Source organism: Asterias amurensis, chromosome 5 (assembly GCF_032118995.1).
Source record: "Asterias amurensis chromosome 5, ASM3211899v1".
Classification (NCBI taxonomy): Eukaryota; Metazoa; Echinodermata; class Asteroidea; order Forcipulatida; family Asteriidae; genus Asterias; species Asterias amurensis.
Window position 1 is genome coordinate 18,863,721 of NC_092652.1, and position 72,089 is coordinate 18,935,809.

At 40.0% G+C, this 72,089-nt stretch overlaps 1 protein-coding gene across 1 annotated transcript; it reads left to right on the forward strand.

Moving 5' to 3' along the window:
* The first annotated feature begins 247 nt into the window (after positions 1-247).
* Positions 248-35,558, forward strand: LOC139937205 (dymeclin-like). The gene is made up of 15 exons (XM_071932280.1): positions 248-334; positions 1,946-2,239; positions 3,737-3,830; positions 4,580-4,828; positions 5,696-5,821; positions 6,567-6,703; positions 8,054-8,239; positions 8,817-9,001; positions 9,727-9,852; positions 11,735-11,848; positions 25,662-25,756; positions 27,216-27,321; positions 28,211-28,393; positions 29,753-29,869; positions 30,217-35,558. The coding sequence occupies exons 2-15, from the start codon at positions 2,047-2,049 to the stop codon at positions 30,361-30,363; spliced, it is 2,058 nt and encodes a 685-aa protein (XP_071788381.1). The 5' UTR covers positions 248-334; positions 1,946-2,046; the 3' UTR covers positions 30,364-35,558.
* The last annotated feature ends 36,531 nt before the right edge of the window (positions 35,559-72,089 follow it).

The following is a 72,089-nucleotide window of genomic DNA, read 5'->3' on the forward strand; positions in this document are numbered from 1 at the left end:
CCCCATATCGCATTTTTTTTCTCTCTACATCAAAATTTCCACTGTCGTAGTTCTTTTCATTCATAATTTTTGTTTCTTCTACATCGATTCAAAATGGGAATGACAACTCTGACGTAGGCATGAAGAACAAAAATCGCCCGGTTATTCCGGCCTCACAGTATTCAAGCGCAAGCGATTCACGCACTGCGCACGGCGGTCTCGTGAACCTTTCGCCTTGAACTTTGACCCGAGCGGAAGTAATTATTAAAAGGCAGACTCTTTTCATTTCGCATGACGACAGTTTTGTGTGTGTGGAAAGTGCTACGTGTCGCTTGAAGATTCCGTGTGCAGTCAGGTAATTAGGTTGACAATTCATTTGGCAGTTAAAACTTATCTTATTTTCGAGATTAAGTATGAAACATTGTGCGTACATTTTACCATTTGCTGTTACAATAATTTAAGGAGAAAACTGAATGGGAATTTATTTTAGTGCCCGCTCATTTTTAATGACTGTGTCTGGTACCCAAACGTAAATAAATTGTTTTCCTGAATATGAATGATACATACTTGCACCTAGACCTCAGTTTTTAGTCGCCAGACTAAAATGTATTTATTTTTATTGGTGCTTGAAATTTCTTGATTATTAACGTAAGTTATAAAGTCACTATTTACAAACAAAATCACCACAAATATTTCTTATTCTATTTCTTCGGTTCAGCTCATACTCATCATAGCATCTCATCTTGCTTAAATATTATGGAACCAATATTATAAGTGCTTGACTGACTCTGTCCTGACTCTGCTCTGTGTCTCATCTCATGCTCTGTCTTCCATTTTTAATAATTTAATTTCGCAATCGCGTCAGTCTACTCTAGTTGTACCATTTCTAACTCCATGGTTGTATGTTGTGTGTAGTATTTTTTTAGTAAGTATTTTTCCTAGTTGCATTGAGCTTGACTTGTTTTTCTGGGCTGCTGTCAAGTCCAATGAAATTGAATGATAGAGGAAGCTTCCTTCATCATTCATGATCTGACTGCCTCCAAAGTTCAGTTTACACACAATTTATACTTTCTACTAACTACATATAGGTTTAAAATATCGCAATTTATTACCGCCTGACTGATTTTGCTGGCCTGAATTGCCGAAAAAGGCACTGCGCACTGTGGGATGGTATAAGGGGCTTTCAATCCCCCCTTTTTCCATTCTATGATGCCTTTGGCCATACAGTAAAATCAGTCTGGCGATAATGCGATACACCATCATATTGTATTTCGCTATCGACTCCACACAGAGACGATAGGCCGAACCCTATTAATTTTATAAGAATATTCTAGGGGTACAATTTATGTACATAGCATGTGTGCTGCCTGCATTACGTAAAAACTAGTTGTACTTTACTTTGTCATACTTGTGTGAATGGTAGAAAATCCTGTGCTAAAAAGAAAGATGAAAACGGGTGTGCACAAATATAGTACGCATAACTCAAGTGTACTGTAGGCCAACTACTGCAGACTACAACATGTAGGACCTCCACTATCGTTTCCACATGTATGGTTACCCCCATTTTAATGCCAACATTACAATGGACTCCTTCCACATCTCCAGCATTTTGACACTAATTGGGACAAGTTAATGCAGAGAATAATTATTCCCCTGAAACAAACCTAAATGAATAGGAAGTTGCGTTGAGTAGAGATGCCCCCTAAGGTTTGATCTCGGATGTAAAACAAAAAGTGAAATCAAGTTTTTTACCCTCTCTTGACTCCAATGAAAAAAAAATAATTCAGTTTTCACAGCCTGTTTGTTATTTCATCAAAAAATGTTAGTTGGTTCACAAGTCTTGATACTGGTCTCGGACAACCAATGTTGTCCAATTGCTTTAACATTGGACCTCATGAGAGCTGTGCAAAATCTAAATAAAAATGTTGTAACATATCAATGTGATTTCTTGTCTTCCTAAATATAGATGTTTACGACATATGTTTAACAACAGGACAATATAACACCACTGATGATGAAGATTCCCTCCCTGGCAAATTTCAACGTCTCCGATTAAAAACTGACACCATGGGAGCCAACAGCAGTAGCTTCAGCGAGCTTGACACCAACCCATTCCTGCAGCGATTTGTCGGCAAGGAAACCATCTTGGAAAACGATCCGTTCTGGACTCAACTTCTGTCGTTCTCGTTCAATGTTCCTCATAGTAGCTCAGATGCACGACTTCTGGAGGAGTCGATTCAACACTTGTGTAAAACTCTTGGTGGGTACATTTATTTTGCCAGTCTCCTGACGATGACTAGAGCAAGCAAGGTCGAAACCAATAGACCCTTCCCATGAAATATGTAATTTGCACATAGCGCGTGCGCACTAAAGTTTTGGTTGGCAAAATGAGGGAACATCGCGCTGTTTTGTACACGGCTAACGGGTGCGTGACGCAGACGCGATTGCGCGTCTGCTTAGTGCACAACTCAATGGTGTTTGCCAACCAACAGGGTCTGTACGCATGCGTGAATGTAATTAGCATATTTCATGGGAAGGGTCCATTTAAGAACTGACTCCGCGGTAGTACAATTAATTGCGATCCTATAAGCTAAAGTAGTAGTCACAGCCTATTTCTATACCATTCGCCCGGGTAATAGTTAAAAGCAGGACAGTTCTATTCAGAACTGAAAAGTCTCCCGAACACCCGAACAATCTACTCCGCGGTAGTAGAATAAAGAAAGACAGTTCTCTAAGAACAACTCTACCTGCCAAATAGATACAAGGTGTTATCGCAAACCAAATACAAATTGATACCTCACCATGCACTTATTTTGTGCCATGGCAGGGCCAGGAATCACAGGGAGGCTATGGACTCTGTTTGCTCTTGACTTGGCATCAGTGCCCCTTTCAAAGTGTCAAAGTGTCACATAGACCTTAGGTTTTTCAAACTGTGCCCTTAAAAAAAAAAAAAAAAAGGCCGTACGGATCGAATTCCAGCCCTGACATTATGATGTTGGAAGGACGGACCTTTTTTTGGAGCCAAATAAACATTGAATTAAGTAAATTACTTTTCATAAATAAATTAAGTTTTTAAGAGGCGTGTAAGCGTTGTATCATTTGTATAGAATTTGTACCATACTACATGTACCTGTACCTTGTCTAGAAATATTCCAGGAATATTGTTCCCCGACTGGGACTCAAACCCACATACGACGTGACTGTCTGATGGAATCAGAAATTTCAAGATTATTATGCAGAAGGCCTACCACAACAGTACGAGAATATGCGAAAGCAACACGCAGACCTGTGTTTCTTAATCCATCAGTGTCTTGTCATATCATGTGCAAAGTCTGTTTTTTTAGGCGGGCGTGCCTGGAGAGCATTGTTACTTTTTGTATTTGAAAAGTTAAAGAAACTTTTAAAGAGATCGTAACGAGTATAATTTCAGTAATAAGAAGAAACTATAAAATAAATAGTAAACTTGCGAGTACAAACATGTGTAAATCTCTTTTGACTGATTGTTGGCTCTGAGACCAAACCGGCTCTTTTCAGAGCCAACACTCAGTCAAAAGAGATTAACACATGGTTGTACCTGCAAGTTTACTATTTCTACTTTTTTTTTTTCTCCAAACAATGCAGAGCTTCAAACAATACTAATAATTTTAGTTGATGCATTATTTATTATTGACAGCCTTTTTTGTAAGCGTGGCCTATGCACAAGCTTAGCAGCATCATTTCATTATTTATTTGTTTTCTTTGCTTTCCCATCTTACAGCTCAGAACAACCTGCAGTCAGGTAACCTCTGTACATTGGTCAAAGTATTCCTAAAGAGGGCAGCAGAGCTGAAAGAGTACTCCCAGAAAGAAGAGTGAGTTCTGAATGTTTGAAAAGGAAACTTTACAATTTGTATGCTTAAATGGTTTTGGTAAAATGCAGACATGTCTGGTATGAAACCAATGAAGCCTCTAAGTGAACTCGATTGGTTACTATAGATGTAGATAATTTATTTAGCAAACAATTGAACAGTGTCTATTTATTAAGAATATCGCCTTTTCACACTATTTCGATTTTGTCAAAACCAACATCGACACTGACGATACTGTCCTTAAAGGCAGTGGACACTATTGGTAATTACTCAAAATAATTATTCGCATAAAACCTTATTTGGTAACCAGTAATGTGGAGCTGTTGAACGTATAAGACAGTGTAAGAATTTGCTCCCTCTGAAAGGAATGTTGTTTTCAAGGAGGAAGTAATTTTTCACGAATTTGATTTTGAGACCTCAGAATCAAGCATCTGAAAGCACACAACTTCATATGACAAGGGTGTTTTTTATTTCATTCATATCTCGCAACTTCGACGACCAATTGAGCTCAAATTTTCACAGGTTTGTTATTTTATGCATATACAGTATGTTGAGACACACCAAGTGAGACGACTGGTCTTTTACATTTACCAATAGTGTCCACTGCTTTTAATATCATATCCTGGCGATATTATTCTGATATCGTCCAGGGTTACTTACTATGTAATTGTGAAGTGGTGGGACCGTGAGAAAATTTAATACTTCATTCTTGTTTTCTCATGAAATCAAACCATCCCATCTCCTTCAAACAGCCATGTCTTCATCTGGCAGACGTACAACGCTCTCTTCATCGTACGCAGCGCCCTCAAGTACTTTCTTGAGAATCTGTCGGAGGGGCGCATCATCCAACATCTGTCTGTGATCGTCTCCAACCCGGCCCGGACGGCAGCCTTCTTGGAGGATGGCCTAGAGGGGATCGATGGAGAGAGCGGGTCGATTGAGACTCTGCTGGAGGAGTTCTTACACTCGTTGGTGACCTTGATGGTGGAAGTTCCCGTCATGTAAGATATAAATTTGAAGCTTTTAAGGAGTTTTTATTCCTGTAGAGCAGGGATCATATTTGGGAGAAAAATCCACAAGTGGAGTGAAGAGCTTTGTAGCTCAAAATTTTCTACTGGATCCAAGTTTGTTGTACAAGAACAGAATCAAAAGTCCTGACACTGGCGGAGTTTAACATGCAGGTTTATGTTTGTATTGAACCAATATATTTTGCCACCACATTCCCTTTTCACAATGACAAACTTGACGGATGCAGTAAACTCAGGCGGATCGGACCTACCTGCAAATTATTTATGCAAACTTGTTGTTGTCAAGTCAACAGTCATAAGGTGTCGCTGAATTAGGGTGTCATGGCAAAGCGGTAAGAGCACCAAACTCGATAATGACCAGTGTTTATAACCGGTTGTGAGTGCTAGTCTTGGTGCAAGACGTTTCTTGTTACAGGTGATGCGGGCGCTGTCGGTGAGTTGGCCGCGCTGTGTGTGAAAGGAAAATGCGAACGTGTTGCACTAAGACTATACGCGCATGAACGGAACGGGAAACTGTCGGTAATAGGCATCTCAGTCATAACAATGCAACACACAGACGGCGTACATGTACATACAGAGCTCAAGCATGTCAGAAACGGATAAGTTTTACAGAGTTTCTTACTTTATTACGCCTTTTAACCAAAAAGGCATTTATATATGGGAATAAAAGATAGTGAATCGTTCTTTAATGACCATTTAAAACCTTGCAGGGTCGATGCCGTGTGATAAAGGCCCTCGCCTTCAGTTCAGGCCTTTATCACATGGCAACGACCCTGCCTGTTTTAAACGGCCGTGAAAGAACTCGTCACTACCCTATTCCCTTATTTATTTATACTACAGGAACTTCAGTTATGTTCTTCATCTGGAGACGATCAACACCCTTCTGATCATGCTGTCAGTTCAGATGTTCATTCCTAGAATAGCACATAAGACGCTCTTCTTTGATTGCATGATGCAAGGCAACTGGTAAGATAAAACTTGATTGTTGTACACTATATCCCTGATACAAAATGTTTGCATCTGTGCCATTACTTAGAGAAAATGACTTGGTGCCCAATCCCTTTTCAAAATCAAATTATTGCATATTGCATGGCTCTGCTGAGTAAGGAAAAAACTTGCGCTTACGGAAGCAAGGAATTCCATGCTTACATGTAAGTCAAGCTGATTTTCAAGGATTAGCAGTGAATTTTGGCTTGAGCGTGTGTGGCATGCTGTATGTTACTATGCATTTTTCCCTTACACATCGAGCACAAAAACAATTGGCACTTTCACAGAAAGCGGAAAAGGGTAATCTTGAGGGCAGAATTGGGCACTAAGCAGGAGCCATGAATTTGGGCCTATGTAGGCCTAAAGAGGTACATGTATGATACCAAGAAGTTTAGGAAATACCCATGTACATGTCTATCAGAGAATGTTGTCTCCATGCCCTTGGCCATAAGCCATTTTGATATACGGTGGACACTATTTTGATAATTTGGCTGAGTTCACCTGAACCAAGCAGAGCAATCCTGTAGTGTCCACCATATCTCAAAAAGACTAATTGCCATGGTGCCCCTTGAAATGTTTTAATACAAATCTATTTATTTGTCACATAGACATGCCTTTTACCAAAGAAAAACTGCCCGACCCCTACAGGAACAAAATGTCAAACCTGCACAGAGCAATGCTTAATTATCATTCGTCACAAATTGTTGTCTTTGTCTCTCTACAGTGCGAAGGATGCCCATATCTTGGTGAAAGTATTGCTGGATCATTTCACAAAGCACGAGGAGTGTCCAGTGGAGTTAATGAAACACCATGATGAATCCTCTCCTAGCTTCCTGTATGGTATCACAGCCGCTGTTGCAGGTATACTGCCCCAACCCTCCTGAATTCCTCCCAAAACTTCTTCAAGAAGTTGTCTGATTAGAGGGGATTTGGGAACGAAGGCCTGTATAACAATGGCTTACCACTGGGTCAGGCATACCAATTTTTCCAAGTGTAAAAAAAATCTCCCTGATTACAAGGTGTAGAAGTTGGAAGCTCTGATAAGCTCTTTCTCACTGAATCTCTTATCCCTGTTGAACAGCCCTAGGGAAGCCCCAGGAGGTTTTCCCCCAATGGGTTACCTCAGCCCACTTTCAAACTGTCCCCGCCTAGGTCCCCATTCCATGGGGTTCCGGTTGCACGTTTCAAGAAAACCCCATGGTTTTACTGCTTACCCCTACTCAAGAGCAGGGGTGGCTATTCCCATGGGTTTGCACATCTTCCGGGGTAGATAAGGGGTAACGGGTAACGGGATCCGAGTGTGAAAGGGTCGGCTTTTATGCCATTGGGTTGCCCCTCGGGGAATTAGAGTAGTGTGTCAAGGGCTATAGAAATGTTGTGGGTCTGACCACATGTGATTCACCTAAAATGTACAGTAAGACGTGAGGAATCTTACTCTCAAAGTGTTACAACCAAGATCTATCTGGTGCAACCAAGATCTATCGTTGATGATAATGAAAGTTAAAAACCCATTGGTTTTACTTCACCCATTAAATTCAATCTTACTCTGTTTGTGAGTTTGTATTTCTTTTTTCTCTGTTTTTATTTACTGTAATGCGCAGTAGAGTATATTTATATTGGTCACCGCGCAATAAAACTGTCCGTATAAAACTGTCCGTATTATTGATATTATAATGTTAGGTGAATTGGCTCAATAGAGCTGAGTCTTGGTTTAGCTTCATAACTCAAATATATTTTTTTGCGGTGGGTTTTGATCGTCATATATTCTTAAAAATCCGTCATTATCGTGTTGCAGCTGCCAACGTTAAGGAATTCCCATTTTTGTTCGTACTCTCACAGTCTGCCAGACGCGCAAATCTTGCGTTGCGTTTGCGTGTTAACGCTGTGCAGTCAAGATACAGTGACCAAGAATTCATGCGTCTTGCACGCGAATGTATAATTTTTTAACGTTGGGAGCTGCATTATTTCACAAAAATGACGGATTTGTGAGGAAAACCGCAGAAAAATGTGTGCCAGCATAGAATGTGAATCTGTTGAAATTAGTGGCTTGTTGCAGGTAAGATTTGAGTTATAAAGCTTTGAAAATTTTCCGCCCCAGAAACGGGCCTTAATAGTTAGGACTATGTATCTGTGTACAGAGGAAGAGTCCTACATAGGGCTAAGTCTTTGTTGTACCTTTTCTCATGTTTTTGTATTTGTATCCATCCACAGCCGGTCTGTGGGCAGTCCTGACCCTAGGTTACGGCTCCAAGTCCAGCAAGGGTGAGGAAGAGGACAGGGGTCTATTAGCCAATCAGAGTCTGTTGCTCCTGATGGTACTGACCAATCACTACACCTACGACAAGGGCATACACAACCCTTACAGGATGGCGCTCTGTACCTTTTCAAACTCACAAGGTAGATTTTATATTGTCGAGTCTCGGAATTCTTTTCTTATCTGGCAGCCCAAAGTCTTCCATTGATGCTTCAATAGAACCAGGGCACAATTCTATGGCGCTGCTTAACAGTAAAGCAAATTTGTGTGCTTTGATGAAAGCAGCTTTTTGTGAGCAATATTTTTAAATAGAAATCGCTTAGCATCACAAGACCATTGAAGGCCACTTCAAGGTGAGGTCTACACTTTACTGATTTGGGCTATTGACCCAAATCAACTGGCACCAGTATTTTCACTTTAATGCATAAATAAAAAATCTTTGAACATTTGGACTCGAAGTTGCAAGAGAATATTGAAACAAAACTAAACCCTTTCAGATGCATAAACAAGGCTTCAGGCCTGAAGTCTTTTAATATTTGAGATAGAATTTACCTCTCTCTCAAAACCTACTTTACTTCAGAGGGTGCCGTTTCTCACAATGTTTTATATAATTAACAGCTCTTCATTGCTCGTTACCAAGTAAGTTTTTATGCTAATATTTTGTTTTGAGTAGTTACCATTAGTGTTCAGTGCATTTAAGTGGTCTTATTTTCTCCTCAGACGGTGGCTCAGCCGGGACTCCAGGAGGTACCATGCCGCTCTTCAAGACCAACTTTGCCAACCTGTACGAGGCTTTCTGCAATCACCTGAAGGAGGATCAAGCTACGTTACTCCTTTACTCACTCCTACATCAGAATCTCAACTTCAGAACCTACATCCTGTCCAAAATAAACATTGACCAGTTGGTAGGTTCACTTGATAATAAAAGTGGCTTTTTATATTGCGCTCAAATCCGTCACTCAGCTCATGGGTCTCGTGCATTATTACAAATAGTAATTTCACAAAGAGTAAAGACTAGTCTTATCTCAAGTTAGGACGAGTTACTCACCCTAACTAAGAATTAGCCTTAAGTTTTTGATATCTCTTGGGAGTAGTCCTAAGGTAGGCCTAGTCCTAACTCTCACTGGGCCATTTATTAAATTCCTTAAACTTTCTCAGCTCCCTGGAGAGTATACAGCCTGTACTGCTAAGTATGTAGCGCACTCAGCTTTAATCAATTACAATAACCATCTCTGCCCTCACACAGGTACTCTTTTTACCCCTGAGTGCTCAAGGACACAAGTTTCTTGACCAGGATTCAAACCCACACCCTGATGACTTAGCCACAAGGACTTAAATTGGATGCTCTTAACCTCTCGGCCATGAACACCCCAATGTTCGTTTAAGTTCTGGGCCCAATTTCATGGCTCTGCCACGACCTGCCAGTATTAAACAGCCTTTTGAAATGCTCCAGTTGAAATTTACAGTTTCCTCATAGGGTGCTCTTAACCAAGGAGAAAATGCCTTGGTGCCCCTGCCCTTTCAAAAATGAAGCATACATGCCTGAACTAACATTCTTGGAGTCTATTTGTGTGAAGGCAATTGACAGTAAATTCAGCCCCGTTTAATTGTTATCCGTTATCCTTTTCAGGTGATACCGCTTCTAAAGATCTTATACTACGCTCAGGATCGTAACTTCCATCATATCTACATGGCTCTTATCGTTCTCCTTATCCTCAGTGAAGACGATGCGTTCAACAAGAGTGTCCATGAACTGGTAAGAATTGCTAAAATCACTTGATGAGGGGAGGATTGCAGTAGCACCATGTGTAAATCTCTTTTGAAAAAGGTTGGTTTTGAAAAGAACCGGTGGTTATGGACTCGACGTTTCAATCAGTATGCTCTGATCGTCTTGGTGGACAACTCAACGTTTCCATCAGTATGCTCTGATCGTCTTGGTTGACAACTCAACGTTTCAATCAGTATGCTCTGATTGTCTTGGTGGACAACTCCACATTTCAACCAGTATGCTCTGATCGTCTTGGTGGACAACTCCACGTTTCAACCAGTATGCTCTGATCGTCTTGGTTGACAACTCCACGTTTCAATCAGTATGCTCTGATCGTCTTGGTTGACAACTCAACGTTTCAATCAGTATGCTCTGATCGTCCTCAGGAGACTGTCTTCCTGAAGACAATCAGAGCATACTTATAAAAACTTTTAGTTGTCAACCATCGGATCTTTTCAGCTCAGAACCAACACTACTCAAAAGAGATTTAGACATGGTGCTACCGCAAATTGAACTAGGGTTTCCTTATAAATACCACTCCATCAATTTGCGCTTTTATGCATACTTGATTTCATCATTCTCACTCAGGTTGGTCCCAGTCATTCTGTTTCATTTATAGACTTTCAAGACTGCATGTTCACAATTACTCAGTCTGACTTTCTACCAATTTTTTACTGTTGATAAAAATTGAATAGCGGACCAGGCTCTTGCAGTTTTGCAATTTACTCATTTCCCAATAGAAAGAGTTACAAGTCTCCAACCTCATGTTAAAATGGTTGAACATGCCATTCGAGTAGTTAAAAATTTGTTATATACTTATTTGTGTGATCTTTGAAATGATCATCATAGTTAACCAGTGCTTACTACTAAACTGGTGAAATTGAATGAGCCTGGTTGTAAAATTTATTGACTTTTTTTATTGAAATTGGCCAGGAAAACCTATGGTAATAAGACCTCATGTACAGTGTGGGAATGCCACGTAAAGTATGTTGGAGTGCATAACAAAGGAGCTGTATCTTCATGATCAAAGCAGGGCTGTGGATGTACATTGAATTTTGTTATACCTCGGTAACAAACTGTGAAGTTTGATTGGTCGAGAACCAATCACTTGCCGTGCAACAAATACGCATGTACCACAGCTGCACAGTTCGGCGGGTAACATGAGTGATGTTAACCAGTGTTCATCACCTTGATCGTTCCCACCGTTGGTCGATTTTCAGCGCTTAGTACGAAACGGTCGCGGGTTCGAGGGAACAGTGAAGAATGGTTTCTTGTTTGAACAACTGTACTACTTTTAGTGTGCTTATTAAACTTTGCATACTCTGCGTAATTAATAATGTTTGAAGATGACAAAAGAACTTTGAGAAGAGGAGTTATCATGTTACCAAGGTAAAACAAAACAATTGTTACATGCTGTGATTTGGGGCCATGGGTTTTGTACACCCTCGGGGCAAAATGGCACCCTCGGCTTCGCCTCGGGTGCCATTTTCCCCTAGGGTGTACAAAACGCCATGGACCCCGTCACAGCGTACAACAATTGTATAATGAACAATCACTGTCTTCCTGGTTTGAGTATCTACAGACAAATTTAACCAAACCTAAAAGTGTCGTAGTGCTGTGTCCAACATACCTCAAAATGGCTTATGGTTTTGCGGCTGTTGGGGCGACACTGCACTCTTGACGATTTGGCTCCACTCTTAGTTTTCAGCCAGTCTGATGAGTCCCTGATCTTTTTCTTGATCAATCCCGATTTGCGCTGAGCGTCCTTGCTTCCGAGCATCCTCCACAGACCCTATTTATGCTGACCTTAATCAACATTGATCAAAATGATGACCCATTGTTTTCCACTTTTTTCCCTCTGTCGTTTCAGGTCGTGAAAAACATCACGTGGTATACTGAAAGAATTTTGTCTGAAATAACCCTTGGTGGTCTGATCGTGCTCGTCAGTATCCGGACAATTCAGTACAACATGACTGGTATGAGGGTAGGTACACCAATATTAATTTCATTTAGTTTATATAGCTCTCATAGCCGTCACTCAGTGATGCTCAAGGAGCTTCGTTATTCAGTATTTCCTGCAAGGTATTGTGGAGCTATGTTTTTGAAGTATGAGAACTTTTTCTTTAGGAAGTAGGGATTCATGTCATAGCCAAAAACTTGATCTACAAAAGGTATCAACCCCGATTATTTATCATCAATATGAACGCAGAGACAGCAAGGGTCCGTCGCACCGATCTCCTGTGTCCACGTCCTACAGCCTCACGCCACATGTGGTCGATTTCGCTTGGCCGGCCAAGTTGTTGGGCCCAGGATGATCGAAGGGGGCCTCTGGGTCTCTTCCAGCCAGGAGCCGGTGCTAGGCATCCCCAGTATTTATGCAGCTGTATAAAATTGGACTTGGATCACCTAGTATAAATTCAGATGTAAATTTGTTATGATTCGGTATTAGAGGCCTGCATGATTCTGGTTTACACACAGAAAGTACTACATGTATGTTACAGTAGTGTAGGGTTGGTTTTTGAAAGTTCAAGATACTCTGGACTACCCCCAATGTGCATGTTGTAGCCCTCTAGTGGTGACATGTTGTCCTGTCTCTGACAGTGGTGTTTGTAAATTAAGGCTTAGCCTGAATTTGATGTCAAACCTCAAGGCATGAGAATTACTCCAGATAACCTGCCTTGAGCTTACGTCTAGATCCGTATGAATGCACCTTTGACCTCGCATTCGTTTCACAAAGAGATTGGCAAGTAAAACCCTTTGTAAAACAAAATTACATGTATGCACATGTACATGTACTGTACATGTACATGTACATACCCATTTTATGCATGCTGCATGCAGACAACCGGAAATGCAGCTGACAAACATTACCTCGGACCAATCACAAACACAACTATTGAAAGCTTACGCCACTGCATGTTTATCCAGTGCAATCATTGTATCCAATGAAATCTTTTGGCATGTTAGACCAGTGCCTATCCTTGCAGATAAAGTCAGGGGACCAGTCTACATTTAATTAAGGCCTGGCTGATGTGTTTTTCCATGTTGAGTGGGCAGTGAACCAGTGTATCTTTTATTGAAGATAGCTGGTGTTGACATACAAACCCATGGTTGTGTGTGACACCAACAGAAATTATTGTTGTGTTTATAATACCCAGTACTGGTTGAATAGCGCCCTCAATTGGTGGTGAACAAATAATTTATGCCCATGTGTTCAGTACAGGAAGTTTTACACTTAACTTGACTTAGCCCTCTGAGCATTTTATCCTACGTTTGCCTCTATAGGGCATGTAGGTAGAATGAACATGGTCCAATTTCATAGAGCTGCTCCAGCACAACAGGATTGTGCTTACCTAAGGTTACCAGCCAAAATAACATGTAACACATGTGCAATTTGTGACTGGTGTACTGCTCATTTTTGCTTACCAACATCTTGAAAGCAACATTTTCTGCTTAAACGGCTAAATGAAATTGACCCCCTTGAATCGCCATTTGAACACAGCACAATGGCAAGGTTCATTACTAAATAGCCAGGCATGCAACTTTTCCTCGGATCAGCAGATTTCCTCTTTTCCTTCTTTTTGGTGAAGTTACAGTTGCATGCCTGACTAGCGTTTCTTCATGTATCCTAGTGATTAGGCATGCAAAGTTTCTATCAATGGGAACAACTGCTTCAATCTTGTTATTGGCATCCCCAGTGGTATAGTGGTTAAGAAATCTGCTCTAATTTGGGGGGGGGGGGGGGGGTCATGGGTTTGAATCCCACCCAAGTAGTTTAGGCTGTAAGTTTTGTTCTCCATAGGACTTGGAAAGCACCAAGTATACAGTGTCATCAAACATCGGAGTAAGGGTTAACCTACCCAAAAATAACCAGCAGTTGTGGAGGAGCAGGCTCAACCTGACATTTATATAAAAAGGGAATATCCGGCAGAGCCCAGGTGGAGTCCTTTGTCGTACGGACACGGCCTTGGTGGTTTTAAACAGCTATAGGCCATGTTGCCACTCTTTTATTCCTTGATGATTCCTCGATGATGTTTGACTTTAGGGTGGTTAATCGTGCATTCACCACATGATGTCGTATTGTAGGCTGGCATCAATCAAAACTACAGTGGCTGATATTAAATGGTCAGACAGTAGGAGGGTTGACTGTGTAGGATGTCTGTGTACACCACATGTTGCAGTGATTTAGGCTGGCATGGTTTTTGATCAAAACCACAGTGGATGATATTAAATGGTCAGCCAGTAGGAGTATCTGCATACTGTACACCACATGATGTCATAATACAGGTTGGCAAACTGAACTTTCACCACATGATATTTTGGCTGGTATCAATCAAAACTATAGTGGATGATGTTTAATGGTCAGACAGTAGGCGGGTTGACTGTGTACTGTATCTGCATACACCACATGATATCATACGTGTACTACAGGCCAGCATACTGAACCACATGATATCGCTGGTTTTTACTGGTAAACCCAAAATTCAGTTCAGATGGTGGCTACTTAAAGGGAAGGTACACGTTTGGTAATTTCTCAAAACAAATATTAACTTAAAAACTGACTTGGTAACGAGCATTGGAGAGCTGTTGGTAGTATAAAACATTGTGAGAAACGGCTCCCTCTGAAGTAACCTACATGTAGTTTTTGAGAAAGAGGTAATTTCTCACTAAAAATTAATGTTAAAAGACTTCTAGCTATAGAAGTGTTTTATTCCTATCTGAAAGCACACAAATTCGTCCAACAAGGGTGTTTTTTATTTCATCATTTTCTCAAAGCACTTAAGCAGCATGCATCAGAGTCCAGCTTTCTTCAGAAGATTATCAGAGCATACTGATAGAACGTTGAGTTGAAACCAACGGTTCTTTTCAGAACCACCCCAACTCATTAGAGATAGTCATTACATGGTGTTACCACAAACTTGTCCAACAAGTATTTCCACCATGCAAAGTTTCAAATCCTACTTATCATTTTCTCGCAACTTCGATGACCAATTGAGCCCAAATTTTCACAGGCTTGTTATTTAATGGTTATGATGGGATACACCAAGTGAGAACACTGGTCTTTGACAATTACCAAACGTGTACAGTGCCTTTAAAAGGAACGTGTTCTCTTTTTTTTCTTTGTCAGTGTATACAAAGGAAAGTGTTTTCAAGTACGATTCATTGAGGATTAATGACTAAGATTATGTAATTTATTTAGTGGTAAAAGTAAGTGAAAAACTAGTGTTTGCTGTTTTATTTCTTAAAATGATTTGACACATTGCATGGTGAGGTATCAATATATTTTTGGTTCATGATAACACCATGTGTATCTACTTGTCAGGTAGAGTTTGTTCTTTAGAGAACTGTCTTGCTATATCTACTACCGTGTAGAAAATCATAGAAATGATTGACTGAGGGGTAGGAATTGTTATATTTAAAGGAGTTGAAAATCAACACAGAGCACGCTAGGCATGACTGATCAAATCTTTACGTTTGACAAGGCAAGATCCAGAGCGATGAATGTTTAAAGTCTGTCATGTTTTGACAAGGTGTAGACACCACTACAAGAATAAGTGTTTTGGTCTCTGGCTTCTCTCTCTCTCTCTCTAAAGCTGTCAGTGGTTTACCCCATCCAGGGTTCTGACACATTGGCGGTCAAGGACCTATCAGTCGAAACGGCATGTCAGGAAGGGGTGACGCTGCACTTTTGCAGTACCCCACAAATTACCGCACAGCCTCGATGTTATGAAGAAGCTCACCGCACTCGAGTCTCGCTGGTGGGCAGGTGGCTCCGTAAAGGCTCATCTTCTTACCTAGGTGTGGTTCGAAACTTAGTCACGGTCGTATGAAGTGTGTTTACTCATTGTAAAGGGATTGCAAAGTACTTTGCGAGTACTTTTTTTGTAAGCGGCTCCGGTAACAGTTGTTCCCCAACCGCAAAATCCACCTGGTGCCGGTTGCGCTAATTGACGCGCTTTGCGGCTGTCGGTAGTAGTCGGCTTGCCGCAACGTGACAGTTGCGCACTATCAGTCGCTAATTGCTTGTCTGTGGCAATTAAGAAAGTGTCGTCAGACATCATCATCAAAAGTTCTGAGTCTCGGTGAGATTTGATCTCGAAGCCTTGGGATGGATGTTGTTTCACAAGTTGAAGTTCTTCGTAATTGCTTGGCGTTCTGGAGTCAGTTATGGAAGCAATTATACGCTATCTGGCAAAGGAAATAAATAAATTGTCCTTAAGACGCTGTGGCTTGACGTTGATCAAGACATCCAGTGTCTCTTTGAACTCTTTAAGGTGCTGTCATTCTAAAAGGTACTCCTAAAGTTGAATCAAACCCGGTTGACAAAAATAGACATTTCTGAGACTCGTTAACGTATTTCTAAGATCATACGAGTTTAGGTTCCTTAGAAAAAGAACTGACAATGTCTGCTCAGCGCTAACTGCTACACACACACACAAGAAAAGGAACTTGCAATTCGCTTGAGGTTCAAAAATTAACATTTTCCACTTTTAATTGTTAATGAAAGTTGACCTAAAATGTACATGTACCACCTGAGGAACAAATGGATTACTACGGCGCAGTTTGCAGACATTTACAAGAGGATCCAGTTGGAAACATGTCCAAAGACAATTTGGTCAACTGTAAATTCCAACCTCATCTTGGAGACCCCAACCCTCACCCCACCCAACCAGACAGAAAACAAAATGTAATAGTAATGATAATACAGAGCTTTTCTACTGCACTATGCAAATAACACGGTGTAAAGGCCCAGTCACACTGCAGAGATAGCGAAAACGATAACGGTTACGATGCAAAGAGAACTTATTCTATTGGTTGAAATGCTCCACACAAAATATGCACACGCTCATTTTACCAATAGAATGCGTTTTTTTTTGCGTCGTGATAGTTATCGTTTTTGTTATCGCTGCAGTGTGACTCGGCTTTCAGGGGGTGAAAAAAGAAAGATACACAAAAGGGGACAAAACAAAAAAATCAATATACCTTTTCTGTATTGAGTGCATGCATCCCATAGATCTTTGGAACAAACCTACACCGTTTTGTGACATCAAGTGATCGGCAGTATTGGCCCCAACTGACACTACCGGAAACCCTCCAAACTTCCACGTTCCCTGTTCGGATCTTTCCAGACTCCGAGTCTCCACTTGACAACGCCAATGACTTGAGTAGAAACAAAAAAAACTCCCTGGAAAAAAGTTTATCCCTTGCGCCTGTCACAGATCGTCTTTCTTGTAAAACGGCCCGAGCCAGTCGGTCTACTCAGGTGATTCAATTACGATGAATCCCTGGTCCGATGTGAGCCCCCACTAATACAGAAAATCACCGACTCATACCTGTAATGGCTCCCACAGTCTGCGCCACCTGATTATTGAAAGGGCGTTTTACTGTTTTTTTTTCTTTTTTTCGGGGGCACAGGCTCACGGCTGCTCAGACTTTGTGGCATCGTTGAGTCAGCTGGCGACGGTGTGTTTGCGGAGGTAGCTGCTGGTGGACTCAAGGATTTGATCCATGGTATTGGTTTTCAGGTGGGGGTTACATGTATGCCTACTGGCGGGTTATGTGGTATACTACACTTATGTTGGTGAATGTCATTATTTAGTGAACTTGACAGTGATTACTTGCAAAAAGTTGACCAGTTCTTAAAATGTGTTGCCTTGTAAATTCGTGAAAAAAGCCCTCTATTGGTGAACATGCTTCAAAGTGTCTCAAATCGAATACCCTTTTTTGTTTACATGTAGCTCATGATTGTGGAGAGACAAAATACCATTAACGAGCCTTTTGCTTTAAATTGACCAACCCCTAAGAATCTGTTACCTAACTCAGTGAAAAGGTCCTAGGTGACCATGCTTCAAAGGGTTCCAATTTGGGCACCCCTTTTTGTTTAGGTCATGATTACGGACAGACAATTTACCAGTCAACTTATTACCTTTGGCTTTTAGTGTAACAAACTGGTATTTAAGTCCTGTAGAATGTATAGATTTTTCCAACAGTCGACTTTTGAGTTTGTTTCAACTGTTCTATCTCTGAAACTTCAATGGCTATCTCCAACACTAGCATATAACTAGAGAGAATTTACTACGATGCTGAAAACTATTTGAAGTGAAATTTCCTACCTTGTCGATAAACAATTATGGCAATGACTTTCAAGCCATTGTAATGCTTTCCTAAAAGGGTAAAGTACAAAATATCTTTATTTAGTTTTGAACCAACTTGTTACATTCTCTGTTCATAAGTGCCAGCCGGCGTTAGATAAGGAATTACCAGTGCCATTAAGCCGGCAGCTATCTCGGGGCTTGTTTGACGTCCGAATCATTTGTGCTGGCGACGGTTGAGGTGGGGCTCTGTCTAGGGCCACAAAGTCAAGGTCAATGACTGGCAGATCACAGTCAGCTTGAGGTTTGTTTTTAGGGGTTGCATTTTCTCTCTCTCTCTCTCTCTTCTTTTTTTAGGCAAGTTCACCCCAAACAAGGCTAAAAACCACTCTAGGTAAGGGGCTACAAGAAGACACTCTTTGCGCAAAAGCAAGAACTATGCTATACACCAAGACAATCAAAAAGAGTAACTATAAATATAAATATGAATAGTAAACTGGCAGGTACAACCATGGGTAAAATCTCTTTTGAAGGAGTGTTGGCTCTGAAAAGAGCCGGTTTGGTCTCGACGTTTCCAACAGTATACTCTGCTCGTCTTCAGGAGAAGACAAGCACAGTATACTGTTCGAAACGTCCAGACCAAACCGGCTCTTTTCAGAGCCAACACTCCTTCAAAAGAGATTTTACCCATGGTTGTACCCGCAAGTTTACTATTCATATTTATATTTATAGTCACTCTTATTCTCCACCCCATGCAAAGCTTCAAACACCATTAAAGACAATCAAAGTTCCAAAGTTCGAAAGCTATGTTTTCTCTTTAATACTGTATGATGTTAACAAATGACCGCTCTTTAGACTTTAATGTTTGCAAACCATGGCTGTTAGGCTGGTTACTCGGTCACCCAAGCGATCACTCCTATCCTACAGCAAAGTACATTCCTATCCTATCCTTAAAAGTATAGACAGGTTTAATTTTCAGGCAAGTTTTTGTTTGTGTGTTTGTTTGTTTGTTTGTTTGTTTGTTTGGGTGTTTGGTTGTTTATTTGTTTATTTGTGTGTTTCTTTCTTTCTTTCTCTGCTTGTTCTTACAATAGATTCATGTAAATGACACATAAATCAGGTGCCCAAATTTAAAACAGAGTATCCAAAAGATGTCACCAGACACCCCTCTGGCTTAATGTTTGGCACTATACCAGTGCTGTGTGTGTGTCAATGGATGAAGTGGTCTATCACGATACCTCTTTTCGTGAAAACGCGAACGGGAAATGTTGTGGTTTATTTGTTTGCTTTGCTTAATGAAAAAGTTAATAATACTATTGAACATTTCTAGTGCGCAATGGCTTTCAATGATGACACTCCTGGCGCAAAAACAAGAACTCTACTACACACACAAAGACATCAAAAGTTCCAAAGTTTGAAAGCTATGTTTTCCGAAATGTTTTGAGCTCTACTGTTTCTTACATACAAATGGTAACCAGTGAAAGAGTGCTATGTGACTGCCGCCTACTATTATTGTTATCAATTCAGATAAGAGAAGAGGTCAGATGTTATTAAATTAGATGCTAAGCACAAGTTGCAAACAACAGTTTGCCTCGCTGTAAAATATTCATTGAAATTATCACCTAATTCAGTTGTAGCACACGTCATTGCATGGCAGTGAAAAGGTACATCGACACGACACTAATCCGTCTCCACTGCCTTTCTAAGCTCCCCCACTTAAAAAAAAGTCCGACCTCAGCGAGAGGCGCAGGAGTGGGCAATGTGAAATCACGCTGCTGCAAGCCAACCACACATGTGTGCGATCGTTCACTGACACAGACTTTGCGTCCTCGTTAGAGAGGCTTGTTAGCGCCAAGCTCGGAATGACTTTTGACAGGGATTTAATCCGTTCAGGATGAATGGCACGTCATCACGCCTATCTGGCTGTCTTTACGCATTTAGGACTGGATTTACAGGTGTGGTTTGGAGCCGCTGGGAAAGGGGGAGGGCAGAATCTATCAGTAGGCCTGATACTTCAGGGAGGCAATGAAGGCGATTGCCTCCATGCCCCCTGGTCATTGCCTCGGTGCCCTTGAAATGCTCCAATACACGTCATCACGCCTATCTGGCTGTCTTCATGCATTTAGGACTGGGTTACAGGTGTGGTAGGCAAGGCAGAATCTACCAAAGCTTTTCTGGCCTCAAAATAACCCAAAGCAGCAATTGCCGTGGTGCCCTGTGCTTTTGCTGTGGTGCCCTGTGCAAGGTTCAAAGTTGAAGCCCTGCTTTTTAGGAGGCAGGGTTACATGTAGGTCAACACTTACTTGCGCGGACACTGTATGGTACCTAAAGTGTACATGTATCTAGTCATGAGGATGCAAGATATTTGATGTATGGCTCAGGGATGGAGTATTGGTCTTGTTTGTAGAGCCATGACCCAGTGTTTCTCTAAGGTCAGGTTCCTCAGATTTGCAGTGCCAAATCATTGAAAATCATTGAAAAGGGCCAGACTATGTTTTTTGTCAAACCTCTCTTTGAGGTAGTATTGACCCCTTGCACGCGCATCACACGCGGCGACTGATGCCACGCTCACCATGTTGGTGGGCAAGTAAGGTTTACGTGTATTAACGCCGCGTCGCCTACTATGTGCACTTCACCGCATAACGCACAGCATAGAGTTATAGATGTATATAAAAACGCACAAGGAAATTGCCCACTAGTATGGCGCATTCAAGATTTTTCTGATGATGACGTCAGGTGAAATGGGTCAATAGATCAAATCAAGACATATGCACAGCTACCAATGCTTACACCATTTCACAAGTACAATTGGTGACTGGTGTCCTGCTCATTGATGCTCAGCAGAAAATGTTTGAGCAATTATTTCTACTTTAAAAGCAGCTCTTTGAAATCAGGCCCAGTTGGGTAAAACAGGCTGCACAGTGCACTGACAGGTTTTATGTCTAAATACATGACAGAAGAACATTCATCAATCGCTCATTTTTGTTTTGAACTACCTCTGGCAAGATCAAATGTTATCACTTGTTGCACTTGGTGCACATAAAATATGTAGCGTGGCTGTTGATTTGACATTGACTGATCATGTTCTGTAGCTAGGGTGGACAATCAGGTAGTGTGTTTCATCGGTCATGTCAGTGAGAAGGTAATTTTTCCAAGAAATTACACCCTTGTTGCACAAATTTGTGTGCTTTCAGATGCCTGCAAAAGGCTTTAGGCCTGAAAACTTTCTCAGATTCTAATGTTTAAGTGAGAAACTACCTCTTTCTCCAAAACAACGTAACTTTAGAGGGAGTTGTTTCTCTGTGTTTTTTTTCTTCTGTTCGCCACACAGTATGGTTTGGTCGGATAAGTATTTGTATGTCATTGGTGATAATAAAAATCAATACAAAAATAAAAAAATAAAAAAATCAATGATATTAATAATGAAGGAGTTAATAGCACCTGTGGTTTTCATGAACTCCATGAACAGTTCTTGTTACTGGTCAAATAAGTTCACAAATTTTGTGTCAGTGGTGAAGTACATGCAGTAAAACTCTAGAACATTTGAGACGCCCCCTACTCCAAGTTGCCGTTAAGCAGCTGTGTGACTAGTTCATTGCCCATCATCCAGGGGGAGTAAGTCATATAGCCAGCACTGCTACTCCAGCACCGTGGCTTCAGCAGATACAGCCTCTGATTTCTAACTTCCTTCAGTAAATGAGGGTGGGTCCGTGGGCAGAGTACACTTCAACTTCTCTACTCCCCTTGTTTATTTGATTAAGAAGGGGGCTTAATCCGCTCGCTCCCTCCCGAAAGATATGGTAGGTTGCCCGAAACTTCCTGCATCAAATTGGTTGATTATATAAGTTGGTGCTGTGCGGGTTTCTTTTCCCTCAAGGTGGGGGAGGAGCTTAGTGGGGGGGGTGAGTGAAGTGGATGACATGTTGGAGTGTCGGCTGAAACATCTCTATTAAAGAGGACTTATAATAATAATGTACCTATAATACTTTACTCCAAGTTTCTTTCCCTCCAGGTGTGGGTAGTAGTTTAGCGAGGGGGGGGGGGGGGGGGGTTGAGTGAAGTGGATGACATGTTGGAGTGTTATCTCTATTATAGAGGACTGATAATAATAATGTACCTATAATACTTGACTCCAAGTTTCTTTCCCTCCAGGTGTGGGGAGGAGTTTAGCAGGGGGGTGGGGTGGTGTGTGGGGTGAATGGCGTGTTGGAGTAGTTTCGGCTAAAATGTCATTAGAGGACTGATAATATGAATGTACCTATTGTACTTGACTCTGAAAGCTCTTTCTTTCAGTACAGAGTGGGGGAGGAGCTTAGCAGGGGGGGTGAGTGAGGTGGATGACGTGTAGGACATTTAGGAGAGTTGGCTAAAATTATAGAGGCCCGATAACAATGACATACCTATTGTACTCGACTCTGAAGTCCTTGTTCGATCCACTGGAACTAATGCCTCATTCTATGATGGTTTTTCTTGGGCAAGTCGAAGCACTGTGAAGAATCTGCATTTATACGAAGTCAAACACTTAAAGTCGAAGAGCTACAATGTAAAGCTGTTAAGCAGAAAAATTTGACGCATTTCTTTGCTCAGCCAAAACTGATTGATTGCAACAATGTAAAATTTGAATTTAGGCTGGTACCCAGTTTCTGCTAAGTGTTTGTTTTCTTTTCCTGGACAAGTCAGGAGCACTTTAGAAGAACCTGCATGTTGAACTGAAGGAAGAGCTATGGTTAAGCCCTGGACCTAATTTCATAAAGCTGTTTATAGGGAAAAGTCAAATTTGCTAGGCAAGCACTTAATTGAGTGGGCACCAGTTGCAACACTGTCAACTTTGAATGTTGGCTGGTACCCCTCTTCTGCTAAGCAATTGTTTCTGTGCTTACAGGCTTTATGAAATAAATGCTTACAGGCTTTATGAAATGCGGCCCAGTGTTTTTTTATTTTAATGAATTATTCATAGAGTATGAAACTTCCTTGATTCATAGTTTTTATGCAAAATGCTGAACAATTTACCAATCAAACTTTAGACTTTCCCAAAAACGTTACTATAGAACAAATCCAAGGTGAATTATTGTTGTTTTCCCAGGCAGTATGCTTAATTTGATAATGTTTGCTGGCCGGCTGATCCCCATCGCTTCTGTTCGGTTTGGACTTTTGGGTAAAGATTTGTGTAAAGCTGCCTGTCCAGAGGCATTGTAAGAATCACTCACAAGCTCCCCGCCCCCCTCCCCACCCCCCCCTCCCCCTAACCGCAAGAGAAAGTCACCACTTAGTTTCAATAAACGGTGGCCCCAACTGATTGTTGCGTCAGCATTCCTCGCTCCCTCGCAGAAATCTTAAGCCTATTTTTTTTTAAACATGTTTAGGGTCCAAGCTCACTTCCTTTTGAGAGAGGTCCCCTCCCCTTTTGTTTTTTTCTTTTAAAAACAAAACAAAAAGGATACACTTACATGATTTCAGATGAAGAAAATAATTCTTGAAAAATAGCCCATCCGGTTGTCTTAAAAAATGTGTTGAGAAGTTGGAGTGCAAACGACTCTATTCATGAACGTCATGTCAGCAGGACCCGCGACTTTACGTACATGTATGTTATCATTTTCTTATAACTGATGCACTCTTCGCTGCGCTATGAAGACGGCTATTGATAACCAGCGATGCTGGTTTAAAGTAGTACATAATTTAATCTAGCAATAGTCAATCAAAGGCCTTGCACAAACTTGGCCCATTTTGAAAAAAAAACCTCCTTCCTTTAAAAAAAAAAAGGCAGGACGCTTAACATGTTTTTTGCAAGCCTCAGCGAGGGAACTAGAGGAAATCAGGGGGCTTACCGCATAGCAAGCTCAGGGAATAGAGTTATACGTTGCTAATTAAGACCAGGCTGGTTTGATATGGGGATATTAGTGTACCTTACACATCCTACAAGTCACTTGTTGTTGGGCTCCAATGCAAAGAAGAAATGTCCACGTTTGGTTTGTTTTTTTCTCTCAATAATTTTTTTCCGTTTTTTCTGGAAGTTGTTTAATTTGCTGAAGTTATGGGCTACGTGTAATCAAGGTTGTGGAGACATTTTAGAAAACAACTTACAATATCTTTCCATTCAGAATGAAATTATTTTTAAGTTGACTTTTTTTTCTGGAAGTCTGGAAGTTGTTTCAAGGCAGTGGACACTATTGGTTATTACTCAAAATAATTATTAGCATAAAACCTTACTTGGTAACGATTAATGGGGAGACATGGGAGAGGTTGGTAGTTTAACACATTGTGAGAAACGGCTCCCTTTTTGAGAAAGAAGTAATTTTCCATGAATTTGATTTTGTGACCTCAGATGTAGAATTTGAGATCTAGAAATCAAGCATCTGAAATCACCCATCTTCGTGTGACAAGGGGGTGTTTTTTCTTTCATTATTATCTGGCAACTTTGTTAAATTTTCACAGGTTTGTTATTTTATGCATCTGTTGAGATACACCAAGTGAGAAGACTGGTCTTTGACATTTACCAATAGTGTCCAGTGTCTTTAAGTTAGTAAAGATATGGGTTATGTGTCGTGTGGAGACATTTTAAAAAAACAGCCTAAAATATCTTTCCATTCTGAGTTGAAGATTTGGGGTTTTTTTTAGTTTATATTTTAAGATGTCAGGTATGGGATGGTATCCACACATCTGATCTTTTGAAATGTATACATTCGTTGATGTTCTTTTTTTTTGTCGTTAACCTAAATTTTCATCAGAGCAATATACGGTATTGAATATTTTTATTATCTGACCTCTCCATATTTGTGCTTGTTTTTTAACTTTGTTTATGTTGTAAACATGTGATACTAGTACTATTTCCCTGTGAAGCTGCCAACAGTGGCTTGTTTTAAACATTTGCTAACCTGGAATTTCCGCTTTGAAAGGGCAAGCAGGCCATCTTCCCTTTGCAAAGGTTTTAGTTTTATTCTAGTTTTGTTAGACTTTACACTGGCATAAAAATATAAATATACTAGTTGATACATAAAGAAACATTGAATCAAAATAGCTTAAAAATACCAAGCCAGTGAGTGGCGAAGAGCGACATGTGACCAGCACCTCTACAAAGCCGTCCTGTCACAAAGAATGTCCCCTGAAACCCACCCCACAGTTAAAAACCACCCATCCCACTGTAAAACAAAAAAAAAATTAATAAATGAATAACAGGGCACATCAATGTAAAATTTTGAAGGGGCACCAAGGCAAAGACCAGAGGCAACGGAGGCCAAGACCTCCGTTGCCTCTGTGTAATTCCAGGCCAGGCCTGCTTTGAAATAAATAAATCATTAAATGAATGGTAAAAAAGTGTTGTACATGTAATTAAACACTGGTAACAACGCAAAGTAATTATTAGCATAAAACCTTACTTGGTAACGAGTAATGGGGAGCTGTTGGTAGTATAAAACATTGTGAGAAACGGCTCACTCTGGAGTAACGTAGTTTTCGAGAAAGAAGTAATTGTCCACGAATTTGATTTTAAGACCTCGGAATTAGATTTGTAGGTCTCAAAATCAAGCATCTGAAAGCCCACAACTTTTCTTTCATTGTCTCACAACTTCGATGACCAATTGAGCTCAAATTTTCACAGGTTTGTTATTTTATGCATATGTTGAGATACACCAAGTGAGAAGACTGGTCTTTGACTATTGTTCAGTGTCTTTAACATCGTCTTGTTTCCCCTTCTTTTTCTATTCTCAGGACAAATATCTGCACACCAACTGCTTAGCAGCTCTGGCCAACATGTCTTCCCATTTCCACTCACTGCATCCCTACGTCACCCAGAGAATAGTCAGGTACCTGTCCAAGAACTCTAACAAGTGTGCATTCTTAACTAGTTTGATCATTTAACCCTCCAGAGACAATTCATTTACTGTCATCACAGTGTGTTCTCTTAAAATTAACCTTTTTTTTCGAGAGCTTATTGTCTGGCACTAAGAGCAAAGAGCGTTGAATCGGCGCCTTATCATTTCTCATTGGCTAGTATATTGATTAAATTTGCTTTACTGAGAGTCCCTAGCTTCACAACCAGAGTTAATAAATGATTAATTTTGTGGACCTCTGATCCAACATTTAATTTTAAAAGACCCCAATTGCATAGAGTTGCTTAAGCAGTTGCCTAAATATTGCTTAATAATTTTCTGCTAAGCAGAAATGAGCAGGATGCCAGTCACAAATTGTACTTGTGACTTGGTAGTTTGGCTGGTAACCTTATTCTGGTAAGCAAAGTTTTTCTATGCTTACAATGTAGCTGCTTTTTGTGCTTAAGCAGCCCAATGATATTGGTCCCAGATCTCTCAGGGAGCACCTGTTGTTGTTGAGCATTACTGAGCCATGTCAGTCGGGTTGACATACGTAGTGGTATCTTTCTTCACCTTACATCTCTAGGGCCCTGGGGCTACTACTGTATGTGGTTTGGGTTTTCATTCCATACGGGTCCCAATTTCATAGAGCTGCTTAAAGGCACAAATTAAGCTAAGCAAAACAAAATTATGCTTTCCAGAATAAGGTTACCAGCCAAAGTGCCATATTTGCAGTATTTTCTGCTTAAGCAGCTCTATGAAATTGAGCCCTGATGGCAGGGGTTTTCCCTGTAATGGATCTCTGGGTTTTTCCTTTAACACATCTAAAGCCATGTTGGCATCAATGTTTTTGGGGGTTTTTTTTTCTCCTTTTTTTTTGGGGGGGGGGGGGGTGTAAAGTAACTGAGCAAATGGGTAACTTGACCATTTTAAGTCCGGCCGTCGATTTCACAAAGAGTTAGGACTCGTCTTATCTCGAGTTAGGACGAGTAACTCGTCCTAACTTAGGATTAATCTTAAGGTCTGCATGCCACAGTGCAGGGTTGGGACTCGTCCTAAGTCCTAAGATTAGTCATAAGTTAGGAAGAGTTTTGTGAAATCGACGGCAGGTAACTTAACCATGTCCAATGGGTAGTCTAACTGACCACCTTCGGCCCATGTAAACTACCCTGGTGAAACTATATAATGTTGGTCACATTAAGTGTGGATACTAGGCCCAATTTCCCGCCGCCTTTTTATGCTAGCTGTGTAAGCGTAAACATGGAGTAACATGGAGTACGCACATGCACAACGTAAAATTTGTCACTGACCTGTGAGATACATTCTTTGCTTACGATAAGCAGAGCCACGAAATTGGGCCCCGATCTTTGACATTTGCCAATGTTACAATGTATCCTTAACAACCAGAATTAATCAATGGAATGAATTGTTGATATTTTTGTGACTGTTGCAGCATGTTTGAGTCGTTGACCAAGAAGCATGATCGGATTGTTGCTCATCTTAGAGAGCGCTCCACACAAATTCCTTCAATCGAGGAAGATCCTGAATGTGAGATCCTGGTAAGCCATTTATATCTAAGCATTCTGCTTGTATCTACAATTAACTACCTTTAAAGCCATTATACACTTTCAGTAAACAGTATTGTCCAAGTCCCACACTTCGTGTATCACAACTTATATATAAAACAACAAACCTGTGAAAATTTAGGCTCAATCGGTCATCGGAGTCGGGAGAAAATAACGGGAAAACCCACTCTTGTTACCGCGCGTTTCGCCGCACCATGACATGTGTTTAAAATAAATCCGTAATTCTCGCTAATGAGAATTTATATTGTTTTACCGTTTTCTCAAAAAGTAAAGCATTTCAGGGACTAATATTTCAAGAGAAGTCTTTCACCATTACCTTCTGTAAACCCTGTAAATTATTTGTAAATCTGTGAACATTTATTTTTTTTTCTGTACCGAAAGGGTCCAATGGCTTTAAAACAAGTTGTTTTGCCTTAATTACCCCAAAAGGTTTAGATGCCATTTTGGTACACGGACACTGCACATAGTTTTAGACTGGTGAAAATGTTACATCAATTATGACCTTGTAGCACAAACCTGCATTCCGTGCAATGAATGGGAAATAACCTCCCAGACCAAACTGATCATCACCCCAAACCAAGGCCAAATTTCATATAGCTGCTGTGATACCAATGTATATAAAGCAGAAAATATTGCTCAAAAGGCTCTTGCTAAGCATCAACCATTAGGATACCAGTTACAGATTGTACATGAGAAATAGCATTTTGGCTGTTAACCAAATTTTGGTAAGCATAATTTTGTGCTAGTTTTTGTGCTTAATCAGTTTTATTAGAGTGTGCCCAGGCCATGAGCCTGTGACTTGCCTGGTCAATAAACCTCACTGATACACTGACTCCTTATTCCTTCTTCCAACTCCTTGAAGATGTCAGATTTGGCCGTCTTGGAGGACAGCATTAGGATGGTGTTGGAGATCATCAACTCCTGCCTCACCAACATGCTGCCCCACAACCCTGATCTCATCTACACACTGCTCTACAAATGCGAAAGGTTCACTGGCTTCAAGACGCATTCCAAATTCTACGACATCATACAGAATATTGACACCGTAAGTCGCAAGAATAAGATGTTTAATTTGCATCAGGGATAAAGAATATTAATTTTGTTTTTGTTTACCCATACACTGATGTGGTTTTAGCACTGTATACTCAGTACTTTCCAGAGTCTTGTGAAAAAAAATTCACCCGTAGGCATATTACTAGGGTGTGATTCAAACTCACGACCCTTGTGATTCTAGAGCAGTGTCTTGTTGCCTCTAGCTATCAGGGCAATCTCGGTAGTCTACATTGTAGTTGGTAAGACACTGCTCTAGAATTGCAAGGGTCGTGGGTTCGAATCCCACCCGAGTAATATGCCTGTGAATTTTTGTTAGGACACTACTGGTAATTCATCCAAACAGTTGTAAGCATGGAAACTTACTTGTTAACAAGCAATTAATGGAGTGCTGTTGATAGTTGAGAGCATTGTGAGAAACGGCCCCTTCTGAAGTAATCTAGTTTTAGAGGAAGAGGTACGTGTAGTTTCTCACTCAAGTATTAAAAAACTTTAGGCCTGAACGTTTTTTTAGGCATCTGAGTGCACACAAGTTTGTGCAACAAGGGTGTTTTTTCTGTGATTACTATCTTGCTACTTCGATGACCAATTGAGTCAAAATTTTAACAGATTTAGTATTGTATGCATTATGTTGGGATACACCAAGTCAGAATACTGGTCTTTCATAATTACCAAACGTGTCCAGTGACGTAAAGGCAGTGGACACTATTGGTAAGTACTCAAAATAATTATTAGCATAAAACCTTTCTTGGTAACGAGTATTGGGGAGAGGTTGGTAGTATAAAACATTGTGAGACGCGGCTCCCTCTGAAGTAATGTAGTTTTCAAAAAGAAGTATTTTTCCACGAATTTTCACTGGTTTGTTATTTTATGAAATGTTCAGTGTCTTTTAATACAACTGTTCTGCTTAACAATTTCCTTCTTGGCAACACTAAAGCAGAAATCCAGCCAAAGATAGTATGTTTGACGACTTATTTTGACATGTAACCTAATTCTGCAAAGTAACTTTTTTTTTTGCTTAGCTACTTAGTGTGTTTAAGCAGCTCTATAAATTTGGGCCCAAGGTTGCAGAGGCCATGGCCTTTGTGTACATAATTCCTGGGGTGGATTTCACAAAGAGTTAAGACTAGTCTTATCTCAAAATAGGAATGAGTTACTCGTCCTAACTTAGGACTAGCCACACTTTTTCTCATATCTCCTAGGACTAGTCCTAAGTTAAGACTAGTCCTAAGTTAGGACTAGTCCTAACTCTTTGTGAAATTGACCCCAAGCCTGCTGATTAAGTTTTCTGCCTTGTAGTTAATAAAGCAACTCCCTAATATTTCAAAACTTTTCTTTCTAATTTTATCTCTAGGTTCTTTCGTATTTCTCCAAAAGACTGGAGCATAAGGAACACCACAATTTAACAGCACACCAAGTGTTGGACGTCATTAAACAGGGTATCTTGCAGTGGCCCAGAGATAGACTCAGAGTAAGTGCCGAAGCCTTGGTGTTTAGTTCAAAATAACAAAAGTCTGTGGACGAGCAAATCTGGGTGAAAGCTGTTCTTTGCGACAGAGTGTAATTTTCTCAGAGTGCTGGGCAAAATTTGTCAGAAAAAATTCCACCACTTATGCGCAATCACCAAGTCATTAACGCGCCAAACTGCATTGAAGTATAGGGTAGCAAAAGCGTAAACCTAGACACACCTGGACACGTACGAAACATGTTAGTGAAATTGTGTACGTTTGTCTGAGATCCGGATACTAAGCTTAGTGTTTTTAGCAATAGTGCTAATAGCCTAACGCTGCTTCTGTTGCTGTTTTTTCCCTCTTACAGAAATTTCCAGACTTAAAATTCAAATATGTGGAAGAGGACCAGCCGGAGGAGTTCTTCATCCCGTATGTTTGGTCGTTGGTGTATCATTCCTCCAATCTGTACTGGGATCCCGATAGGATAGAGCTGTTCACGTTGAACTCAAGCTAAGAACCGAAGGAGATTTTCACCAATGGATGGAAGGTAGGATCCTTCCTGTTTTTCTTTGTTCCTCGTCTTCATTCGACACCGGAAACTGAATTACTTGTATAGGGAAGATGATCTTTGTTCCCATGCGATTGAGGAAACATTGTATTTGCGACAGGTCCATTTGAGGATAACTTCACATCGTTTGATTGAAACGGAATAATTCAAATACGGAGGAAACATTAAGAAAATTGAGGAAACATGGTGTTTGCGACAGAGGATTCCTCGGGTATGCTTGAGACACGCTTTGCACCATTTGATTGAAACGGAATAGTTCAAATACAGAGGATGATATTTTATCTCACTCAATTGAAGAAACAATGTGTTTGCAACAATGGATCCATTGTTATCCAGGATAAATTCACATCGATTGATCGAACCGGAATAAGTAACATACGGAGGAAGATATTTTCTCTGATTCAATTAAAGAAACATTGGATTTGCGACAGAGGATCCCTACATTATCCTTGAGGATAACTTTGTATGTTGGACCAAGGGCATGAACTGTAATCTTTAAGGAAGTGCGACTAAGACTTGGAGAGATAGACCAGAATGATCCAACGTTGACATTCAACGTTGACTTGATTGCTCCGAACATGCTCTGAACATCGACAAATTTGATCAGTGAGAGCTCTATGAAATTGGGCCTTATGTGAGTTGACAATACTTGGTATTAAAGCTGATTGAAGTGACAAAAAGCAAATCGAGCAGTTGAACTAAGTTTCTCCCAGCATAATGTGATGATTTGTAAAAATGGTGTTTGCTTTGGCTCAGTCAACGCAAACACGCATAGATCAATCCACGCTGACCTGAGCTGTGTGCAGTTTTTTTTTTTTTTTTTAAATGACAGCATCAATCATTGTGTCAGAGTCAATAACAAATTATGTAATTGGGAAAAGTTCTTTTTTCAGTAAATCATAAATTCTGTGATAGGAAAAGTTCTTGTGACATGGTGTTAGGTATCTGTTACAGCGACTTCTTGCTCACTCTTAATAAATGTGACAATTTTGAACAAAAATAGATTAGAACAACTAAGTTGATAATGTAGTTAGAGATTCTTGTACATGAGATGTACTGAAGGTTTTTTTTAGTACAGCTACATTTTTTGTTTTTTAAAGTTGAGGAAACCCCCCGAAGGCAGTATGGTTATTGAAGCTGTGTATCTTGGCATTGTCTTGAAGACGTCAAGGGTTTAAGCTTTTGTCTACAGTTTTAAAATCTTAGATTTACGATTATGCAACTTTTTAGTTGATTTCCAAACTGTGGTTTTTTTTAGTGGCTGAGAACAACTGTTAGAAGTTGGGTGACTGTCATCAGACGTGTTTGTATAATTCTTTGAAAATCGTTGCATCAGTATGTTGTGTGAAACAGTTGGATGAGATATTTGCCAGAAAGAATTTGAACCTGTGCAATCCACTTTCCTTTTTTTGTACATAATAGACAAATAAGAAAATAAAAACTGTCTTCAATATTTAGTTATGATGAAATATCGTGGGTTGTTATGTTAAGAGGGTTGATGATGGTTCTAAAATCTTGTGTTATATTATATTTTTACTTCTAAAAGAATCATTCTGGATTTGGAATTGGTGCTTCAGCCAAGCCAAGTGCACCTCAATGTGAAATAACTGATAATATCTACACATGGACTATCATAAAAGCACACACTCTGCATTGATAGCATTTTCTGCAACCCTTTATCAATTACTCAGAATCGTTGAACTCCAGGCTTTTAGTGCAGTTTCTATGAATAAAAAACAAAAAAACTCATACGCATATTTAAGAGCTCCTGGTAAATGGGTTAATTGATCCAGAGTGGTCTCCACAGAAAATAAGTTTCACTTAACGACCTTATAAATATTATGGATGTTGAGTTGCATTTAACGACCTTACAGCACTGAGCCAACGTAATACACACATTAAGGGGGTGTTGTCTAAAGTCGTAATACATTTGTGAAGGTCATCCATAAATTACTACTCTTGATAGAAACCCCTCTACTCCAAGACTAGTACTTAAATTGAAATTTTGTGTGGGCGTTCTAGCTTGATCGTTAATTGATTCCTTTGAAATGAGACTTTAACAAGAAATTGTACACAATATTTCTCTAAAAGTCAGATGAGGCAAATAAAGACTTCAGCGTTCATACTGTGGGGCGACGTTCTGGAGCAACTGTTGTGGCATGTTGTCATGGCGATCAATATGCAGCACGAGCCCTAGCCAATATACATGTAGCTACCAATTTGGACCTGGGCTCGATTTCACAAAGCAATAGATTTCATTGTAAGACAAATTGTCAGTATTACCATAGTGATTTGTATTGTGATAAAACACTTCACTTACATGTAACAACTATGACTGATTTTCCAGTTTAGATCAATCCATGGAGGAAATTTACAGCTGTTTGTAAAATCGGCCCCTTGTCCCAATTTGCACAACAACTTGCTAAGCACAAGAACATTTTGCTAAGGAGGAACAGGTAACCAGCCAAAATTCTATTACGTTTACATTGTTACAACTGTTGCCCCACTAATTTTTTAATTAGCAAAGAAATTTGCTATGCAGAAAACAAAATTATAAACTGTATAAAGTTGGTGATCGATCCCTTGGCTTAGCAAATAGCGATAGCCATCTTGTGTAAATTACTAAGCAAATGACTAAGAGTCTGAAATGTGATAAGCATTCAATAAATTCCCAGTTGTTAATAATGAAGTTTGTCGCTGATGTACACAAATTCACCCGTTTCAAAAACGGTAGACAATAACCGGTCCAAATCCAACTAACCAAACTTGCAGACTTCTCTTTAGACTAGATGTTGACCAAAATTTATTGATTACGTTTGTAAATTATTCTATACACGGAGACTTCTGAGGATAGAGTCTTACTGTACATGTAGCTGTACATTTTGTAAATAATGTATTGAACTAAAACAGATAGAAATAGTTGTTATCTAATAGAGTAAAGTATTATTGGTGAACAATTATTTAGCCGGAGTTTTTTAAACTGACAATCTGTGTGAATAATGTAAAATATACAGACTTGTTCTGTACTGAGGAAGTATAAAATTATTTCTTCAGAGTAGGCTATTACGTTGTAAGGTGTATTTTCATATTACAAACAACGATTTTCCTGAATTGGTCCCCAAAATATTTGGGGTGGAAATTAATTAATTGACTTATATTAGACCCAACTTAACATGGTGTCATTTTGACGCTGAGGGGATAAGAACACCGGACTCTTGAGTTTCTGATCAGCGGAGTGGGGGTTCGAGTCCTGGTTGTATCACTTGCATCCTTTAGCAAGACACTTAACCCTTATTGCTGTGTCCTTTAGATGGGACTTAATACTGTTGGTCCTGTGTGTTGTGTAATGCACGTAAAAGAACCCAGTGCACTTATCGCTTAAGGAGTGCTCTTCTTGGTTTGATTGACTTCATTGTCATGCATTACCACAGCACCCTGTAAACCATGACATGGTGCTGAAAAAAAAAAAAAAAGTGGTCATACTTTAAAGCGCTGAATTCGTGTAGAAAAAACTACATGATATTATTAGTGGTTAAAATCCTAGTCTGATTTTTTTTGTAAATTTGTAGACACCGAGGGATCAAAGGGGTTTTGTGTTTTATGTGTTATTACAATTGAGGTCATTTTTAATTTAATTATGTGTTAAAATACACCGGAGGTGTCGCTAAATAGACTAATTCCACACGAGCCGTCCTTGAATATCTGTGTCAATTTTTTTGTTAAACCTTGTCACCTTTTTTTACAAATTAGATAAGCATTTCGTTATAATTTATGATTAAAGGGGCTGTGTTATAAATCATGATCAAAGCTGGCCTGTGGCTGTGGCAATTATGAACTCCAACCCAGTTATTGTATGCGCTGTCCACATTTATTTGTAGATATATCTCTCCATATATGACTTGGATGAGGAGTTTCCATGCAGTTACTGCAATGGCCATTGTTTTATATTAGCTCTCCATAGATAATAATAATAATGATAAGCCAGTTTTTATATAGCGCTTTTCACACCTGAAGAACGTCTTCCAAAATTATTACCCCTGGTCACTTTGCCCAGCCCTTAATTCATTCCTTAAACCATCTTGGCTCCCTGGTAGGCTTACCCCTGGGTGGAGAGAAGCAATAATTGTTACATGTGGGTGTAATGCTCACGAACACAAAACTTACGACCGGAATTTGAACCCACACTCTGTTGAACAGAAGCACCAGAGCTTGAGTTCGGTGCTCTTATCTGCTCGACCCTGACCCCCCACTGATACTATATGGAGGAAGGGTTCCCATGCAGTATAGTAACTGGGTGACAAATTCCAATAGACCCCATGAAATAATTATGTAAAACGCTTGTATTGACCCCTTGCACGCGCGTCACACGCAGCGACTGATGCCATGCTCACCATGTTGGTGGTCAATAGGCTTACCTGTAAACGCCGTGTCACCTATAAAAAAGCGCACTTCACTGAATAACACACGTTGACATTGACCACCAAAATGGCACATCCAAGATTATTCCGATGATGACGTCAAGTGAAATGGGTCAATACACGTAGTGTGTGCGCACTAACATTTTAGCAAAATGAAGGATCATAGTGCTGTTTTTTATTTAGCTAATGGCAGCGTGACGCAGATGCAATTGTGCGTCTGCTTAGCGCAGATCGCTTTGACGTTTGCTAACAACGAGGCATGCGTGAATGTGGCTTCATGTAGCATAATTCATGAGGAGGGTCTATTCCTTGTCCATGTTTACTGCCACGGGCCTGTTTTGTATACATGCCGACACAACTCTTTAACAATCCCACAAATCTCAATATTGAGAATTGTTGTCTGTAGAGTGGTCGATAAGTGTTGTAATTTTTTGTTTTATGAAGCTCAAAATTTAAATGACAAGAGTTGCTGTTTTTTAACCCATTTGATTCAAAAGGGAATGATTGAGATGATTAAATTGAATTAAATCAAAACTTGACTAAGTAGCTTCTAAATACCTGTCAAGTTATTTTTGTAAGTACGTAGCTTGCCTACAAGCATAATGGTCTCTTTCCGTTTTCCATGCTTAAAATTAAAAACACCTTTCTTTTTTTAAGAATCTCATGTATGTAAATAAATCATTTGGAATAGATGGACGGAGCCACTATGAAATAAAGGATGGAAATAGGAAGTGTTTGTTTTTGTCCAATGGCTATATTCTGTTTTTGTCTTTCCGATAGTCGTCAACAAGTCTGGTAAACAGGTATAATTGATTCACTGAGGAGTGACACTTCTTTAAGGGTCAAGGGTGCAGAGCTGGTTTAGCTCCCCCACCCGCAACATCAAAAACAACAACAGCAATAGCAACAACACAAGGACAAAAGGGAGAAAGAAAATACAAACAAATAGACAAGAAACAAAATGTTAAAACCTAGAATTGCGGCAGCAGCAACAATAGCAACATCACCAGGGTCAACAACAGCAAAAATAAAAAGGAAAAAGAAAATACAAACAAACAGACAAGAACAAAATGTTGAAACCTAGAATGGCAGCTGGCATGATATTCATCCTACATAAGTCTGATTTCCATTTTTGTTGGACCTCAGAAGTTTTTTTTTTTTAACCGTTCGGTTGTTTTACATCTTCAGAAATGTAGATATACATGTATACAACAAAGCTAACATGTGAAATTTTCATCTCAAAAGGTGGTTGCATTTTTGAGATCCAGAGCGAATATGTCCACGGAGAAAGAATAATCCTATTAGAAATACACAATCTGAGAAGTGTTAAACTGCAGTAATGCTTCTCAGATTCAGCATTAGAACTGATAACTTTTTACATTATAACCACATTACTTTGAAGTGAAATGTTTTATTTTATTTCAGCCACATCCAACAGCGCAAGCGTCAATGACAGGATGGATAAAAACATTAATATGCTTTATACTCTCCAAATGCTTTATACTGTCGAAAGCTGTCTAGGATTCTAACCAATAGCTTTTATTCCAATATTTCTAATATTAATTACAAAACGTATACCTTCCCTTGAAATAGCCTGAAAACCTGAAAAGTCTACGATAATGTAGGCCAACCTATACTTCATACATTTTCCTAGACTTTTTTCCCCGAGGGCCAAATACCGTGCCTGCGGCAGGTGGTTTAGAATCCCCTTAGCTGAGATGTGTACATCAAGATGCTTTAAACCCATGCCAGCCAGTATTTGTAATAAATATGTGTTTTTTAAAGGGAAACACAAAACACACAAACATACTGAACAAACCAATAAATCCAGAAAACCAGATGTTCAGGATGGACTGTATGTGGGATGATTGTTCTTCCTTAGGCTGTTTAAGCTGACCATGAAGAGTGTGGTTTCTTTCCATGCTCTGTCCGGTTTATAGAAACAGGTGGATGTTTCAGTGGCCGACTTAAAGGAACACGTTGCCTTGGATCGGTCGAGTTGGTCTTTGAAAAGCGTTTGTAACCGTTTGTTATAAAATGCATATGGTTAGAAAGATGTTGTAAAAGTAGAATACAATGATCCACACAAACATGCCTCGAAATTGCGTGGTTTTCCTTTTACCTCGTCGACTAACACGTCGGCCATTTATGGGGGTCAAAATTTTGACTCCCATAAATGGCCGACCATGTTAGTTCGCACAGTAACAGGAAAACCACGCAATTTCAAGGCAAACTTGTGTGGATCATTGTATTCTACTTTTAAAACATCTTTCCAACAATATGCATTTTATAAAAAACGGTTACAAACGCTTTTGTTTTGACCAACTCGTCCGATCCAAGGCAACGTGTTCCTTTAATACCAATTCAGTCTAATAATTAAGCATTTACATGTACATGTAACAGCAATGTCTCTAGCATTTTTTTTCTGTAATGATAATCAAACAGCTTGTATAGCGCCGGGGCTCCTAAGCTGCGCCGGGTAGACAATGTCAGAAAGTGGAGCAGTAGAAGCATAGGTGAGCTGAGAAGAACAGCGATTGAAAGAGACCAGGGCCCAATTTCATGGCTCTGCTAACCGTAAGCACATAATCAGTGCTTACGGAAGCAGTGAATTTTGTGCTTACGACAAGCGTATTTCACGGATTAGCGGCGAATTTGGGCTTCTGCGCGTGCGTACTCCACGTTACTAGGCATTCTACGCTTACAAAGCTAGCGCAGAAATTCGTCATAATTGCTGGCTGTATGTTTCCTGTCTTATGGATTATTGTTGTGTTCAGGAAACATGGAAGACACCCATTAATGTATAGTTGAGGGGGGTGGGGGGGGGGGTAAATGGGGGTGCCACCACTATGTCTGCTCCTTCAATGATTGTAATTAAGATAATATGATGATAGGATTTCCTGAATCAAAGTCTTCTAATTGATGTGGGATCGTGACGTCCCTGTCCCTGTCACGACTAACTTCCCGTACATGGCTCACATTGTGACATTTATGTAACAAGAACATTGAAACAAGGCAGCTTCGCGTTGATGCCGCTGGCTCTTAGTCACTCAAGTTGCACGATCTTAAAGATACTGGACACCTTCGGTAATTTTCATAGACCAGTCTTCTCACTCGGTGTATCTCAACATATGCACGAAATAACAAACCTGTGAAAATTTTAACTCAATTGGTCATCTAAGTTGCGAGACAATAATGGAAGAAAAAAAAAACCTTGTCACACGAAGTTGTGTGCTTTCAGATGCTTGAATTCGGGACCTCAAAATCAAATTCTGAGGTCTCGGAATCAAATTCAAATATTTTAGTGAGAAATAACTTCTTTCTGGAAATCAAATTACTTCAGAGGGAGCCGTTTCGGCTATAATGTACTATCTATAATGTACTATCAACATCTCTCCATTGATCGCTAACAAGTAGGTGTTAATGCGTACAATTATTTTGAGCAATTACCAATAGTATACAAGGAAATTTGTTCACTGGGTGCACAACAATTTTCCCTCTGGCAAGGGACACTTCTTTGAGGAAATTTAAACTTGTATTGGGACTTCGTAAAGGGCACCACAGCAAAAATGCAGGGCACAGCATTTACTGTGGTTTTCAGTGGTTATTTGTGTACATGATGTTGTCCAGATTATTCTGAAGGGAATGGCATAATTTGTGAATCCATTTCCGTAGTGCAACGACCAACCGAACTGACAGATTTTAAAAAACTCTTACACATTAACCAACATCGAACACATTCTTATCGCTCCATCTCCATTGAATTCTCCAGTGGCCAGTCACCCTAACCCCTTACTCCTTATCTACAGAGTGCTGTCCCCACTTCAGTTTGACGAGTCATGGCCCAACCGTGAGTGAGAAAGTAGGGAGGGTTGATCCAATAACTCTAATTACAGACAATTATACGACTCCACCGTGTCGGGAGAGGCCCAAGGCCGCTTGATTATCAAGACCCCTTGATCTTTAGCTAGATCTGACCAAATGTACGTAACTAGGGGAGGGGGGGGGGACACAGACAGTGATTTTTAGCGCACTCCACTTCAGCAAACCCCTTTTCCCGCAGTGGTGCTGGATTTCACACGCCTTCCTCCCATGGCGAAGGGTTTATTATGGTAGTACTTGGTGGCTGTTGACAGACACCCGCCCGCTTGTGTGAGAATGGCTTTTATTGGAGAGGGGGAATTGCTTTTTAGTTTTTGGTTTGTGAGAATTTTTAATAGAGGATCAGTGGCTTGGCTGCGCCATGTCGCAACTTGAAATTCAAAGTGATATGTGAGGTATCGGGGTAAAATTGTTTGGTTTAAAATGTGATTTTGTGTAAGTTTTTTCAAAGGGTGGTCCTAAGATAGATTGAAGATAAATAATGTTTACAAACTTGCACAAAACTTACATGATACAATGTAGGTATAAAGACTGAGGAGTAGTTGGTCATCATGGGACCTCCCTTTGAATTATTTATTCGCCTGAAATGCTTTAGTTTTTGAAAAATCAGTGACATAATTAGTTTTGACCAAATTATATCAAGACCAAATTACACAGAGCTGGTTAAGCACAAAAGGTTACCAGCTAAAATACAGTCTCAAATGTGCTGTTTAACACTGATCTCCTGCTTCTTTTAGCTTAGAAGAATTGCTTAGCACTATTTTCCCCTCAAGAACAAAATCAAACACTTTGATCTCTGCTGGTTAGGCTCTGTGCGTGGTCAATTAGGTTGAAGTGGAAGGCTACCCTTAAATGCCTGCAGCCTGAACTCCCAAGTTATTAATATTCATACATGAAGGTGAGCTTTTTACAATTTGGCCCACGTTTTTGTTTCTTATTTTTTAGGATTACTTTGCAGCCATGTTCTCTTTGACATTCAGACTCCACTGCCACCAAATGCATTGTAACCTTTATATCAAACTGAATTTTCTAGTAAGTTCCCACCACCAGCATGTTGTTCGAGTTGTGTTTTCCCCTTTACTATTGAAACAATTTGGAAACATAAGCAATAAAAGACCAACCTCCTTTGAAGAAAACAAGTGAACAAAAGCACATGGAAAGTCAATTTCCTGCATGGTGATCGTTAAAACTATTGAACCATGTTTAATGGAGTCAAAAAAAGAGTAATAAAAATGTCCCCAATCGAAAAAAATAATGTGTGAAAACAATTGTTAACAGTTTGTTTATAACATGAACTTTTTTAGTTCATTCTTTGTATCATAACCCCCCCCCCCCCCACATATAAAAAGGAGGAATGGAATAAAAAGGCCTATAAGGTTCCTAACCTCTTTTTTTATGCCAGTGATATTCTTTCTATTCCCCCCCCCCCCCCCCCTCCCCCTTAGAAAAATTGGGTTAAGTCAACTGAACAATCCATTATAGGATTTGGGTATTTTTTTGTTACACAAAACACAACGTCCACAGATTTAAATTAAACTTAAACCTTTTGAAGATAATGATAGTAGTTTTTGAGAAATGAGTAAAACAATGTCATTAAAGTACTTTTTTACATGCTAAAATAATTTTCGTCTCATGATCACTGAGAAAAAAATTCTTCTCATAATATTGTTTTACTAATTTATCAACAGCTACAGCACCTCTGCAAGTAATATTTTCAAAGAAGCTTTCCACTATCATTATCTTCAAACTGTGTAAGTTTAATGTGAATCTGTGGACATTGTGTTTTTTTTTTCCTACAAAAAGTACATAGACCTATTACAGCCATTTGTACATTTACAGAAATGTAGGTCGGCCCTTGTACTGTATATATAAAATGCTCCTACTTTTTGTTACAAACATCATGCTCATCTTAAATTGTCCACTTGATTATTTTTTTGATGAAAAAAAAAGTATACACTTAATTTTGTTTGTGATTGATTGCTGAGGGTAAAAAACTAACTGCCGGGCAGAACTCCCTAATACCCCCGATGAAAGATGTCTCAATTCCTTCTCTCACTCTTGACAGTTCCATTGCTGTGCCTTGATTGACAAGATGAAACATCGCAAATTACCGACAATTATATGATGACGACACATTGTCGGGGAAGCTCAAGGCCGGCGGATTAAACAAAATACACTTGAACCCTCGTCTATTTCCGTCAAGTTTTTATTTTATAGGTTTTTTTTTTATTAAGCTGGTGAATGGAGCGAGGTATATATACAGGTCTCAGTACTTTTTGTCATGTCATTAGTACTCATCAAAATTTATTGCGAGAGTATGTCATGATATATATTTGCTCATGGGGAAGTTTTTCTTTTGATATTTTGAAAATAAATTTTGGACGCCAAACTCTGATTACCGTAAAGAGCTTTAACGTAAGGTTGACTTGAGTGGGATGAGATGTAATGAATTTTGTTTTGTTTTATGTTCTCTTTTTTAAGTTTGTCAATTTAGTTTGTTTGATGTATTTTTGGTTTGTTTTCTGTGTGACTTCTTGATTGAATGGTTTCTGTTGAGAAGTTAAAATAATGGGCATTTAAAGAGCGCTCTTTACAACAACAAAAAAAGTACAGTAGGCGAATAAATTTATGCAGTCCGCACTCTCGTAATTGATGAGAAAGACAGGAAGGTTGATTTAGAGAAAGGGATTCAAAAACTTTCCAATCTGAAAACATTTCATGCATGAAACGTTTTCAAGATTGTGTATTACAGTTATAGATTTTTCTTCCTGCATTGACTTTTACCCGCTTCAGATTTTTAGTGAAATATCTCAATAAGCTACAATTCTTTGATACGATGTTCACAAGTTTGTTTTATGGTACGTAATATGTAGCAATATTTGAAAATAAAATCCAACCACCCTTTGAAATGAAGTGTTCACAGGTTAGTTTTAGTGCATGTACATGTACATGATATTTTTTCATATACATGTAGGATTGAAATAACCAACTGGTTCCGAAGACCGAAGGTGTACTTTGCCTTTCAATACACCTGAACTGAGGCTGCAGCAGCTATATATAGTCTGGGGTGGATTTCACAAAGGTAGGCCTAACTTAGGACTAGTCCTAGGCAATGCTAAGAGATAGGACTGGTCCTAAGTTAGGACCAGTAACTCATCCTAACTTAGGACTGGTCCTATCTCTTAGCATTGCCTAGGACTAGTCCTAAGTTAGGACAACCTTTGTGAAATCCACCCCAGGGCCCTTTTCAGCATGATAAGATTTAGTATTCATTATTACTATTGTACACTGGGTGGTGAAACAAAGTTTTATCAAAGCTTCATCAAAGCTTCACCTGCTTTTTAAAAAGAAAATGCCCCGTCCAAAAAAGGAAAAGACAAATTCTGATTTATGTCTCTTTAATGGATATTTGTTGACGGTCAGTAATCATTATGACACCAACACAGCTCAAGTAATTTTCATTAACTTCCCCTCGATAATTGCTGGAGCTCAGGAAAAGTTTAATTCTCTAATGTGGAGCTTCCTGCGAACTAGCCCTCCCCAATCACTCATGCCACCCTCTCACCATATATTCCTTGATTTTCGTTTTAATCTCATACTAAATAAAAAAAACAACCCCATACCTGAACATAGTTATTTCACCTTGTCCATACCTGAAAATAGTTGTTTCACCTTCAGTTTAACTACTCACTGCTTTGGCCCCCAAAAAATGAGCATAAGTTAAGACGTCAAAATCAAGTGAAATCGTCCAAACGGGAAAGCAGTTGTGTGATTCACACAACCTCCTCGGTCTTTGATTGGGTGAGGTCGTTCTGACCTACAAATGTCGATCCTGGTTGCCATCCCAAGCTCTTATCGGCAAATATCAGTCCCAGCACCGCAAAAGCTAGCACTGGCACCTCTTCGCCAATTCAGAGTTAATTGTCCCCCATTAAGGATAATTTTTGTCTGTTTGGATAAATCCCACATCTTTGCTAGCAGGTTGCTTGCGGTTTTTTTCCAGTAGTGAGTGCGGTTTTTTTTTGCAATAATTGCTATCAGTCGTGATGGCGACGTGAGGTAGCTATGTGGATGACACGACTGGATGAATTGCTCGTTAGGGTCACAATGAAGTTATGTCATCGGCGTTGACGCAAACTCACTTGAGTTGTTGTTTTGATGATCAGCAAAGATGCCATACAGAGATTGTTGTTCTCAGCTGTTGGCGTTTTTTTTATGGTAATTTTTTCCATGTTTCTCTTTAAAAAAAAAAACCTAATTGCTTCTGGGAGTAGTGATATAGTAGCATGCCTTATTGTAAATTTGAAATTGTTAGCAGGCCTGGTGGTCTTGTTTAGAGCTGCCATTTTTACGTTTGATTTGAATAAAGTCTTGTACAATGACTTGCATAGTCACCAGTTACTGCTTAATTGAATTCCTCATACCAACTGACTAAAGAGACAGTTGCTGTGGCACAGGGTCCAGGGCAAGCTTTTGCGTCAATAAGAGACGGCAAATACCCATATAGAAATCTGAATGAATCTGTAGGCCAGAGTGGTACCAGGGTTTGGCCATCATGAGGGCCCAACTTTGATTTGCTTAGCATGAAATGTTTGTCATGATAAAAACAGGATTACCAACCAAATGTCCACGTGATTTTCAGGAACAAGCAAACAACAGCTGAATACCAATAACAAGCAATATGCAACACCTGGAAATTTGGTTGGTAATTCTGTCAAGTAAGAAATTTTATGCTAAGCAAATTTTGTGCTAAGCAGCTCAATGAAATTGGGCCCTGGAGGATGCTATAAAACCTTGCCCAGAAAATGTGACATAGCACGTTTTGTATAGTCTGAGGACTTTCAAATTTTAAAAGTGGTAACTTATGCCTATAAGCGAGTCAGTTACATTTAGCCTGGCAAAGTGTTATAAATGGGGTCCAAGCTGGGTCCACTGAATGCATCTAAAAGGATGTGGCTATTAGCTGGAAAATATTGCTTCAAATGTTCTTGCTGAGCAGACTTTAGCCATGATACTGTCACAAATAGTACACATGACATGGTAGTTTACCAGTAACCTTATTCTGGTAAGCATAATTTTGTTGTGCTTAGCTACTTGTGCTTCAGCAGCTCTATGAAAGTTGGCCCTGGTTAAAAAGGTGCTGCAGCGCACTGTACAGCCAGTTGCCAGGAACACTTAGGCAAAACCCTTCTCTTAATAAGTGTTCTGGGTTTTTTTTACGTGTGCATTACACAACACACGGAACCAACGCCTTTAGGTCCCCCAATTTGATAAAGCTACCAAAGCTCAAAAAGTAGCTGCGCAAAAAGTAGCTATTGGTTACCAGCCAAAATACCATTTCACTTGGATAATCTGTGATTGGTATCCTGCTCATTCTTGCTTAGCAGGATATTGTTGAGGAATATTCTCCGCTTTAAGCAGCTCTATAAAATTGAGCGGTGGAGTTCGTTTTACTGCCAGGGACTTTCAAAGAAATAGACACAATTTCAGAGATGACATTGAACTTTCATAAGGTCCTTGGTTGATGGGTAGACAGTGTCAATTGGTCCTAATCCCGGTAACCCCAGGTGACCCAAAATGAAGTCTTTTTTATGGTTGAAGAAGGCAGCAAAGAGATAAGCATACTTGGGGAGTGGCACTCTCTCGCTCTCTCCCGATTAACACCCTGTTTCTTGGGCCTTATTAAGAAAGTCTTTGGGGACTGGGCCTTCTGACTCGCGCTGTACTTTGGCGATAATCCCATGTCACATGCAGTTTGGTTTTATTAGCATGAGTGTGGGTTTACCTGCGCTTTTGCGGTTTATCATAATTGCTTACGAGACTTGAGACCCAGGGGGGCTGTTCGTTGATTTACCCCTCTGATATTATACTTTTAAGAAGTTACTTTTGCTTGGTTTAAAGAGACTGGTTATGAATCAGAAAAGGTTTCTGGGCGACTTCTTTTGGGAGCGTGAGACATCTTTAAGAGTGTCTTAGTTTAACTGAAGAGCTACCCCACATGTTTGACAACAATTTGTGCCTTGCAATAGTTCCACCGAGAACATCCCTACAGCTTAGTCAAAGATTTATGCATAAGTTCCAAAAACTTATGCAATGATTATTGGTAAAATAGTCGGTTTGACTTGCATTTTGGGACAAGTGCTGCATTTGGCTTGTATAGGTAGGCTTTTTTTTAAATACACTGTTTGACTTTTTGAAGAATTTGGAATGTAATGTGGTTTTGGAGTGTGTTTACAAATGTTCTGACGGTCGTGTGAATGGAGTGTTGGTTTATATCCCTGTCTTGACACTTGTGTTCTTGAGGGAGACTCCTAACCATAAATTGCTCCTCTACACCCAGGTGAATAAATGAATACCTGTGAGGGCTGAGACACCATTGTGTTGGATTAACTTTGTAGTGCTAATTAATAATAAGCAGCCTGAGGTTGTGTGCTCACCAGGGAGTCAATGGTCTAAGTATATGCCTGATGAACAGGGCCCAAAGCGAAAGTTCCTTTCATAAAGACTGTAAGCACAAACAACTTGCTAAGCACAGAAAAGTATTGCTTGGCAGAAACAGGTTACCAGCCAAAATTACATTTTAAAGCTTTACATGTGACTGGTGCCCCATTCAATTTTTGCTTAGCAAAGAAATTTTTCCTTAAAACAGCTTTATGAAAATGGGCCCATGTGACCAAGTCTAGCAGTTTATCTTTCAGTTTTTCCATACACAATTTTTCCTCTGATTGCCAATACTGCTGGACATGTAGGTTGACATTGTCTAATCCCCCCTCCCTTCTCTTATACAGTTAAACAGCATTGGCTCCTTTTGTTCACAAATTTGTCATTCATGTGTGACTTCTCTGCCCGCGCTAGCATCTCATGCAGACAAAAAACTAGCAGTAATTGTGGCCGGGCAATGACCGGGGAGCGTACAGAGAGACAAAGTACAAAGTACCAGCAGAATTGAAGAGATTGATCACCCTTTTAGGGAGGGTTGTGTTTTTTATGGTCTGTAGGTACTGGCACCGGCTACAATGTGGTAGATTAATTAAAGCCGAGAGACACATGTACAATTCAAGCAATTTAAGATGTCTGACGCATCACCTTGAGAAAGCCCATTCAAGTTATTTATTTTCCTGTGACGGTCCGTTACAAAAACAATTTTGTGATATTGTGGATGAACTTTGGGGAAAAAAAACTGAGATGCTTTGATTGTGATGTTAAGTATATAATAATAATAGTAGCAGTAAGGCTTGTATTGCGCACGTATCCACCCTGCTGGGTGTTCAAGGCGCAGAATGCGATGTGGTAGTGATGTGGCAAGGGCACCAAGGCTTCTGGGTTAAAGGGCAACCTCTACGAGGAAATTGCAAGTTTCTATTGGAACATTACACAAGGGTCACTATGACATTGACCAGGGGGCATTGAAGCAATCACCTTTGTGAAGTACTGGTGTTATGTACTGGGGTTATATCAGTGTAATGCTTCGGTTGTCAAGTGGCAAGTGCACCAAGACACTTTTTCGCCTTGGTAATGGGCACTTCTACGAGGAGATTGTGAATTTCTATTAGAACATTACAAGGAGCACCAAGGCTATGACCAGGCATGGAGGCAATCTCACCTCCATAGGTGGTTGGGCAGTTCCACTAGTCAGGTGAGGTTTGCGCAGGCACCAAGTGTAAATCTTGATGGAAAAGTGTTGGTTGGTTCTTTACAGAACCGGTGTTTGACAACTCAGTGTTTCTATCAGTATACTCTGATTGTCTTCAGCCCCCTAAAGAACCATGCAAAGAACCATGTGGTAGCGTTAATCTCCCCAAGATTGCTTGTGCAATTGCTGATAGTTTACTCGCCCATTCCAAACTGTAGTTGGTGTTATTTTGAATGAGCATTTCAAGTTAACTCTATAGATGACATTACAATTTTTATTTCATGATATATTTCATTTGCTGCAAAAGAACCCCGTGTTATCAAGAGCGTGCATCTTTTGGATATTTCTTTTCAAGATATTATACGCAATTACCGATAGTTCACACACCCTTTCCAAACTGTAATTATAATTAATTTGTCGAGTGATGTTTCCGTTGAGCATGTTTAAGAGATTTCCGGTATCTTTATTTCCTAAGAGGGCTTAAAATTCCCTGTAGAGAGAACCGACATGCCCTCTTCCCTTGATGTTTGCAAGATTGATGCCGCGACTCAGAAACTAATTCAATTATGTTATTTGTCATCAAATGTTTTCTTGAAAAGAACAAAATAAATAAACATGTCCAGGCCTAGAATTTCATCTTGGAGAAGGCAAGTTTGTCTTCAGTTTGCAAAGGGGACTTCTTCCATAGGAACATCTTAAAGTCTATGCGACACTTGTGAAGGGGCACCAAGGCCAGGGCAACAAAAGCCATGACCTCCATGGCGTAGGTGCCCATGTAATTCCAGGCCTGCATGTCCTAACTTGCTATGCCCTGTGTCCCCCCCCCCCCCCCCCCACACACACACACACACACACACACACAAAGAAAAAAGATCTGTAGGATTGAGAAATTTCCAAATGTCATCTGAAATCAGACTTAATTCGTTAGCCCATCATGAAAAAAAAAACAGTCGTTGTTTTGTCCACCTAAAGAAATCCTGCTCTTTCATCTACTTCTCCAGTGCAAAAAAACACTGTTCCCAATAGCCCTGTGACATTCGACCACCCAAGGGTTGCCGGTTTATCACACCTTCTTCTTCTTTTTCTGTCAGCAGTGTCTCTCCTACCCCTGAAAAATGGACATAAAAGGTAGAATATTTACCAAAACCTTCCCTTTCAAAATGCAAACCAGTCTTTTCATTCCCCCAAAGAATTCCTCCATGCTTTTGATTTACCTTAAAGCCATTGGACACTATCGGTAAACAGTATTGTCCAAGGCCCACACTTCATGTACCACAAGTTATATATAAAATAACAAACCTGTGAAAATTTAGGCTCAATCGGTCATCAGAGTCGGGAGAAAAAAACGGGAAAACCCACCCATGTTTCCCCACGTTTCGCCGTGTCAAAACATGTGTTTAAAATAAATCCGTAATTCTCGATATCGGGAATTGATATTGTTTTAATGTTTTCTCAAAAAGTAAAGCATTTCATGGAATAATAAGTCTTTCACCATTACCTTCTGTAAACCCTGTAAATTATTTGTAAATCTGTGAACTTTTAATTTTTTTTCTGTACCGAAAGTGTATAATGGCTTTAAAAGTGTCCTTGGAGACACATTTTTGACAGAAAGTGTGAACTTAAACCACCCACCTCAGCCCCTTCTCCCTAAAGAAATCTGGAAAATTTAGTTAATTTGTTTTCTTAACTTTTGAAATTGGACATCCTGAGATTGAATAAGGGTGTAGCACGAGTTGTGGATATGAACTGTCTTCACATTGATGATTGTGTATGCGCTGTCACAACACTGAAAGATTGGCTATTTTTAGACAAAATGTTGCCAACTTCTTGTGGGGTGTTCAGTAGTTTGATACAGTTGCTCTGACCTTGGTACAGGCAAAATATAACATGAGAATTGTGTGTGTTTCAAAAGCATTCCTCCAAAAGGAAGTATCACGTAACGGGAACTTGAAAAAAAACTCTCACAAGGGGATAACAGCCAATCTCTCTTATACAAACATGACAAACATCAGACCTGGAATTTCATCCTTGAAATGGCAAGGTCGTTTTCATTTTAAAAAGGGCACTTCCATTCAAGAATCTTTAAGTCAATGGGAGAATTTTTAAGGGGCAACAAGGCCAAGACCAGGGGCAACGGAGGTCATGGCCTGTGTATTTCCAAGCCTGAAACACTGGTTTAACTTCTGTTATTATCAATTGCACAAATCATAGAAATTGTGATTCGGTAACTAGACAACAATACTTATTCTATTTATTGTGGAATCAGTGGTTAGCTTGGTAGGATTCGAACCCACAACCTTGTGATTGCAAGTCCTGCAGTCTAACCACTGAACCACGGTGATTAGGCCACTGTGTGTTTAGTACTGAAAATCTCTTTTCAACCCAAGTTGTCAGATGAAGATGTTATAGTCAGTTTTTCTTTGCTCAACTCAAATGGTTCAATCCCTTTATAGGGATCAAGTACAAAGTGGTACCCACTAAATAAGAGACAACCAAGTCCTTGGTGTGAGTGTCTCTCTTAAAGGCACTGATGTTTGGTAGTTGTCAACTCAAAGACCACTTTTTTAACTTGGTGAATCCCAACATGTATAAATGACAAACCTGTGAAAATTTGGTGGTCTCAATTGGTCAAAGAAGTTATAAGAAAATAATTAAAGAATTGTTTCACAAATCTGTGTGCTTTCAGATGCCTGAGCTGATTAAAATATTTTGGTGAGAAAAAGTACCTCTTTCTCGAAAACTCTGTTACTTCAGAGGGGGCTATTTCTCACTACAATCGTGACAATGTTTTATACTATAAACAGCTCACCGTTGCTCTTTAACAAGTAAGTTTTAATGCTAATATAAATTTCGAGTAATTACCAAGCATGTGCAGTTCCTTGGAAAAATAAATTAGCAAAGTATTTCCGCACGCGTCGAAAAAATTAACTAATTTATTTTGAACTGCAATAGATTACATCTTAATCTCTTGGCTTTTGGCGTGGTGTTACTTTATTTGTATGCAGACTTTATCAGACACAAACTCCAGGGTGAATTCACAAGTGTGAAACGGGTGTTTTATTGCCTTAGGTCTGTTGCGTGGATGTGCAGTTTTGTTTTGTTTTCCTTTCTGAGAACTACCATAAATTTACATAATGGCTTGTTATGAACTAAGCCTGGGCGACAAGTGTCAAAGTCGCAACTACTGATTGCGTAGTCGAGTTCTGACTACTGTATTTCAACTACTCGGTTAATCGTGCTGCCACCACTACTTAAAAAATAAAAAAGACTTCCGGCTTGGGGAACCAATTGTGTCGCTCACAATAATCGTATGATTGCGCTTTATATTGGTACCCTTGTCATTGGCCCAATAACATTCCTTTTTATCTTTCTCAACTCCTTAGGGAGTATACAGCCCTTGTGGCACTCTAAAGACTTGTTCAGGCTCAATATCAACCTCTACCCTCCCAGGTACCCATTTATAGTCCCAGGGTGAAGAGAAGCCACGGTAGTAAAGCATCTAGCTAAAGGACACAAGTGTCATGACTGGGATTCGAACCCGCACTCGTAGCATTGTTAAGTGGATCTATGAAATTTTGCCCACTGGGTAAAGGAAGCTGCAGCCAATTTTCACAAAATGCTAGGATTAATCCTATCTCGAGTTAGGACGAGTGACGAGTAACCCGTCCTAGGAAGAGTTTGGCGAAATCGATGGCAGGGGTTATTGAGATATGCATGGTTTCATCGCCACCTTAGATTTCTTCCCTCCCCTTGCCCCTCCCATTCCACTGCCCCCCCCCCCCCCATTCTCCCTGCCCCCCCCCCCCCCCACCCCCACCCAAATCATTTACTGATCTCTCCTGGATCATACAAGTAAAAAATATTTGGCCTTGCCTTGTTATCAATAGCTACAAAATGTAGCTGAATCTACTTTTGTTTTAATGCTGAGACAATTTATTTTACAGGCGATCCCCAAGAAGAGAACCCATTCACATTTTGAATGTTCTCATATTTTTCTTTGGGATCATAAGAAATTATTTGAAAAATTACTCATTTGCTACTAAAGTGGTCATGTTTCATGTACTGCAGTTGGTTGTCTCCAAGTTACCTGTACTAAAAGATGCCTCTCGATGTAAAAGCACTTTGACTGTCCACTGTAAATGCTGCCCTCTGTGGCCCAATGTTGCCAGAAAACTAGCTTGGTGTACATTCGACTGTGCACTAACTCAATGAAGTAATCTACAGTTAAAAACAGTCAATACTAAGAACAGTTTCACAAAAAAATAAAAAATGAAACTTCCAGGTATGCCTACAACTTCCAGAAGCTAGACTGGTATGATTTCTTGTAAGTGAGGAAATATAATTAGCTGTTGCAAACTGTATACATGTATCAAACGGACCTGTGGTTTAAGTGCCAAATATTAAGCTAGTGACCGAATGTTTCGACCCTATCTGAGTCTTTCTTGAAGGCTTTTGGAAGTCTGCTAGGGTCAAAACATTCAGCTACTAACTTACTTTTGCATTCTTGTTAAAGGAACACATTGCCTTGGATCGGTCGAGTTGGTCTTTGAAAAGCGTTTGTAACCGTTTTTTATAAAATGCATATGGGTAGAAAGATGTTGCAAAAGTAGAATACAATGATCCACACAAACATGCCTCGAAATTGCGTGGTTTTCCTTTTACCTCGTCGACTAACACGTCGGCCATTTATGGGGGTCAAAATTTTGACTCCCATAAATGGCCGACCGTGTTAGTTCGCACAGTAGAAGGAAAACCACGCAATTTCGAGGCAAACTTGTGTGGATCATTGTATTCTACTTTTAAAACATCTTTCCAACCATATGCATTATATAAAAAACGGTTACAAACGCTTTTGTTTTGACCAACTCGTCCGATCCAAGGCAACGTGTTCCTTTAATGAAGAATAAACTGACAGATGGTGAGCAAAACTCACAATTTGTTTAAAAACTTCTTGGATTTGTTTTCAGTTATAATTTTGAGTTAATTTGCGGTGACAAGTGTTTCATGACACTTATACTTAATATACATTTTCTCTGACACTTATACAACCCAAAAAACAGAACTTCCTGAAGACTTAAAAACAATTTTACACGGGTGAGCTGTCAAATTTGTGAAATTCGTCTGCAGTTCATTGAACTGTTAATGTCAGTGATCTTAAGAAGGGTAGGGTCACACATTGGTAAACACTAAAAAAATTAATGACCATAAAAACTGACTTTGTAGGAAGCACGGCAGCTGTTGATATTGTAAACTATTTTGAGAAAGGATTCCCTTTGAAGCAATGGTTTTGTTAGTTTTCAATCAAAAATATTTTGAATCTGAGAAATGATTCATTCATGAATAATTCTCAGATTTCTGAGGGTAGGTGTCTGTTCCCGAATGCTGGGCCCAGAGAAGCGGTTTAGACCCACTGTCACCTCGCTAAACGTGGATGGATGAGACTATGGAGCCTGATACTGCACGGAGGCACCAAAGGCATTGCCTCCATGCCCCTTGGTCATTGCCTTGGTGCCCTTGAAATACCCCTTTCAAAAATGAAGCATGATACATTATAATACAGGCCTGATGGAAGTCCTTCATGAGTTGACATTCTTGTGAAAAGACCATGACAGGGATTTTTGCTGTTTTCTCAGCAAGTAGACACTGTAATCAGCTGAAACTTTCAGTTGTGACTTTTATTGTATCTTTCTTGAGAATTTTATAAATAACATTATGGTGGGAAAAACCAATCAATGACTCTTTTTTTGAAGGATTTTGAAACGCACCATGATTCTGCAAAATGAGTTTTTGTGAACAGTTTCGACACTAGTGAATCAAGAGTTGTTAATGTTAATCACAAAAAAAGCTGACTAGAAGCTGGCTTAATACTGGGACTTTTTCATAGAATTTTATTGATATATATTTTGTGGTTGGCTTGTAAAAAAAAAAACGGATGCTTGGGTTTTTCACAGACAGACAAAATTCAAAGCTTATTTTATTATTTTTAAGAAAAATAGTGAAAACGTCACTGATGGTCCATGACGCACTTACAGTTTGGATGGGCACAATTCCTTCTATTACTACAAAGTGTGACGTTTTTAAACACAGGCACAGAACGCTCTATGAACAGAACATAATAGACACAGTTTTTAACTGTATCCATTAGGAAAGAAAAAATGTATTGTTTGGAGAATAATATTTCAAGGCGGCAAGTAATGCGTGGAGACTCGGTGGCTGGCTGCTACATTTCAAAAGCTAATAACTGTTGTCGCCTGGTAGATAAAGGACTAATCCCTTCTATTGCCGTAGTGGTGGGCTATATATATATCATAGACCTTTGTGTTTCATAATGCATTGTCAAATGTATAGTACATCATGACTCTTGTCAAGCGAAACTTTCCTATGTAGGATACAGCAACTGTTATAGTCTTGTTCCAGTTGACTGTGCTCCTACTCTACAAAGGATTCTGCTTGTATTTTGTCTGGTCTATAAGCCGAGACATGTGTACTAATAATTCGAACATAAATCATTGACACTTTTGCTACTGTGACCTATTTCTCGCTTCCCATTTCGAAAGTCGGCTGAAGACGAGTGTACGCAATAGGGTGCTTTCGGTTGTTGGCGTAAGAGTCTGAGACCAGTGGTAGATTTCACAGAGAGTTAAGATGAGTTACTCGGCCAACTTTGGACTAGTTTTCTTCTATGACTATAGTATTAAGTTAGGACTATCTTTATGAAATCAACCACTGAGTTGTTGATTCACATCTTTGGAAAATTTGTGCATCCTTGTTGTTGTTGTCGTTCATTGTTGTTTGTTTTTTTCACCCGCACTAATTCCTGTCTGGAACAAAGTGTAAAGTCATCTTGGTTCCTGTGTATAATGATGTCATAATGCATCTCTTTGGGATGTTAAAGATTTTAGAGGGTCGTGATTGATATTGGTGACTCAGTTCGTTCTAGGCAAATAAAGGTGTGACCAAAAAGGAAAAAGTTGTCCGCCCAATTTGTATGGTATAAACAACTCCATTAAGTAGTTAGTGACAGTTCATGGTAATCCAAACAACCTATTAGCAGTCAGACTCCATTCTTATGTGGTCAAGGCATGTTTTCCTCAATGAAATGCTCATCGTTAGCCCTTTTCACACTAAAACCTCTTTCACACTCTTCTATTCCCTGGGGAATTACACCCCTTTCACACTTAAATTACTTTACCCCCTGATATAAACCTGGAAAATGTGCTAACCCATGGGAATAGCCACCCCTGCTCTTGAGTAGGGGTAAGCAGGAAAACCCTGGGGTATTCTTGAAACGTGCAACCAGAACCTCATAGAATATGGACCTATAGGGGAGGACATCCTGAAAATGCCTTGGGCTAACGATTGGGTAAAGAACTCCTTGGGCCTCCCCCATGGGGATAACAGATACAATGTGAAAAGGGCTTGGCTTCTAGGAGGTATAAATCCCTGGGAATTCTTACTGCTCTGCCACCCCATGTTCGATTCACACTCGATGGTATTTTCTTTGACAAAAATCATACTCAAGCTGCAAACCCGTGTTTATCTGGCTTAGCTCTACTACCATTACCAAGAGGAGGACCTATTTCCCCCAGGAGTTTTCCATGGTTAGCAGTTTAGGTGTGAATAGGTCAACCCAATTTGTTTCTTGAGCTTTGCTTTGGAAACACTCGAAATATGAAAGAGTGCTTTAGTAACAAATGTTATATATTACTTTGTAGAAGTTTCAGACTCATGAGTGAGCAATTCTAAAACCATTTTCATGAAGTTGTTCTAATCATTTTGCAAAAGCTACAACACCTCAGCAAGTAATATTTTAAGGGAAGTTGTTGACCTCATTATCTTTCAATTATGTATTACAGCTGTGGACGTATTTATAAGTGTCATACAAGTACCTAAACCCTTTAAGATGGCAGCTTGATTTGTTTGTTTATTTACTTTTATTATGGTGTCCCTCTTAAAAAGGATGTAACATAGCCAAGCAGAAATGACTTTGAATAATGCTATCCCAACAAGTACGCCACAAGAATGGGAACAAAAGTAGAATGAAGGTAAATGACAACGTGTGTGTAAAAAGCTGAACGAGTGGTACATTAAGCCGTGATGGATGTTTTATTTTCACAAATGTGATTTGTTCACTTTGGGTTCCCAAAAAAGAAACATCAATTATTCAAGCATCCTTGAAATGGAAAAAATCATTTAAATGATAAATTGTTAATTATTTAGACTGAATAAAAGGTTTGATCTTGCCACAAACTAAAAGGATGTGCATTTATTCCTCGTGGATAAGTAGACCCCAGGATTTTACAGTATATAGTCCCCCCATATAAATAATGCAGTTCGTGCGGTTAGCAATTTTGCCTTTCAGTCCCTCCTAACGCCAGGTTCTAGTAATGTAACGAGACTATGATTGATAACCTGGTGCTTCAGAAAAATACCCACATTTGCATAATTCCTGTCCCATTCTTCCTACGGAGGTCAGTGAGAAAGGTAGCCGTCAGGTCATCGGAGGACGTTGGCACTGCGTGTTGTCACAGCGCGGCAGCGGCGGAACGACAACAGCATGGTGTATAGCTGGATGAATAGAGATACAAACAATCTCCATTCTATAAAAATTTTTACACTGCTGTAATCAGTGGACCTTTAAGGCCATACCTTTTGCTTGAATGAATTCATTTCCATTGGGTTTTCTATCAAACATGTATCTATTCGTTTTGTATACACTGTATTCTTATTTTTGACCGGCCGGCCGCGCCTCATGCATTTGACATTGGATATTGAGTAAGTTGTGACACGGATTAAGCTAGTTTTTTATTTAGTGTCGGCGGCGCCAGCTCATATATTGGGCTGGTAGGCTTTAAGGGAAGGCAAGCTTAAATTTCAGGGGGAACACCGACTAATTTGTTAAGGGGCAAAATATCCACAGTGATGACTAATAGAAGGCTGATGTAGCGCAACATCCAAAAAGAATAAAAAATAGTAAGAGGAGTTGAATCTGAATCACATGTCATTGTCGTGGAGAACCAGAAGTACAAGAGGCAATAATTGTATCAGTCTCATTAAAGGCACTGGTCACCTTCGGTAATGTTGTCAAAGACCAGTATTCTCACTTGGTGTCCCAACATATATGCATTACAAAAAAATTCTGTGAAAATTAGGGCTCAATTGGTTTTTGAAGTTGCAAGAAAATAATAAATGTAAAAACACCCTTTTTGCACAAACTTGTGTGCTTCAGATGCCTGAAAAAAGGCTTCATACAGGTCTGAATTTTATTTTCAGATACTAAGGTTTTACTGAGAAGCTACCTTTTTTTCAAAAAATACATTACTTCATAGGTAGTCGTTTCTCACAATGTTTATGCCATCAACAGCTCTCCACTGCTCATTACCAAGTGTAAGTTTTTATGATAATGTACATTTGAGTAATTACCAATAGTGTCCATCAAGAGGGGGGGGGGGGGGTCCATAACAAAATCCAATAGCTCTCTATCCTCAGCCATGATGGTGCAAGAAAGACACAGAGAGATCGGATGCACTGGGTCTGGTTTGACTGGGGCCCTCTCTCTCTCTCACTCTTTCACACCAGGATGCGACAAATCGCCACTTGCACACAGACATCAAGTCGCTGATAGTGTCAAACTCTCTGGGAGGTTTCGAGAGAGAAAAGAAACACCGTAGCGGAGATGAAGTAGAATGATGTTGTGTAAATCTGTTTATGATACAAGAGATCATCACGATGTCACTGCTCTGCCGATCGTCTAGAGTGTTTACTTTTTTGTTTTGTACGGGGGCGAGAGTGTGCTATTCAGGGGTAAGGATCCGGGGGGGGGGGCTTGACGAGGATCCGAAAAGGTCAAGGTGTCAATGTTTGCGTGGAATTGGGAAATGCATTTCCCAGCTGTAGTTGTGTTCATTGGTGTTAGGATTTCGCAGGGTCCAGCATGTGGGCCTGATACGTCATGGAGGCAATGGAGGCGATTGCCTCAGTTCCCCTGGCCCTTGCCTCGGTGCTCTTGTATGCTACAGTAGAAATGTACAATATCCTCATAGGGTGCCCTTTACCAAGGAGAACATGCCTCGGTGCCATTGCCCTTTTGAAAACAAAGCATGCAGGCCTTTGGAACATCAAGCCCCTCTTCCATCTGCCGAAATGAGGTGTTCAAGTGAATTGTTCCCCCTTTATTATTCCCACTGTTGAAGTACATGTAGGGGCTGGTGGGTGGATGATGTGAAGAAATGTCATTTTCTTTCTTCTTTGTGTTTTAATTTCTGGCAACGTTTATTTTTAAGTGTAAATTTTCACAGGTTGCAGCCCGTCCTTTGTGTGAATGTCTCAGTTTTAGTTTTGGAAAAACAAAGAAAATGTTACTACAATGTATTTCGGGACTTGAACCTGCGACCTCCGGATCAACATGTCGTGCACCACCAGCTGAGCTAAAGAGCTCAAATGTTTCTTTGGGGTGCCAGTCAGAAGCCATCCAACCTGTCACTGCCAAGTAGCCAGGGATCACATCTAAGTTTATGATACAACCTGAGAAACATTTCAAGCATATAATATTTCTTGCCTTGGGGCTTCTCTGTAATCACTGCCTTTCCTCCTGACATTCATGGTTTGGTGGTTGGGGGGGGGGGGTGTTGAACACGAGCGTTGAGATTGTTTAGCATAGTGAAAGAAGTTTCATGGTCTTAGTTTTGTTCAATCTAGTCTGTTTTTAGCAGTGGATTATTTGCTGTCAATGGACGAAATGTTGTGAGTTTGTCAAATGTTTTTAAGTGAAGTATCAGTGCCATGCTGGAATTTAAGTGCCCTTTCCAACCAAGCAACACTGAAGATCTCAGAATAGGGCCCAGTTTCTTCGCTCTAAATGCTTTAAGCAAAACAAGAAGCTAAGCACAAAACAATTTTACTACGTAGAAAAAGGTTACCAGCCAAAATAGCTTATCACATGTGCCATCTGTGGCTGGTTTCTTGCTTATTATGCTTAACAGAAAGTGGAGTAAGCAAGACTTTCTGCTGAAGCAGCTCTATTGGGCCATTGGCTCAATGTTTTAGAGCTGCAGAAAATACTGCTTAATATTTTTCTGCTAAGCAGAAACGACAGGATACCAGTCACAAATTGTACTTGTGACATGGTAGTTTGGCTGGTTACCATATTCTGGTAAGCATAATTGTGTTGTGCTAGTTTTTTGTGCTTCATGAGCAGCTCTATGAAGTTGGGCCTTGGTCTTGTCAAACAGGGCAATGTAAATGTAGGTTGAAGGTGAACCATGTATAGTGCTCTTTGAATGTGAGTCTACATGTATGTAGGCGCTATTGAATTGAATTGGCTGACAGGAAGCCAATGTAGCTAATAAATTATTAGGGCGTCATGGTAGTACATTTTAAAGCCAGTTAATAGAGGTGCTGTCACAGCATTGTCAACAGACCAGACTCACTAATGTTTTTTATTCAAACTCTCATTACCCATCCATCAGCCCAAATCAGGCTTGTGATTTTGTCTTCGAAAGGGCAAGGCTGTTTTCATTTTGCAAAGGGCACTTTCCTTAGAAAATCGTAAAGTAAACAGGGAACTTTTTAAGGGGCACCGAGGCCAAGGCGAGGGCAAAGGCTGTGGCATTTGTGTAATTTTTGGCCTGCCCGCACACGTATCAATCTGGTAAGCTTTGCTTTGCGAAATCAAGTTAACCTGGAGGTTTTGTGATTAATCCTTCGCTCCTTTTCAGTCATCTAAGTAATCCCCCCCCCCCCCCCCCCCGGCAATAAAAATAATTATAAAAATAAATACATATTTTTCTTGCACTCCAACAAACACTGTTTTTAAATCTCTTTGAAAGTCTCTTTGATCAAGCTGCCACAACGCCACTAAATGGTCACGCAGAGTTTTTCAAAAGTGGCGTCAGTGAGACAGTGTGTCCAGCTAGCTATCCTAGCGACCGTGTCATTGCACGAGAGCTTTCAGGAAGTGGAAGTTAATCTAATTGCGAAAAATTGCGCAAACCCTTTTAGTGTTTTATTGAAGATTTTCTTGAAAAAAAAATTGTGACCCTTGGACTTGGAAGGTTTTTGGTTATTGATATTGTAGGAACTGGATGGAGAGTCCAAAGTGTGGCTTTTATTTCTGGACGGCTTTCACTGGTTGGTGGAAAATGTGACTGTTAAAGACAGTGTACACTAGTCAAAGACCAGTCTTCTCACTTGGTGTATCTCAACATATGCATAAAATAACAAACCTGTTCAAATTTTAGCTCGATCGGTCGTCAGAGTTGCGAGATAACTATGAAAGAAAAAAACACCCTTGTCACACGAAGTTGTGTGCTTTCAGATGCTTGATTTCGAGACCTCAAGTTCTAAACTTAAGGTCTTGAAATAAAATTCGTGGAAAATTACTTCTTTCTCCAAAACTAGGTCACTTCAGAGGGAGCTATTTCTCACAATGTTTTATACCATCAACCTCTCCCCATTACTTGTTACCCAAGTAAGGTTTTATGCCAATAATTATTTTGAGTAATTACCAATAGTGTCCACTGCCTTTAAATAACTATGCAGGCCTTGAATTTCGCTCTTGAAGGTGCACTGCAATTATTCCTCTGGTAATGGGCACTTCTATGCGGAAACTGTATATTATTTGGATTTGAACTGATACAAAAGGGCACCACAGCAAAGCACAGGGCACCATGGCAATTGCTGTAGGAGATTTGGGTTATTTTGAAGCCTGATTGTGATCTGGCAATTTTTTGTTTTTATTCAACCGAGTCGTTAAAACAAGCATTTCTGGGATGAATGTCTGTGTCATAATTTGAAAGGTATTTGTGTGTGATTCGTACCTGTGAATTTGCTGTTTGTAGATTTGATTCTCTTTCCTGCTTTTTTTTTTTTTTTTTTTATTGTTTTCTACACTGAAAAAGTATAATTAGATCTGCCTACATACCCCCTCTTACACTTCAAGTTTAGATTCGCCCCCCTTTTCCAGCTTGTTTTGCAGCAAGTACGCTTTAATGCTTTTTACAGCCGGTCACTGACCTCCCTTATTGTCATTCAGACGAGGAAGCCAGCCAGAGGACAACTGTCGACCGACCGTTGCTGATACACAGAGCACGGATTCCTCTCTCAAAAAAATTTGAGCCAACGAAATCTAATTCCACTGGCATCATTCATTTATAGCCAAGGGCATAATATATCGTAAGAACACACACCATTGTCTGTAAAGACATCACTGGGGTGTTTCAATGGATTGGACAAATAATAATAAGCTGTAACTCAATGCTTGGGTTTTGGTCTCGTAACCATCTCTACCATTGTTTGGGTGGTTGGTAGGAGAGCTGGCGACGGTATGGCGTGGACTGTGGACGTCACTGAACAGTAGAAATGTTGTGTGGGGAGAGAGACAGTCAGAGAGCGTGCATATGAAATGATCCAGCGTTTTGTGCCCATCGGTTATTTGCCGAGTCTTAGAGTCGTTTAGATGTCTCTGTTGGTTTACACGGATGCATTTTTTTAATTGGATCAATGTTCAACATTAACCTAATGCATGTTTGCTTTTACAGTAATGGATTATGCACATGTACATTCAACTGGTCATGTTACATGTACATCAATCATCAGGATGACTTTTTAAAGGCTTGAGAACAAAACTTGATAATTAAAATTTCATAGGTAATATGAGAGCAGCATTTCCATGTTTTAAAAACCCAGGCCCAAATGCATGGCTCTGCTTTAAAAAGAAAAGAATTGGCTCGCCGTAAGCAAAGAATCGGCACTTACTAAATCGGAATTCCATGTCAAGCGTATTTTCACGGGGTTAGCAGGGAATTTCTGCTTGTGCGTACGTACTCCATGCTACCCTTGGCTCCAATCAGGGGTAGCTACCCCCCCCCCCCCCCTCTCCCTCCCCACACACACTTCCCCAAAAGGGTTTAATACCAGGGCCAGCAATTAAAAGGTGAAAAGGTCAACTAAACTTCTGTAGAAATTCGCGGGGAAACGTGTCTAGTTTGAAAGGTGGTAAAGGGTGTCTGTGAGTTTAAAGGCAAAGTAAGCATTTTGTTTTGTTTTTTAACCATTCGATTGTTTTAGTCCTAGAGTGTAAATGTTGATTCAATGAAATTAACCTGTCAAAATTGCATTTCCAAAGGTGTAGTGACATTTTTTAGATATCACTGAAACTCAGGAACGGTTATGCCTGTGCATAAAGTATAGGAACATACATTGTGTACAATCATGGAAACAATTAAAGCCATTATACACTTTCGGTAAACAGTATTGTCCAAGTCCCACACTTCGTGTATCACAACTTATATATAAAATAACAATCCTGTGGAAATTTAGGCTCAATCGGACATCGGAGCCGGGAGAAAATAACGGGAAAACCCACTCCTGTTTTCGCGCGTTTCGCCGTGTCATGACATGTGTTTATAACAAATCCGTAATTCTCGTTAAAGGAACACGTTGCCTTGGATCGGTCGAGTTGGTCTTTGAAAAGCGTTTGTAACCGTTTTTTATAAAATGCATATGGGTAGAAAGATGTTGTAAAAGTAGAATACAATGATCCACACAAACATGCCTCGAAACTGCGGGGTTTTCCTTTTACCTCGTCGACTGACACGTCGGCCATTTATGGGGGTCAAAATTTTGACTCCCATAAATGACCGACCATGTTAGTTCGCACAGTAGAAGGAAAACCACGCGGTTTCGAGGCAAACTTGTGTGGATCATTGTATTCTACTTTTAAAACATCTTTTCAACCATATGCATTTTATGAAAAACGGTTACACACGCTTTTGTTTTGACCAACTCGTCCGATCCAAGGCAACGTGAACCTTTAACGAGAATTTATATTGTTTCACCGTTTTCTCAAAAAGTAAAGCATTTCATGGACTAAAATTTCAAGAGAAGTCTTTCACCAATACCTTCTGTAAACCCTGTAAATTATTTGTAAATCTGTGAACTTTTTTTTTTTCTGTACCGAAAGGGTCCAATGGCTTTAATGCACTAAAAGTTTCTCAGATTGAATTAGTTTTGAATCCCTCTCTCTAAAACCACACTCTGTTTACAGCCAGTGGACACTATTGGTAATTGTCAAAGACCAGTCTTCTCACTTGGTGTAACTCAACATATGCATAAAATTAAAAACCTGTGAAAATTTGAGCTTGATTGGTCGTCGGAGTTGTGAGATAACTTTGAAAGAAAAAAACACCCTTGTCACACAAAGTTGTGTGCTTTCAGATGCTTGATTTCGGGACCTCAAATTCTAAACTTGAGGTCTCGAAATCAAATTCGTGGAAAATTACTTCTTTCTCGAAAACTACTCCACTTCAGAGGGAGCCGTTTCTCACAATGTTTTATACTACCAACCTCTCCCCATTACTCGTTACCAAGTAAGGTTTTATGCTTATAATTATTTTGAGTAATTACCAATAGTGTCCACTGCCTTTAAGGGAATTGTTTATCAAAAATAGTTATACATTATCAGCGGCTGCAGTGCTTCTAACCAAGTAAGTTTTGATGGTAATAATTTGTTTTATTTTAACTACAGGCCTGTGAAGAGGGCTAGGGCACCAAGTCATTTTCTCCTTAATTGTAAAGGGCACAAATTGTAAATTTCTACTGGAGCATTTTAAAGGAACACGTTGCCTTGGATCGGTCGAGTTGGTCTTTGAAAAGCGTTTGTAACCGTTTTTTATAAAATACATATGGGTAGAAAGATGTTGTAAAAGTATAATACAATGATCCACACAAACATGCCTCGAAATTGCGTGGTTTTCCTTTTACCTCGTCGACTAACACGTCGGCCATTTATGGGGGTCAAAATTTTGACCCCCATAAATGGCCGACCATGTTAGTTCGCACAGTAGAAGGAAAACCACGCAATTTCGAGGCAAATTTGTGTGGATTATTGTATTCTACTTTTAAAACATCTTTCCAACCATATGCATTTTATAAAAAACGGTTACAAACGCTTTTGTTTTGACCAACTCGTCCGATCCAAGGCAACGTGTTCCTTTAAGGGCACCAAAGCTTTATGACTTTATGTGTCGGAATATAGGGGTGTCGGAACATAGGGGTGTCGGAATATAGGCTGAGTTGTCGGAACATAGGGGTGTCGGAACATAGGGGTGTCGGAATATAGGTGTGTAACCCTCGCAGACATAGATTGAGAATTCATAAAAACACTGTTTATTTCCCTCTATAACAACATCTAGCACCAAACCAATAAAAAAAACACCCTATCTTTAGCTGCATTCACTGTGCATAATATCACTTCAGAGAAGAAAAAATAATAATTCCCCGCTAATTTAAAACCGTACCCAGCCCCCCAGTTCTTTCATCAGACACCTTGACTCCAGCCAGGAAATTGCCATTTTCTGTGTGGAGCACAAAACTGTTGCCTTTTTTCTCTTTCTTCAGAGATCGTCCTTGGCTTGATTGGTTGAGTCAGCAAGGAAGGAAACCTGAATGGAATAAGTATTCATTACACATTAATGAACCCTCTTGCCAGTCATATACAAAGAGTGTACTCGTGTAGAAGCGTTTGCGGGATAAATTGTTGGGACTAATGAAATCGGAGAGCTAGTCCAAGGTCAACCCAGTTTCATTGAACCCCTCATATAAACACTTGTTTTTCAGAGAACAATTTCATCCAGTAATTCTGCGTAGCAAAACATTTAGACTGAAATTTGGATTTGAATTTGGATATAACGCTCTATTTAGAGCCAAGAGAGAAGAGAGAATAGACAATGAAGAAATTTCAGGTTTAGATGTGGGAGGAAAACCTGAGAGTTATTCCCTTGAAAACCCATGCAGTAAAAGTAGGGACTGAAAACCCAATCAACATAGTGCCCCCGGTGGGGTTCGAACTCAGTGGTGGAAGGCGAGGCAAGACCAACCTGACCACCTGAACATGTTTTGTATACACTGAATAGAGCATATTGAGCAGCAAAAGATGATTTTTTATTAGCAACTGATACATTTTGTGTCCCTTTCACACAATAGAAATTTAGCAAGGGTCCCTTGCTAAATTGTAGCATGGTCGTTAAGTGTTACAAAATGCACCTCGTATGAACAGATGAAAGGACAAAAATATAAAGGATGGCAAATTTGAGAAGATTTCACCAAAGACAGTCCAAACATTGCTGTTTCAAACAAAGTGAAATCTTGCTCAAATGAAGCAAGGGACCCCTGCTAAAGTTGCTGTCGTGTGAAAAGGGCTTTAGATGCAATGTATGACTTTGAGGATGTCGATCACTAGATGCAACATGTACATGCTAGATACGTGTAAGTGAAAAATAATAATAAAAATAAATAGTAATATGTCACCATTGAGTTTCTGTATAGAGGATTAGGCTCGCATGGCTAGGAAATAGATGATTCATTTCACCCCCTCCCCCCCCCCCATAAGTCTACCCCAGTACCTCTTGTTTGCGGTAAACACACACAGAGAAATAATATTGGCGAAAATATTACAACAGACTGACAAGAGAAAACATTTTCCCTGGCACCAATTTTGTTTCGCTAATTTGTAACTAATTGCCCATAAACATGTTGGAATCTCCCAGGGAAACTTGTCTTGTGTTGTTCAATCGACCGTCTCCCGAGCGGACCCAGACATTTCGTAGCCAGTGATACCAGGTCGGCATTTATAGTTACCAGGTTCTCTGGCACCAGAGGGCCTCTACCATTAAAGCGTAGCAAAGAGAAAAGAAACCTCTCTCCGTGGTTTAGAGGGGGAAGCGGACTTACAAATTCAGCCCCATGGCTCATTAGTCAGATATAACTCTTCATTGTCTACGCAGCCTTTGGGATTATTTTTGAATGTCCGTCAGTATACTGGCGGCATTGTGCGCTGACTTGTAATGGACGTGTCCTCGGATGGTAATATTTCTTGTGTCTGATGTGCATGGTCCATTGGGTCTATTTCTTGGCAATTTTGAACGTGGCGTGTGGATGGGGAATTTTTAGTGGGGACAATCAAACCACGAGAATCAATATTAATATTGGAAGGACCTTGCGATGGTGTGTGAACTGAGTGCTCTTGAAAGCTATTCTGATGATCGAAATTGCCTTCTTTGTTTTTATATCAGAGCGAGTTCACCAAACTCTTGTTATATGCTTGAATCGAGATTCAATTGGCTTTGACTTTGGCTTCTGGCTTCTGCTGATTCATTTCTAGCACCATACCGCCATCTACGAAAATTTTGACTCAATTGGTCATCGATGTTGCAAGAGAATAATGAAAGAAAAAAAACACCCTTATTGCACAAATTTGTGTGCTTCTAGAGGCCAATGTTTGTCATGTACTGAGCTTCAGCAGCTGAGTACTGACTAAGCCTACTGCTCTTGATTATACCAAACAGCATACAGACTATTTTGTCCTGCAAATGTGCTTTGGTTTGCAAACAGCCTAGCCTTCTCATAATGTATTTTATGGTTAAAGGGAAGGTACACGTTTGGTAGTTACTCAAAACAAATATTAACTTAAAAACTGACTTGGTAACGAGCATTGGAGAGCTCTTGATATTATAAAACATTGTGGGAAACGACTCCCTCTGAAGTGATGTAGTTTTTGAGAAAGAGGTAATTTCTCACTAAAATAATAAAAGACTTCTAGCTAGAAGTTTTTTATTCCTATCTGAAAGCACACAAATTCGTCCAACAAGGGTGTTTTGTCTCTAATCATTTTCTCGCAACTTCGATGACCGATTGAGCCCAAATTTTCACAGGCTTGTTATTTTATGCATAATATGTTGAGATACACCAAGTGAGAAGACTGGTCTTTTGACAATTACCAATAGTGTTCACTGTCTTTAAGTATAAAATGTTGTACCTTTACAGCACTGTACCCTCAGTACATTCTGTTCATAGAACTCGGGGAAAGTACTGAGTTTAGGTGCTTGTAACACACATCAGTGTAGGGGTAAAACACAAATTATATATTCTTTATCCCCCATGCACAAACAAACAACCATTATGTTTGAATGTTTCTCTTTGTGTTTTATTAAGTGAATTCTGGAGAGAAAATAAAATATAAAATATAACAAATAATGAAACAAATAATAATAAGCAGTATTTCACCGCCATCTCAAAAGGGTCCTGTACTTTCCCTGCACATGTTTATCCCACATGAGCCATTATTTTGTTCTTTCTTCTAAAAACTGGAGCACTGTGTGGTCCGGACTTGATGCTCGTCAGGCGTGACTGGACCTCAGTCATTGCTGCCTCGTAGAAGAAACCCCCACTGAGTTTCTATGGCTCGGAAAATGCTTTATGAAGATGCCCCGCTGATTTCTGCCAAATGTGATAGAGACGCCCCGTTGCATTTTAGGATTTAAAAAAAAAATCATTATTTAATATTATAGCCATTGGAATAATACAGTTGTCGACAGGAGAGCTTTTATTAATTTTGTGTGAGTTTAGAAAGTTGTACTTTAATTATACCATGTGGGGGTCAAGGGTCAAGTCACAAGCTGTAGTGGTTATGGTCGCTGATGTATACTCGAACCGGGGAACTCCTTTTTTATAAGTACGTGTACTGCACCCAAAACACTCGGACCATATCAGTGGTGGTGATTTTCAGTGTAGTAACAGATTCATTTTCTCAAGTCATGTCAAGTTGCAAGTCATCTTTGCTAAAGTCAATTCACAAGTCAAATTTTTTAGCAAGCAACCCTTGTTTACAGGTTTCCTCGGGCTTGTGAGCTACAGTGAAAGTGATTAAGTTCACTGGTGAGGCATCCTTGCGTTTCATTACCAGAATTGTACGTAATAATGCCATCAAGCCTAGCTCCATGAAAATCAAACCCTGTTTTTAGAACCATCTGCTCCAATGGCCAGACAGTCTGGGCCAAATTTCATAAAAACCTGTAAGCCCAGGAACAATTGCTAAGCATAGACAAATCTTTCTTAACCGAAACTGGTTTCCGGAAAAAATTACATAAAGTTAACAGATTACATTGTTGAAACATTCAATACCCCACTCAATTTTTGCTGAGCAAAGCATTTTGCTTAGCAGTATTTTCTACCTAACAGCTTTATGAAATTGGGCCCTGATCTCCAACAAGATACTGTACAAAATGTGCAACACAACACCACTAGCTGCATGAACATGGCCCAACAAATGTGATTTATGTTTGGCTGTGTGCTGTGGATGCCAGAGGACAAACCTGCACAGAGAGCCTTGGAATTCGACTTGGTCAGATCCAAGGTACAAAGCCTGTTAGTTTGTTTTACCCTTCCACCAATGTGTATTAAGAACTGTATACTCAGTACTTTTCTGAGTTCTGTGAAGAAAAAATCCACAGGCAAACCACTCGAGTGGGATTCGAACCAGTGACTATTGCATTGTCAGAGCCTGCAGATGTCTTACATGTACCACTAGACCACCTAGCTATAGCCTGGTGTCTGAAGACAGTTCAAATACTAAGTGTTGAATAACAAATACTGCAAGTTACTTTTTTGCAATTCGCTAGACACACAAGGCCTGAAGGCCACTTCAAGGTGTGGGCTACAATTTTATTTTCCAGAGGCCGTTGCCACCTACTCCTAGGGCTGAAACAGGGTTACCCCTTTTACAGTCCATATGGATGTAGGCTTGGGTATCATCAATCCGAAGCCTGGCTGGTAGAGCAGAAAGCACTACCTCCCCAATTTTTTCGTAGCAAGTGTCACGACTGGGACTCGAACCTACACTCTGTAGACCAAACACCAGAGCTTGAATCCGGTGCTCTTAACTGCTCGGCCATGACACGTCACAAAGCTCACAAAGCTCGCAAAGGTTTACATTGTTCAAACAAACTCAGTTTTCTACGGCCTGACCTTAAAGATGCAGGAATGGGATCTTGAAAGAAACTGAAGGAGCTAAGGATGCTTGCTGAGGACAACAAGCAGTGGATAATTCTACTATTACAATGGCAGTACACAGTCTAAATAGCACATAACTTCTTTTCACACTGTATCTCTTACCCCCATGGAATTTAGCTGGGGAGGCCCCAGGTTTTTTGTAACCCCTAGGTTATCACGGCACACTTTCACACTGTCCCCACCTCGGCCCCTATTCCGAAGGGTTCTGGCTGCATGTTTCAGGATTACCCAGGGTTTTTACCATTTACCCCTACTCCAGAGCAGGGGCAGCTTTTCCCAGGGGTATGCCCATTTGTCAGGGTATATCAGGGGTAAAGCAATACAAGTGTGAATGGCCACCATTCCAGCATCTCAAAGCCTGACTACTGGGAAAGCCACGGTGACTTTGATCAAAACAAGATATGATCGACTTCTGACGAATAGAGAGAATAATTTAAAATATATTGCTCTTTGGAGTGTTCATTAACTTTTGATGCTGTTAACTTTCAAGATGAATCTTTAATTAAGATGCAATGAGCCATTTGGCGCTTCACCGGGGCCACTAAGACTTTATCTATTCAACCATTAAGCTCAACTCTTTCTCTCTTTCTATTTTTTTTTTTCATTTCAGGAGAGCCACTGTATTAGATGTGAGAAATTGTAAAACTTGACGATGGACACAATTACCATCAAAAATGGCTGTTTTTGCAGTCAACTGATGATATTGTCATCATCATCATCATTGCAATTGTCACCATCATCTCCCAACCTCATCTCCATCCCAGCCCCAGACTGCTGTGTCTGTAACAACAGACAAACAGACGATGTTGTTGTAATCACTAACCAATCTACCAGACAGTAGTTAGCTTTGCTCTCTCTAATCAATTACATCAGAGGATTACATGTTTGTAATCAATCGGAACCCCCCCCCCCCCCCTCCCCTCCCGCTCTCTCTTCTTTCCTCTCTGATCCTCACTCTCTCGCTGCCTCTAAATCGCAAGGAGAGAAAAATTAATGCGTGCATCACAAAGTGGCGTCTGAGTTTATACAATATGATTGCTAGACTAGCAGTCGGCCAGGCGAATCGTTGTTGGTTCAGGGGTACTTTTGGCGGGAAAATAAATAGTTCACTCATTTGATTTTGGGACTCTAGGAAAATGCCATTAGCGCCGGGGCTTGATTCATATTTGATTTGACTTTTGTTGTCTTGGCTGGGCTGTCTTTCGTCGTCGACGCGGAGAGTGCAGACACTCCGGCACGTTCTTAACCGTTAATCGTAAACGCAGCCATGTGTACGCTCATCAGCGCTGATTTTATTTTTTGTTAAAGAAAGCTTTGGGGGAAGTGGGAATTCGGAACAGTTTGAGGCAGATTCATAAATGGATGAAATGAGGATCATGTGTTTGGAAGGGTTGGTGATGTATTTTGGACAATAAAAGACATTTTTAAAGAAAGCTTTGGGAAGTTGGAATTGGGGAACAGTTTGAGGCGGATTCAAAGATGGGTTGTGGTTTTTTTTTTAGGAGGGGTTTGTGATATACTTGTGACAGTTAAAGACAATTTGACCAGAAGAGATTGTTTTGATGTGTTGGAAAGTAAGGATACATGCTGGTTCTTAGTGCTGGTTATAAGGCAAGCTTTAGAGTGTCTTTTAAGCAAGATATTCTTAGATTTTCTCTTGCACAAATGAGTGAAAAGGTACAGTAAAAGCATTTCTTCTTTTTGGAGCAATGCTTTTGGATCACATACAATTCACCTGTTTATACGTTGCCTTTACCAGGCCTGGTACTTCACTGGGGCAATGAAGGGGATGCCTCCATGCCCCCTGGTCATTGCCTTGGTGCCCTTGAAATGCTCCAATATATTGCAATAGAAACTTACAATTTCCTCATAGGGTGCCCTTTACCAAGGAGAAAATGCCTTGGATGCCCTTTTAAAAAGGAAACATATACAAACCTACTGTACCAAGGTGAGAGCAACTGTGTCAAACTACTGAACCCCCCCCCCCCCACCCCCACAAGAAGTTGGCAACAACAGTCTAACATCTTTTGTCTTGCTTTTTTCTCTAATTCAAGGGATACGAGATGCCACGAGAAGAACCCTCTCAGCTGCAGTTGCTATACCGTGCGCAGACCCGCTACCACTCAAAGGAAGTTTACTCCTCCCGAGAGAGATTGGCGGTTGCCAGCTTGGCGTTTACGTCCCCGTTTGTCTTGGTTCTTTTTCTCATTCAAGGGATAAAATATTCCATAAAAGACCCTCTTATTTGTGCGCATGCCCTCTACAGCTCAAAGGAAGTCAACTTCTCCCAAGAGAGATTGGTGCTTACGCTGATGCGCAGACACATTTTATAAACAAATAGACCATTAAAGCAACCAGACGAGGGTTGGAGACACGGCATGCAAAAAGTATGTATTCACCGCCCTCGGATTGCACGTCATCAACACGCCGGAGCTCTCTCACACTGTTGTATTCAGTAGGGGGCCAAGAGAACATTGGCTAAGGAGAGTAGACTTTGTTCAGGTTCATTCGCTTCATCGGGAATCAGATCCCCCCCCCCCTACTCTTCCACAATATCCTTGTCACTAAAGAGCCACAACGTCTACACAGCGTATGATAGATAGCTTGTTAATGAAACTGTGTATATGCAGTGTGTTTATAGTGTTGATGAGTACAGGATTGTACCTAATTAAAAAAAAATGTTTAAAAATCTTACAAGTACTGACTGTTTTATGTCACTTTTATCCACAGTGTACTTGAAGGTATAAACATCGGTCTCCGCTGAAGAGGATGTTTCAGGTTTCATGGAACCCCCCTCTGATGGATGTTCAAGTGCCCCTGGTGACGATAGCCACTGGTTGTTATTTCTATTGATGTTGAGGATGGTTGAAATCATGTTGTGTATAGAGAATACTTTTTAGCAAAATGTCTTAGCATGGAATCCCACTGATGTTCAAGTGCCCCTGTGACTGAGGATAGCCACGGGTTCTTGTTTTGCATTACAACTCTACTCATGTTGAAGATGGTTGAAGTCATTTTGTGTATCTTGTGATGAATCAAGTTCACCGGGGCCCAATTTCATCTGTTAAGCAGAAAATACTTTTTAGCAAATGTCTTAGCATGGAACCCCCCTGATGTTTAAGGACCAGATTTTGTCACATTTTTGTTCGTAAATGGACACTCGTGACAAGAATGGATTGATCACTTTCAAGTCAGTTTTGACTGATTGTGATTTGTAGGGTATGTAAAAAGCATGGTACTTGATGACTGGTCAACCTTCCATATTTTGGCCGTGAATGGTAAGTTTTTACACATTTGTGTCTTGAATGGGCAATTTTTCCATATTTTGGTCGTAAATATTCCAGAATTGGGTCATGAATGATCAATATTTCCATGTGTGGATCACGAATGGTCAATCTTTCTAGATTTGGGTCATTAATGGTCAATCGTCCAGATTTGGGTTATGAACGGTCAGTCTTTTCAGATTTCGGCCATGAATGGTCAATATTTCTAGATTTGGGTCACCAATGGTCATGTGTCCAGAGTTGGGTCATGAATGGTCTTTTCAGATTTCGGTCAAAGTGGGTCAATCTTTCCAGATATGGGTCATGAATGGTCAGTCCAGTTGTTGTGATTTTGAATGGTTTGTCTTTCCAGATTTGAGTCATTAGTGGTCAATCTTTCTAGATTTGGGTCATGAATGATCAATCATTCCAGATTTGGGTTATGAATGGTCAGTCTTTTCAGATTTCGGCCATGAATGGTCAATATTTTTAGATTTGGGTCATGAATGATCAATCATGAGCAGATTCTATGTCTTGAGTAGTCAGTTGTATCATAAGGTCACATATTTGGGTCATGAGTGGCCAGTTTGGGGTCACTGACCAATGCACTGGGGTCATTGACCAATGAACTAGTTCGGATTTAGGTCATTAAAGACCACTCTTCTTCGGCTGAGTTGTCCTCAGATATCCCATGTAGATACTAACCCTGGGCTTTACCTACAGACAAGGGATAGTGGTTTGTCAATATTTTCCATATTAGGTTCAGTAAGGGTCAAGAGCAGATTTGGGTCACACATATGGTGCCACATACTGTTTGGAGGACCCGGTCTTGGCATATTTTGAGTCATTGTTTGTCAATTTGGATCTTTTGGTGTCTTAGTGTTTGGTCCTATCAACACTTCTATAGAAGTTTTTAAATATACTTCAAAACTTCTATAGTTTCTTAATCCAATTAAGAATTGTACAACTTTCAAGACATCTTCAGACGAACTTCAACTTTCAAATCCTTTAAAATTTGGCTCGCAGAGCAAACCATTACACTAACAGCACATTCACACATGTTGCCTTTTCTCTCTCTCTGTGCGAGGCAGGAGAAGAAGCCAACCATCACAAACCGCCGTATACGTCATGCCCCATCAGCAAAACCAGGTACAGTGACATAATTAGTCCGATACACCATCTGGAGACGGGTCCTAATTAATCGCTTAATTTGAACCGAGCTGTGCACCGCAGCCCGGGCGTGTCGGTCGACGTGGGGATAACGGAGGGCATACACGGCTGTATCAGTCATGTAAAGGCACCAGACACCTTTGGTAATTGTCACTTGGTAGTGTTCTCACTTAGTGTGTCCCACTATGCATACAATAACAAATCTGGTAAAATTTTGACTCAATTGATCACCGAAGTTTCAAGAGAATAATGAAAGGAAAGAACAACTTTCAGATGCCTAATAAAATGATTTAAGCCTGAAGTCTTTTATTATTTCAGTGAGAATCTACCGCTTTCTCAAAAACTACGTTACTTCAGAGGGAGCCGTTTAATTCTCACAATGTTTTATATTATGAACATCCCTCCATTGCTCGTTACCAAGTAGGTTTTATGCTAACAATTACCAACAGCATGATAGTG

What these genes read in the sequence shown, in the direction of transcription:
- LOC139937205 (XM_071932280.1), top strand. Translation starts at nt 2,047, where the DNA reads ATGGGAGCCAACAGCAGTAGCTTCAGCGAGCTTGACACCAACCCATTC. An exon ending in GAGTACTCCCAGAAAGAAGA is followed by an intron (nt 3,831 to 4,579) that starts GTGAGTTCTGAA and finishes TCCTTCAAACAG; the next exon opens with CCATGTCTTCATCTGGCAGA. An exon ending in TCATACAGAATATTGACACC is followed by an intron (nt 28,394 to 29,752) that starts GTAAGTCGCAAG and finishes TTTTATCTCTAG; the next exon opens with GTTCTTTCGTATTTCTCCAA.